General features: G+C 36.3%; 1 protein-coding gene across 1 annotated transcript; it reads left to right on the top strand.

The window, feature by feature from the left end:
* Window positions 1-10,134: 10,134 nt before the first annotated feature.
* On the top strand, window positions 10,135-45,668 carry LOC133530441 (CCAAT/enhancer-binding protein-like). Its single transcript, XM_061868352.1, has 2 exons — window positions 10,135-11,234; window positions 41,977-45,668. Exon 1 carries the CDS (start codon window positions 10,392-10,394, stop codon window positions 11,226-11,228), a length of 837 nt encoding a protein of 278 aa, XP_061724336.1. The 5' UTR covers window positions 10,135-10,391; the 3' UTR covers window positions 11,229-11,234; window positions 41,977-45,668.
* The last annotated feature ends 26,421 nt before the right edge of the window (window positions 45,669-72,089 follow it).

The following is a 72,089-nucleotide window of genomic DNA, read 5'->3' on the forward strand; positions in this document are numbered from 1 at the left end:
CAAATTTACGAAAAGATAGGAAAAAATATAGGGAACGTGTCATAGAAGAGCACGTGAACAAAACTGGAGGTATTAAAAAAGCATGGAAGGATTTAGACAACAAAAAAAGCTGGATCACCAAAGTAAATAACAACCGCATGGATAGTTGCGAAACAAGGAGACAAAACATACTAGATGTAGCTACAAAGTTTTACAGGGACCTTTACGAAACCACAGAACAACAGAATAGAATCAATTTGGATGAAGGAGAAGAAGAGGAAACACCAACCATATTAGAAGCCGAAGTCGAACGCGCTATCACTTCTCAAAAAAAGGAGAAATCTCCTGGACCAGATGGTATAACCAATGAGCTCATCATCGCTACAAAAGACGCTACGATCCCAGTACTAACTGCTCTCTTCAACGAAATTATCACTAAAGAAATAATACCTACGCAATGGACTACTTCAAACATTATATTGTTGTTCAAAAAAGGCGACCCTTATAACATAAACAACTATAGACCTATTAGTCTGATGTCAAATGTCTATAAAATATTTGCAAAGACAATACTAAACAGACTAACAAACATACTTGACGAAAATCAACCAGAGGAACAGGCTGGGTTCAGGCGCGACTTCTCGGTGCTAGACCATATCTTCACTGTACGGCAACTAACAGAAAAATGCAAGGAATACCAAATTCCACTATACATAGCATATGTTGACTACAGCAAAGCCTTTGACTCGCTCAAACATAATAAAATTTGGGAAGCTCTGAAAGAGCAAGGTGTAATTTCGAACTACATAAGAGTAATAAGGAACATATACGAAGCGAGCACTGCTAGAATACAGTTAGAAAGCAAGGGAGAAGAGATCAAAATAAACAAAGGAGTACGACAAGGGGATCCTCTTTCTCCAAAAATATTCTCTGCAGTGCTTGAGGGAATCTTTCGGAATCTTAAATGGCATAGAAACCCCAATTACGGACTTAAAATAAATGGTACCACTCTTACACATTTACGCTTCGCAGACGATCTAGTGTTAATAGCAAAAACAGCCAAAGACCTGCAAAGTATGCTTAAGGAACTAGCCAGCGAAAGTGAGGTAATGGGGCTGCAAATGAATGCAGAAAAAACTAAAACAATGACGAACTCCAAAAAGACACCTATAGTAGTAAACCAGGAAACCATTGAGTATGTGGATGAATACATATACTTAGGACAAACAATATCCATGGACAACCAGATGGAGAAAGAGATTGCTAGAAGAACAACTAACGCATGGAAACGGTACTGGTCAATGAGGGAAGTTATGAAGAACAAAGAAATTAGTGTAGCTACAAAGAGGAAGTTGTTCAATACATGCATTTTACCAGTTTTAACCTACGGCAGCCAAACTTGGACTCTAACTAAGAGTAACTTAAACAAACTGCAAGTATGTCAAAGGTCCATGGAAAGGAGCATGATTGGAGTTAAACTGAAAGATAGAATAAGAAACAGGTTTATTCGATCCAAAACACGTGTGGAAGACGTAACAATTAAAGTTAAAACACTCAAATGGAGGTGGACAGGACATATGATCAGGGGCAAAGAGAAATGGAGCAAGAGAATTATATGGTGGTTTCTAAAAGATAGAAAAAGAAAACACGGACCACCAAAAATGAGATGGGAAGACGAGATCGTAAAATTCGCAGGGAGACACTGGACCAGACTGGCGAGAGATAGGAAAAAATGGAAAGGGATGGAAGAGGCCTTTGCCAAATGGCATACAGACCAAACCGATGTTGTCTGAAATAGTAAATTTTATGTCAAACTAAATATTCAATAAGAAATGTACAATTTAAACTTGTAAATGTAAAAATTGTCTGAATAAAAGGCTTATATAAAAATATAAAAAAAAATCTTAACATGTAAATTTACAATTAAATTAAAAAGAAAAATATAAGCGATCTCTTCCCGATAACCTGTCAGATGGTTCTTAGTTAGATTTCACCTCACTATATAGCGCCGTCTTAATGTTGTCGGAGTTTTAAATTATGACAGCAACAAACAGGCATATTCTAATTTTAATGACAGGTTATGGATAAGATCTAGATTAGTTATGGATCTGATCTGTCTAAAGTAACATTTTTTCGACCAAAAACTGACGTTTATGTTTACGTTTGACTTTTGACACTGACAGATCAGATCCATAACTAAACCAGATCTTATTTATAAGCGGATACGCCTGAAAGTAAAAAATATATATACAAAGTGTTTATTTAGTTACCTGCAATAATTTGCGAGCTGAATATATAAGGTCATATGAGCAACTTTTATCATGGGACCAATTGCAGTTGACTAAAGACATGAGCTTATTGACCATATATTAAGGTACTGTGTACATTCAGCTGCAGAGTAAAGTTACCGACGTGATCGACCATACAAAACAAGAATATTTTTAGATCTCCATGATTTTTTAGTATGTTAATGACACAATTAAAAACTAGGTTTATCATTTATAGGTTTTTCTTTTTTTTCAAATAAGCGAAACTTATAAACCTAGAATATATTATGCTGAAGCGACTGATAAGATTCGATTTGTTAAGATTTAGATAGTGTACACCGTTTTCTCCCGAAATGGAATTTCATAGAAAAATTACCGTTACTTCGCTAGATTCAAAAAGCTATTCTTGTTGCGTTGTCCCGGCATTTTGCCACGGCTCATGGGAGCCTGGGGTCCGCTTGACAACTAATCCCAAGATTTGGCGTAGGCACTAGTTTTTACGAAAGCGACTGCCATCTGATCTTCCAACCCAGACTAAACTAGGCCTTGTTGGGATTAGTCCGGTTTCCTCACGATGTTTTCCTTCACCGAAAAGTGACTGGTAAATATCAAATGATACTTCGCACATAAGTTCCGAAAAACTCATTGTTACGATCCGGGGTTTGAACCCGCGACCTCCGGATTGCAATTCACATGCTCTTACCGCTAGGCCACCAGCGCTTTTTTTTTACTTTGACTGTATCTATCTGTAGGGCTAAGATGGTCGGTTTTCTATCATCTGTCATCATGCCTGTCTCGTTCTAACACGTATGTAAGTGCGAAAGCGACGCATGACATGACAAGTGATAAAAATGCAACCATGATACCGCCGCTGAGATATAAAAGAAAAAAGCGGCCAAGTGCGAGTCGGACTCACCCATGAAGGGTTCCGTACCATTTATGACGTATTAAAAAAACTACTTACTAGATCTGGTTCAAACCAATTTTCGTTGGAAGTTTGCATGGTAATGTATATCATATATTTTTTTTAGATTTTTCATTCTGTTATTTTAGAAGTTACAGGGGGGGGGGGACATACATTTTTTCACTTTGGAAGTGTCTCTCGCGCAAACTATTCAGTTTAGAAAAAAATGATATTAGAAACCTAAATATCATTTTTGAAGACCTATCCCTAGATACCCCACACGTATGGGTTTGATGTAAAAAAAAATATTTTTAATTTTTATGACGTATTAAAAAAAAAACTACTTACTAGATCTCGTTCGAACCAATTTTCGGTGGAAGTTTGCATGGCAATGTATATCATATATTTTTTTTAGATTTTTCATTCTGTTATTTTAGAAGTTACGGGGGGGGGGGGGACACACTTTTTACCACTTTGGAAGTGTCTCTCGCACAAACTATTCAGTTTAGAAAAAAATGATATTAGAAACCTCAATATCATTTTTAAAGACCTATCCATAGATACCTCACACGTATGGGTTTGATGAAAAAATATTTTTTGAGTTTCAGTTCTAAGTATGGGGAACCCCCAAAATTTATTGTTTTTTTTTCTATTTTTGTGTAAACATCATAATGCGGTTCATAGAATACATCTACTTACCAAGTTTGAACCGTATAGCTTTTATAGTTTCGGAAAAAAGTGGCTGTGACAGAATCGGACAGACAGACGGACATGACGAATCTATAAGGGTTCCGTTTTTTGCCATTTGGCTACGGAACCCTAAAAACACAGCTCATACACTCATACATGTATTTACTCGTAATGTGTATCTAGGGCATGCGTAGTACACGTTATGGTAACGCAACAATGAATGCGCATGGGCAAATTGGGCAAGTATGTTTTGTTTTCATGCTCATGACGTCACGGGTGACGTTGGGACCCGCCTAGTGACGTAGTGGAACTAGGTTTCACGGTAGGAGGAAAATTGAGAATTTACAGGCGGTTTTAAGTGTAAAATATTCCAGTTATTTATTGAAGGAATAAGTAGTAATATTTTTTTCATCACACTTGCTCGAAAAAGATCTTATTACATGCAGGTGTACTGAAGGACAAAGGCCTATTTTGTTCCCGCGAGAGTTATGGTTTAAAAAATTCTTTTTAATTATTCATTATATTTTTAAATAAAATGAATATATAATTATATATATATTCATTTTATTTTATTTTATTATGTCACTTATTCATACAAACCAAGTAGCATAAATGAGTTTTACTCTTAAAATACTAACCTTTAAAATTAAATATTTTTGTTAATGTTTAAAATTATTTAATTTGATTAATTTAATATAAAAAATATTTTTACATAATTTTCAATTGTGGCTGAATGCCGAATAGGTCTGTGCCTAAGATGCCTAACCTGTAAAACGGCGGACGAATGTTTGATATATTATGTTTCACTTAAAATTTAGTGTGTAACTCCGGGGGTAAGAATATTGCATTCTCAGGTCTCTAATTACCATTCTCGTATCCAAAATATCCCTTACCCCCCTGGTTGCATAATGTACTATAAACTGACTATAAATCGCCTACGCATTTAGGGTTACGTACGAAGGATGTTCGCTTAGACGGACTCTATTATACTTTGTCACCGCTGGCTTTAAAAATAAAGCGGTTGAAAAAAGTTTAGTACCTACAGTCGCCATCAGATATATTGGAACAGCCAAGACGCTCACAAATATCTGGACACGTCTCTATTGTCAAGACGTTTGAGTGCGTGTTCAGATATTTTTGAACACCGCAGCCGTTCTGATATATCTGATGGCGACTGTACGTATGACAGCAGAATATTGTTATGCTATGATGAAGTTAGGTACCTAATAGGCAAAAATGTGATAACTGTAACTTATAGTTATCTATAACAATTCATAAGCGTAGGCAGGTAGGAGTAGCTCCGAGATGCTCCTCTGCGGCATCTGCCCCCTCCTCCCCCCAGGCCTCCAGCGATATCAACTTGCCCCCCGGTATGACAGATCTGATCCAAAACTAATATAGATTTAAGCAAGTTATAGTAATCCTCTGTATATATCCATTATGTAAATTGTTCTTGTAAATACAGATCTAATTGACATCCTGTTATTAAAATCAGAATACGCATGTAAGTTTGACGTTTTTGTCAGCGATTATCATCTAGCTAGTCCCCCAGATACTGCCAATAACTACGAGTAGGAAAACAATAAAATATTTTGTCCATCGTGTAAATTAACAACTAATTAATATAATTACATAAGTCTTTTCCTGGCGCCGATTGTCCACGTTCGTGCCGTGTCTGATCATGACTCGATATCACGTGCTATCACTATCAGTGCGTGATGATAGGGTGGTGATAGCGATCACGTGTGATGATGACATTCCTGGTTGTCACATGTTTGGGGATGGTGGGGTGTGGTCATGGGAAGCTGTTGAGGTAGGGCTACAAAGTACCGCAGCGTTATGAAACTATTGATTGTAGAAAAGATTTAAAAAAATAAGTTTTTTTGACAAAAAATATTTTCGATACAAGATTTTATCGCTGACTGTACATGTATTTTAACAGGCAATTAATACTCGTCGAACCAATTCTAACAAGCCTAAACACTTATGTTGTTTTACCCCCTGTCTCCATCATCAGATCAGCTCGATGGTATCATAATATTGCATTGTCACCCAACTTACATATGTAAGTATGTGAAGTTTCAGCACAATTGAATTATGAGAAGTTAATTTAGCTTGCATGATTTGACCCGAACAAACATATTAATTCAATTCAATTAATATTATTTATTTCAGGCTACATGCCCATAAATAAAACAAAAAAATAATAGCAGTATCAAATAAAAATAAAAATGCATGTCAACGACTAAAAAATAAAAACAAATAAATTACAATAAAATTAAAATATGTCAAAAACAAGAGAAATAAAAAGAAAAGCACAGGAGCATGTAACTACTCTGGAGTTGCAGGTGTACATAGGCTACGGAGACTGCTTACCATCAGGCCGGTCGTATGCTTGTTTGCCACCGACTTAGTATAAAAAAAAGAAAACTCATATCTATAATTCATATTAAAATTGCACTACAATAGATTAACGTTACAATACAATAAATTAAAATTACAGTTACTTCTGGATAACATTACAATTACACACTTTACATAATATTGTACACTGTGCCTCTAGAACCCATGTATGATATGTAAAACCGAACATTGCCAGATTTGTAAGTTACATAAATAACGTTGACGGCGCGTTAAAAACGCGGTGTGCGTACAGCCCAAATAAATAATAATAAAATAAATATTATAGGACATTATTACACAAATTGACTAAGTCCCACAGTAAGCTCAATAAGACTTGTGTTGAGGGTACTTAGACAACGATATATATGATATATAAATATTTATAAATACTTAAATACATAGAAAACACCCATGACTCAGGAACAAATATCCATGCTCATCACACGAATAAATGCCCTTACCAGGATTTGAACCCGGGACCATCAGCTTCGTAGGCAGGGTCACTTCCCACTAGGCCAAACTGGTCGTAAAAGCTTGTAAAATGAAAATTTTGCCCCATAGTTTCAAATTTAGGTATTATCTTTATAGAAAATATTTTTGCGTAATTTGATACATAATGTTAGCCACAGCTAATATGTTCCTTCGTTGGACTCTTTCGATTTTTTAATGATTAAGAATTAGGATCTTTTAAAAATGGCATGGAATTGTTTGTCGGTCTTAATTCTTATATTATTTACTAGGATTTTTAATACATTTCATTGTTCTTACTTTTTGGTGCTATTTCTGGCCAGTTACTGATGAAGGTGTCTAAGTTATCCCGCCACCTCCGTCTGGGCCTGCCACGTCCGCGCTTAACTTGCGGCATCCATTTGGTGGCTAGACTAGCCCACCTATCCGGATGCATGTGGCAGATGTGACCCGCCCAGCCCCACTTCAGCCTGGCGGTCTTCGCCCCTACGTAAGGTTAAAAAAAAAACCCGGAAAAATTCCCGTTATTTTCTAAAAGCTATGTTTTTTAAAGTTTTATTTGGAAAAAGACAATGTCACTTAGTGTCTATATTTTTCAGATAAAAACGAAAAAAATCTGAAATAAACAAAAAAAAAAAACGCAACTTGAAAAGAACTTGTGTATTTTTCCATTCATATTTAATCCATATCGAGTATGATAGACTTAGATAATAGCAATAGCAGTGGCGGTGAATAATAATTAAATAATAACAATTAGAATAAAAGTTTCATTGCTTTCCCAAAAAAACTGAACAATACGGAAAAAACCGAAAAATTCAAAACGTCCTGAAAAATCGATTTGATTTTTTTAAAGAATTTTCAACCCTACTCACATCAAAATAAGAATATACTTATATGTATAAAAATAAACTTCAATACTTATCAAATCAGGTTTTTCTACGGTTTTTCTCCAAATTAAACGTTTATACAGGGTTAAGGGCTAATCCTGGAACGCACAAGTGGCCTTTATGTGTCCCCTCTTACTATCAAATCTACAGGCTTGTTTGCCACCGAAGTAGTATAATAATAAAATTACTTATAAATATGATTCAGAATTTCGAGTAAAGGTATTAATTAGCAAGAAACTCGCATACCACGGTCATTACGTGCTTCGCGATACAAACAAAAACGATTCACAAAACGAGACATTCATTAACGATCTAACTTAGAGGGAAGTATTATCACGATCGTACATACAAAAAAAAAAAGTTTTTTCTCCTCTAAATTTCCATTCTCCATGATTTTTAAGCATGTTATTGACACAATGAAAAACTAGGTTTCACTGTAAATAGAAAATGCAAAACAAAAAAAAAAAAAACAAAAAAGCGAAACCTATGAACTTAGAATATATTATGCTGAAGCGATCGAGATCAAAATCAAAGTGATTTGTTAAGATTTAGTTAGTGGAAACCGTTTTCTCCCGAAACGAAGTTTCATTGAAAAAATACCGTTAATTCGTTAGATTTAAAAAGCTATTCTTCTCTCTTTGTGGCCAGACTTTCAACATGTATGGAAAGGAGACCAAAAATTTAATTAGCCTTTTTCTATTCACTTTATGGATTCGAAACCTGATTTCTTGACTATTGCTCGATAGAAAAAAAAATCACGAACATATGTCTAAAACGCACCTTAAAAATTCGAAACAATTTTTGCACAAAAGTTAATAATAAGGAAATTGCTTCTAAAATGGTAAATGTTATGTTATTTTTGGACGAACTTTTTATTTTTGTTCTTGTAAAAACTTACAAAAAAAATGTTATAAATTCATTCATTACATGTTTTAACAATGGTACGCACAGCCATCGCGCTCTCGCTTACGCTTAATGGGAGTGAAAATAGAACCATTTTTTTAAATTTTTTTTTTCAGTTTTCATGAGACCAAACGGGTTCATTACGATAAAAAAATTTTGCATGTCCTAAAAAGTTATCCCTGATTCCAGACTGCGGCTTTCGTGAATTAACTCCCTTGTTTGCAAAATTTCTCTTACCTCCCTCGTTGCACAATGTATTAGGTATTAGGATTTTAGATCTTCAAAAAAATACATTCGCCCTCTTATCTCCACAAAGTTCATAAAGAATTATGAAACTATTATATGATATTAATATTATCATACAATACATGAGAGATATAACTATATCTGTTATTGATGTTCTTGATTATTACATGTTTAATCAACAAAAATCATTTCTTAGATATGTTTATAACTTTTAATCACACTTGCTCGAAAAGGATCTTATTTCATGCAGGTATACCTGAAGGACAACGGCATGAATTGTTCCCGCGGGAGTTATGGATTTAGAAAAAATAGTTTGACTCCCAAGGGAGTTATAGTTTTTTGTTGTGTCACTAATTCATACGAAGCAAGTGGGTATACATGAGTTTTACTTTTAAAATACTGACGTTTATAATTTAATTAAAAAATATTTAAGTTGATTAATTTAAAATTAATCTAATTAAATTCTCCTTTATTTCAACCATCTGGAATCATACACCAAGCACAACAACATTAAGATAAAATAATACCTGTCTGAAATGACAATATGGTGGACGAATGTTTGAAATGTCACCGTATTTAAGAATTATTTCGATTAAACTTGCATTTGCACGCAAAACAACAATAAAAGAAAACAAGCGAGTCGCGACCTCCTAATTTTATTACAAGTAGGTTAAAAACATTACAATCAAAGTACGGTTATAGTGCGAGGAAATCATGTATTAAAACAGTAGGTAATATTTACATATTGAAATAATATTAGAGCCGTAATTTTCAAGACCGGCTCTAATAATGTTTTTTAGAGCCGGTCTTGAAAATTTTTAAAGAAAAAGAAGTTGCAACCCTAAAGTAGGTAAGAAAAAAAATATTTCAGGGTTGCCTAGTTAAATACTGATTGAAATAGGTACTAAGTATAAGTGGAAAAACAATATATTGAAAATTTTTGTACCTACTGCGGCATATTCTTGATAATTTTCACGAACAATCGTGTTTGTGTATCAAAGCTAAATGAGATGATTTTTTAGTTTTAATATTTTGTAAAAGATGTGTAAGGAAAATGTTCCTGAATATTCTTTGTCAATGTGGGCTATTAGGATAATTTAACTTACAGGCCCGAGATTTTTTTGTGAAGTATCAATTGGTTGTATTAATTTTCTTTTAGACAGCCATAAAATTAATATTAATGGGACAAAAGGTTTACTTAGTTAAAAAAAAAGTTTAACAAAGTATTTAAAATATATATATTTCATGTTAATTGTTTTTATATTGTTGACCCCTGAATCTATCGAAAGAAAGTAAAAATAACAAAATCGATCAAAATATCAGAAACAAAACTTTATAAACAAAGCTTTCATGAAACGAAGTTCGTAGCGCCGAAGTCCGTAATCGCAGTAAAAGTACAGTGGAACTCAAGTGCTTCCTTCCGGGGCGGCCGGCCGGCGCGCGCGCTGCGCCAGTCCGCGCCTCGCCGCCGTCGCGTCCGCACGCGCCCTTTCTGCCCGCTCCGCACAAACACACGCGATCAGTGCCAGCGACAACTCGGATACCAACCACGGTGTATGTGATTAAGTGACGGCTTCCCAGTGCTTTGAAGTGGAGGCTCGGGCCGCCGGCGCCGCTGGGCCCGCTTGCGGCCCGGGCGGTGGGATGGATTCCCCACAGATGTACGATGCGACCGGCGCGCCGCCGCCGCCGCCGCAACCCGATCTCAAGAAGGTCGGCGATGACAAGCGCGCGCCCTTCCCGCCCCCGGACCTGGACGAGCTCAATGGCCAGGAGATTAGTCTGGATTTACAGCACCTCATCGAGGATCAGTTCCGGGGAGAGGAGACCATGGCGCTCTTCCAGGAGATCCTACCGGGTGGCCGTTCTCCTCAGCCGCGACACTTTACACGGACAACTCTGGCTTACATGCCGCAGCCGGTACATTCGGGAGCATCATACGCGCCCGTACCGGCTACCGCGGCACATGAACAACAGCCACCCATAAAAGAGGAACCGCCTGAGCCACATGATTTTAGGCGAAACGTCAGTTGCGCTCAATATACAGGACAGTACAATCCCCAACCGCCTGTAGGCGTCAGCGGTCCATATGGTGGAGGATTTACCTCCTTACCACCGCTCGGAGCACCGCTCCTGCCTCCCCTACTCAAACACAAACCGACCCCATCGAGGCGCACCTCCGGAAAGTCCGTAGACAAAGGCACAGATGAATACAGAAGGAGACGTGAGCGCAACAACATAGCTGTTAGAAAATCTCGCGAGAAAGCTAAAGTGCGCTCCAGGGAGGTAGAAGAGAAGGTAAAGACCCTATTGAGAGAGAAAGACGCGCTGCTGAAGCGATTGGAGGCGGTGTCTGGGGAGCTGAGTTTACATAAACAAATGTACGTGCATCTGATCAACTTGAATCACCCGGAGATCACGGAGCTGTGCCGCTCCATGCTGCAGCTCGGGGCGCCGCACGCGCCCGACCACACGCTCTGACCATAGGTGAGTGTGTGTTGCGTTGTCAACTTGTTACAGAAAGTTGTGTTTGTGTGTGTGCCCTCGTTTCAGTGTGAGCGCGGAAAGTCGTAAATCACATGGTGAATAGAAAAAAGGGTTTTTTTATGGATGAGTTACGTAATATATTTATTGCATTTGAATGTGTGCAGTGTTTGAATCGATTGGATCTGTTTTGCTGTGTTTGAAGTGATTAAGAGGTTCCAAATTAATGAGAATTCTAATGGTCTAATGAGGTGTTTTTCGGAAATCGCCATCAGCGCAATGATTAAGTCTGTGTTATTAGGAAGCGTATATTCGTAATGGAAACATTACATTAATGATTTAGCTTTCTTTTTAGTCATCGGCTCACGTGTGAGATTTGTTGTAATAGTTGGCGCGAGAAAATAGTTATTCAACGATTATGAATCGAAGCACGTGCTTTTCAATAATAAACTCACGTGTGGGTTAACTAAAACATTATGTACCAGCTGCAACCACAGAAACTATACCACCTCAGAATAAAATACTCGGTGTGAAGGTTACGATGAAATTACAGTAAAAGTAATCTGAAAACTCAAACCATAAGTTTAACACTTTCAGTGCCAAGCGACCGATAAAAAAATAAACCCACCTAGCGGGGTCTTGGCAGTGTTAAGTTGTATGAAAATCCTTTGCGAAACATCAATGCCACTAGTTATGTCATTTTCTAGTTCAAATTGTTATGTTGTTGCAGTTTTGTAAATACAATCGTAAAACGTTGGATAAAAAATATTTAAAAGTTGTTTATAATTTGTAACTTTTACCATATCCATGATTTTTGATTGATGTAAAGACCTCAATAATAAGTGAAAACTCCCCACATCAAAGACTACGATAAACTTTAAGGAAATCTTGCACTCCAATCGCAACGCTCTAAAGATACCATCGAATTTCCCAAACACCGTCAACGTGACCAGAGACACGTTTTAACCGAACCGCAAATGTGCACCATAAATGTACAACTATAGAGTCTAAAGCTGAATACAGCATGAACAAGGATTATGGTAACCAAATGTACTGTCGCTTTCTAAATACAAAAATGGTAGGACCTGATGTGATTGGGGTTTTAAAGAGACATCCATATGTAAAATTTTAGAAGAAAACACGTGTTGAAACTGGATGAAATATTTAGAATCAAGAGTGGTTCCTTGGGCGAGGTTCTGTACATAATGGATTGCCGTTTATTAAGAAGAATATAAGCAAAGTTAATCTTACACTTTCATCTTCCTCGGCTTTCTTTCAATGAGGTTTTCTTTTTTTATTATGGCTTTCCCCTCTTGTAGGATTTGGCAGGAGGGATTACACCAATTACAACGTTTCACGAAATACCACAATTTTTGGTGTATATGAATTTTGATTTGGTTGTAGCTTGCTTTTGTTAGTATTTACATGTCATTAGTATATAAATATGGATATTACATTTTCTAAGATTGGCATGAAAATGGTTTAAATGATTGATTACCGAAAATCAGTAAAATGTTTTTGTTTGTTTCAATAAAAAGAGTTGGTACACAACTGCGAAGAAACAAAGTTATAAACATAAAGAAATGTAGATGTAAAATCACAAATTGCAATGGGGGCAATTAGTACACCCTGCAATGTATGCAGTTCGCAAGTGTAATGAAATGCTAACAATTATCGCAAATTCTGCCGCGCTAAACATATTGACCGTATCTGTTTTCCAAAACTCATTCAATTTAGCACCTTGTTACCATTGTAGAAGTTAGGTATTTCATTGGGTTTTCAATTGAAGATGCGGCAAATATGCTGCGGCGTGCTTTTTTATCAATTTATTTTTTGTTTGCTATCATTCTGTAACTTTCTAATCGGTTAAGTGCATTTTGACGTATTTGGAATGCGATTTTTGCTAGTGTTGGAAATAAAAAATAAAATTACTTAAATATGAGACGAAGAGAGTAATTGCAATACTTATGAGTAATATTTTTAAAAGTACCTACGAACTAAACGAATGCATATTCAGACGTACGTATTTAAATGTAGCCTACAATTATTTTGGTACTTTAATTTATTTTGAAGTTTTAACTGCACCTAACTAAGAAGTTAACAATATTTATTTAATCTAAATCATTGCTTATTATTCACCAATCTTTACCTGTGTCACCCTTTCAAGTTCTTTCATCTGTTTTAATCTTATCTTTATAGGTATACAATTTTTTATCGTGATTTACAACTTTACAACAAGTACAAATTTTTATTTGTTTATTTTATATACAGTACATAACTATGTATATGTATAATAAACTTTCTTGCTTTAACGTTCAATATCTATGGTATCTGGACTAAAGTCGATATTTTGGAATATTGCAGAATAAATAATGAAACAAATCAATCTAGAACTTCTAAGTAATCACTAGAACTTCTAATTTTCAGACGTTATTCGTACTAACACTTAAGAAAAATTAAAAAAATAAAACGCTCTTCCATTTTGCATCCACTTCCAGGGTGCTTAGATCATATCCGGCAACTTTCTCCTCAGTCCATGGTCCAATAAGATTTTGAATTCTTATCCGCTTATCAAATATGCCTATCTACTTTATTTTGCCCGGACCTATCTCAACAAAAAAAGACCAGTGACATGCAATATTCAACATGCCATATGGAATTCGGTCACCGAGTACATTCGCAAATATAACTCTTCCGAATCGAAAATTCAGTATTCAAATTCGTTTGTGCAAAACGTTGTCTGCTTGCAACTTTCGTTTTCACTGGTCACCTTTGCTCTTTGATACTCAACTCTATGAGTGCTGCTCTAGGTTCCCTTTTGTTTGCAATTGCCAAAATTTTCGCTTGCCGCGTCCTACTTTTATGGCTTCCGACATTGTAACTTGTTGGTTTTAATTTTAACTAGGTATTTTACGTACGAACGGAACAATAGTGGAAGCACAACGGTATTCTCGTGTCGAACTTGTACTTTTGTTTTTAACCGTTAAAACCATATGTTGTACAAGTTACAGAATCAGTTTCTTTTCACTATTAAAGACAGCAGCAAAAAGAATAAGCTTTCTGAGTTGAAATCGTATCTTCTTTATTTCATTTCCATCATCTCTTCTTGTTTTAGTTTCACTTCTTTTTGATTTACTTATTTCCTCTTCTATTACTTATTTATCATTATCATTTAGTTGTACAAGTCGCAGTACCTCTTCTTTATCATCTCTAAAATATGTTTTACCTAAATCAAAAAATAAACCGTTATATTACAGCGGAAGTAGAGATAACTTACTTCTGACGTCACAATCGTCATATCCGTGTGCTACATCGAGTGCCAATTTTGAATTAGACAAGTTACGACCAGTTTAGTTTTTACTTTGATTTCTACTCTCACTTTTGATGACTGATCATTGTTAAGAGCGTGAAGTGATCCAATTTAATTTTTGGTTCACTTTGTACTTTGTTACAACGATCATTACTATTAAAGTTGATAACTTTATGGTATTTGTATGATTGTCGTTATTATGAGATTCCAAGCGGTCCATAGTTTAAATCGTTTTATTGTATTAAAGCTGGATGAAATATTGCATAAATATTATCAAGTATAGCCGGTGCAAAGTGCCTTCGCTTTAATTTCTTTTAAACTTAAAATATCAGTCTCTTTAGGCCATTCTGCCTTATGAAGTCTATTAATTGGAAATGGACAGGGACAGACTTAATTTGTGAGAAAGAAGACTAGAAGATTATAGAAAATCAAGCGGGCCCGCTCTACGAGGGCATAGCAAGTAATTTTGTCTCACCGACAAGGTACTGTTTTTAAACACTCATTTCGAGCCCATTTTCGTTCTTTGTTGATTCTGTTCCTAACATAAAATTTCAAGTTCGATACAAGCTTTTTTTCTGACAAGGTGTAGGCGAGAATTCTAATCATTGACTTAATGATCACTAAAATCTGCCTACTTAAATATTTCAAATAAATTATCATAATGCAAAAGAACGGAAACAGATAGGCAGATAATTAAACCTACTAAACCGATGTGATGACGCCTGTGAAAACCAAGAACAGACTGACGAAGCATTTTATATAATAATACAAATTAAACTCATGAATGGGCGAAATGAATTCACTAATGCAAATGTAATCATTATCATAATCAAACAAGGACATAAATACTCCTACAATCATGAATCACCTTAAGATTACATCCATCGCCAGTATACTAAAACCTTTGCGACCATCAACTGTGCTTATTGAAATGGATCTCGTTAAAATCGTTAGGTGATGAAAATAAATCAACGCTCTCCAATGTAACTTGGATCCCGTAATGTATTACGTACATTCTAGATAAGAGATCTTGATTTTCTGGTAGTGATACGCCCAAAATAGCCTGACCTCTGAGCTCTTTGTAGCGACATTAATGCGCGTTTCTTAATGTGTTGGTGCTGGATGTGGTTTGTACGCCCCCACCTAGCTTTCACTTTTTTCGTTAATATGCCTTTTGTGATTTGGACGGTTTTATGCCAAACTGTTTTGGGTTTAAAGAGAAAATAGTTTGTTATTTTTACAAGGTTGAATGTTCACTGTTTTTAAGTTTATTTGTACACAAATTTTCGTTTTTTTCTAGACAAATTGACTGACTGTACAACAACGCATACATGTTCATGGTCAAAAAACCGGTCCGGTATCATAAAAATAAAGAGATTCACAGATATCTATTCATTTTTACAAAATGTTAAATAGGTTTTGGTAAAAACGCATTAAAAACAAAAAGGTCTCCATACTTTGATCTTTGAAAAATCATGTCAAATTAATTTCGTTCTGATTAACTTGTTTTAACGATCGGAAGTGCGATGCGCAAGTGCACGCACCGTGACATAAGGCGACACACATAGCGATTGCGCCACTCGTTCTGCTCGCTGGAACGGCTAATTGTTAACACGCTTTAGCCAATCAATCGATTACTTAAGAATTCTCGAACGAATGAAGCTTTGGCGGCTGTGTAGGTCACGAAATTTTCTGTAAATTTTTTTGGGAGGTCTGAATTTTATGGTTTTTAAAATTCAGAATATTGAGCAGTATTTTATTAATTTTGACAAAGAATCCCCGCGTGATATGTGGGCACAAAAAAAGAATCAGCCAGGTACGAGTCGAACTCGGGCACTGAAGTTTCCGTACTAAAACACAAATACATCCCTTTTAGAAAAACTCTTAACTTAAATTGCAATAAAGTAAATTTATATCTGTAATTAAAACCCAACATGTAGGAACAACAAACAAACCAGAATAATTCCAGTAAGGACTAGTTAGACCCTCTGGGTTGGAAGTTCAGATGGCAGTCGATTTCGTAAAAAATAGTGCCTACGCCAATTCTCGGGAATAGTTGCCAAGCGGACCCCAGGCTCCCAGGAGCCGTGGCAAAATGCCGGGACAACGCGAGGAAGATGATGTAGGAACAACAAACACTTGTTTGCTGATTTTGTTTACAAATTTTGGCAACTTATTGCATGACCATACCCAGGAGTTTTGGAAAGTGGGGAAATCGGTGTCGTCAGAACTTTTGTCGTTTTAAACGTTTGTGACTATTTTGGGTTCATAGGCTCATGGACGACATTAGTTAGTTTTTAAGTAATAGTTTTTAGGGTATTCATATTTTATTCATTTTTAATTTGACTAAAATATGCGACTGTTAGTTTTTTTACTTGACGCTTTGGACATTACTTTTGGTGTATATACTATAAAAGTATTATTGTTACGATATTTTTTATATATAAATTATTTTTATTTAAACAATAAAGGATACAAATTACAAATTAACTTACTACTAAAGCTTACAAATAAATATCCATACCAGTCTGGCCTAGTGGGTAGTGACCCTGCCTATGAAGCCAATGGTCCTGGGATCGAATCCCGGTAAGGGCATGTATTTGTGTGACGAGTACAGATATTTGTTCCTGTGTCATGGATGTTTTCTATGTATTTATGTATTATATATATCGTTGACTGAGTACTTACAACAAAATCCTTCTTGGGACTTAGTCGATTTATGTAAGAATGTCCCTATAATATTTATTAATAACTATAAAATTAACGATTGTCAGATAACGCATTATGACATTATTATAAAACGTAACGATGAAAATAGGGACACAGTCGTTTAGTGAGTTTGATAAACTGGCGGAAGAACTGATATAATCGTACAGTAGCCTTGTGACATACAAATTGTAATTCAATTAGTCGTTTCAATTGTTAAAAGATACGCAGTTGAAGTCAGAGTAAGCATATATAACTATTAAAAAAACACCGACGTAAAATGAAACAGTAGAAGAAGATAGATAGATAGAATACTCTTTATTGGCACACCTCAGTAAAAAGATACAGGAAAATAAACAATTGATTAAATGTAGGCCTCTACATTTAATCAATTGTTTATTTTCCTAAAACAATATTCAAACAATATTGTCTGCCTAGACAACAGGCGGTCTTATCGCTAAAGAGCGATCTCTTCTAGACAAGGTAGCGGAAACAGAGTTAATCGAAAAATTAGGTGTTGCTAAAAACGTTATGAAGCCTACATTCACATACACAATTGCAGTGAATAAACCTACACATATAAGAAATACAAATAGACATACATAAACATACATAGCAATATATATAAAATAAACCGAAATATACTCGTAGGGATATATGAGCAGCATGTGAGCCACAGAGTAAAAATAACTATGTACTATATAAACACTAAGGGAGAGATAAATAATGTCCTTTGAGTGATTTTTTAAACACAGCAAGAGATTGAGCGCGTCTATTGCCAACGGGTAAAGAGTTCCAGAGTTAGGCACGTGTATGGCATTTTGTTATTTTATTTACAGTACTGTTTACTTAATATAAACACAGGGCATTATCAGGGATGATGACAAGAGGCCTGATGGGGTGTCCTTGATGCCTTGTAACCTTTTTTTTTTTTTTTTTTGTTGACGCAGGGGTGAATGCCTTTACGCATCATCGCCCCCCGGGCGAGGGAAGCCCATTGGGGGGGCGGTATGTGGGACTCGCTCCTTCCGTAACCCCCTCTGCTATTCAGAGGGGGAGGAGGAGAATACCCACTAACCTCCCCTGCGGCGTTTCCGTCCATGCCGTTAAGGGGGGTGCAGGGGGCTCGCAAGCACGTCACCTCAGTGATGCCTTGTAACCTAGGACGGATGTTAGTGTGGGATGCTACCTGCGTAGACACACTGGTAACGTCCCAGGTCCAACGGAGGATACGCTTTCAAAATAATTTTTGTATTGCAAATATTGAAAAAAAAGGGTAACCTGTAAAACTAGTTCATTGTGTCAGCCAGCCAGCGCCACTTTTCTCGGTCCTGTGGGACCTCTCGCCAATTGTCGACTCGAAGCTCGTGCAGATCCGCCTCCACCATGTCGCTCCAGCGATACCTAGGGCGTCCGATAGTACGTCCTCCTGCTAGGCGACCCAGGTACGCTCTTTTTACGTTCCGATCTTCGTCCATTCTCTCAAGGTGGCCCAACCAACGGAGTCCGTGGGCTTTACTTTTACTCTGGAAAAATATTTTGGCAGAGTTTGTTGTATATAAACCACAGCTATGCCTCTATGTTAGATTTTTTTCAAATCGTTAGTTATTATAAAAATTAAGAGCATTTAAAAATTTGTATGATATCTGTTTTCGCTCCTAATTTTGATATAAATAAAAAAATTGAAAAAAGACAAACAAGGGTAAAGCTATGGTTAATATATATCGAAATATGTACAATCTATAATGTTAAAATCCAGAGAGGAAAATTGGGACTACGTTTGTATAGAGAAGCGACTATGGCATATCCTCTTAAAAACAAGTTGTGACTGGTCACTAAAAATTTTGATTGTCTAAGATAAAATTCTATATGTCAAACGTATTGCACGTAATTACAGTACCTATTTGACGTTGTCAAGCTGCACGCTATACATTGGAGTCGCTCGCGGCACCATTGCCATTGCATTGGCGGCGGTTGGGATCATTTATGAGCTCTATTCAGACTTCTATAGTCATTGGAACTACGGAAGGTGGAGGTAAGGAAATAAATCTCCATGTACCAAAAAGTGTCATCAAAAAACTTTAAATAGGTGGCGCTACAATACCTAGAATACTTGAACAAAAAAATCAAATCACTCCACTCCGCACACTTCACTCCGTCAATAACGCCTAGGTTCTTAGCTACTCTAGCGCTACTCTGGAGAGATTTGGAACTATTATTTATAGCTGACAGCTGGACACTTTTGCAACAGTTCCACCATAAGAGATGTCACTCCACTTAATGCCACACTCCATAATTGGAACGAAGTTTTTGAAAGAAGTTCATCATCGGACGGTTGGCGCTAGGCGAAAAAAAGTACAAGATTTTTCCATCACGGCCCTCTTTTGTTTAAATTTGTATTCGAGAATAAATAGTCTAATTTCACCGACTTACGTATATCCTATAGTGGCGCAGTTTGAAACAGCTGCTTAGATCCAGGTGGTGACAGTGACGATCCGGGTTCGATCCCCGGACGTGTATGCAGTTTTTTTTTTTGATATTTTTTTGCACTCGAATCTCATAATTTTGATTGACTAAGAGAGTGTGAAGGTTCAACTTGTAAAAAAAATGGTTTTCTTATGTTAAGTTGTTGTCCCTGCCTGTAAGTCGCATTTCGGAACTGATTTGTGAAATTTCGAGAGCAGTTTTGATAATAATTATTTTGTCGAATAAGGTTTTTTTTGTATTTGTTAATCAATAGTATACTACGTTTATCAATAATAAAATACTTCCCGAGTGTTTCACCACACATACTTTTTCTAGTTATTTGGTTTAAACACTGCTTGTCTGCGTTCGTCAAAATTTCAAGTATTACATCAAGTCCTTTGGTTAAAAAAATGTTTTGTTCCACCGTATTTTAAAAATAGAATATTTCCAATGAAACTGTTACTGTAGCAGCCAAAGGAGGATGTGTTTAGGTTTTTCAAACTTTGGTCACGTTGGTGGGCGTTGGTTGCTTGCGAAACGTTAAAAGAATTTCGGAGTTTGTTCATTTCATTCTTAACTTTTCCACGTGGTCGGGTCACATGCCAAATATAGCTGGAACGATTTGTAATCCTAATAAACTTATGGAAATGAAATTTTGTGAGAAGGTACCTACTTTTACCTACAGTAAGTTCAATAAGGCTTGTGTTGTTTGTACATAGACAACGATATATACAATAAATAAAGATGACCAGTCTGGTCTAGTGTGTAGTGACTGCCTATGAAGCTGATGGTCCCGGGTTCAAATCCTGGTAAGGGTATTTATTAGTGTGATGAGTACGGATATTTGTTACTGAGTCGTGCGTGTTTTTTCTGTATTTAAGTATTCATAAATATTTATATATTATATACACCGTGTTTTTATCGAATTCCGTTAACTTCGGGGTATCGGTAAGTATGTTGATAGAAACTAAATGGAAAAGTTAAGTTGCAAAAAAACTTATTTTTTTGCTATTTATTATATTATTTTATAAAACGTCATTAAATGTTGCATATAGCGTTGTTGTAACACGGGCATTACATTTAACTCAACCAAACAATTGAAAACTGTGACATATCAATGTCATTTCGAACATCAATCGTCCGAGATAGTAATTTAGGTTTAGGAGCAAATACATGAAGTCGTAATGAACACTAATCAATATATAAATAGGCCATAAGGCTAATGTACACGCTCGTAAGGGCCTTATAAGATACAAATTAATTATTGATTATCTTCTGAATGAAGTTAATTAGAATACCGGTGTCTTCGATAAAGTTACTTGATTTAAGCTCAGGAATGCACCCTTGTAATTAACGAAAATAAAAAAAACACGGTGTACATCGTACCCTCAACACAAGCCTTATTGAGCTTACTGTGGGACTTAGTCAATTTGTGTAATAATGTCCTATAATATTTATTTTATTATTATTTAATTGGGCTGTACGCACACCGCGTTCTTAACGCGCCGTCAACGCGCGTTTGTTTGATATACGTACACGCGATTTCACGATGACGCCACAAAAGTTTGCTTGCAACTTTATGAGATAATGGTCCATCTCAGAATCGCGTAGATTTCGCGCCTCAAGGCCGCGTAGCGCGTAGATCGCTACGCCGTAGCGCCTACGACAGGTTCTTAATAATTCGCAACTTTGCATTATGTTTTACGAATCTTGAGATCTCTCTCGAAGACTCGGGAAAAGTATCCAGTTTTCACTCAACGTGAATTCATTGAAATTCTTAAGTTTTTTGAAGTGACAGTAGGAGAATTGTTCCAAAAGAAAAAACATTGCGCGTGAGAAAAAATAAAATACACTTAATTGCACAAAAAATTTAACTGTAAACTGCATCTATTAGGTATGTAATTTTGTGTTATAGGCAATGGGTACCAATCTCAGTTTTTTGCTAGATATATGTAGATATATACCCAGCGCTGTTTTTCAGATGGGTCTTTTTTTTTTGATAGATCGATGAGTCGTTACAACGATTATCTCAATATCATCTTATTTTGACACCGTACGGTGTTACAATAGGGTTCACAATAGCTATTTACGATACAAGTGCAGAAAATAGGAAATTTGCAACGAATGGTGATAAAGCAAAACACGACCGAAGGGAGATGCAAATTACCTGTTCGCATGTGTATCGTACAACGTTTTACAGTACATATGGCTCTTTAAAGTTTCGACATATGCACGAAAAAAGCTCATTCCCGCACCCGTGCGGGAAAGTAGCACCATATGTACTGTAAATACATTTACATTTGATTGTCGGTGTGTTAGGGTTACCCACACTAGCGTCTCCCGAGCGTCGGCGTCTAGCCAACTCTATGGCTGCTCGACGCAACGTTGGCGTAACTGCGCAGCGATGCCATTATCCATAGCGCTGACTAGACGCCGACGCTCAAAAGACGCTAGTGTGGGGTGACCTATAGAGACATGTGAATTTATTTTTGGAGTTAGCTATTATGTTAGTGAATTCGCCTGTACCAAATCTCGCTCGAACAAAATTTACTTAAGGGTCCCCAGCAAGCTCGGTTCTCCGTACAAACGTAGTTACGCTCTCATTTCAAAACGACTAGCTAGATTGCTCTGAAACTTTGTACTTACAATAGGATAAGGTATGTATATCTAGTCCTGTAATAAGTTTATTTTCAGATATCGTAGTTAAAAAAATACAGTGAATTTAAGTTTTTCATACAAAACTGTTGCTCTGTTGCTCTATTTCGTTTGTTTTATAAACTGGGGATATATAAAATAATTACAGGCATAGACATACCTCATGTCATTATATGTGCAAAGTTTCATTATAATCCAACGCATAGTTTTAAAATGAGAATGAAACTTTTAAGTTAGTACGAGATATGAACCATATGATACAGAAAATATAGTCGCCAATACGCAGAGTGAACGAGAGGCTTATAAACTAGGGGAGACGTGGCAAGAAGTAGCCACGTCTTGAAAGGGTCACTTGCATTCTTTTTTTAAGTTTTAGGAACTAATTTTATACTATCTTTTTATTATTTTGAGAGAATACACTAGTTATATCCCGTCACCTTAAAATATTTGAATCACACAAAATATGCAAGCGACTCTTTCACAAACTGGCTGCTTCACGCTACTTTTCCCCTACTATTTTATGTTCTGGACATATATTTTTAACATTCTGTGATAATCGGTATATTTTTTTCAAAAAGAATTAGTCTATAATAATAAACCGTTATAGACTACGAAAACACATGTCTGATTCTAAGTTAATGACACCTGTTTACGTACTACCAATATTACGTATACAGGGTGATCTAGGAGACGTGACCAGAATCAAATCTGCGCATTCTGTAAGTTATGAAGGATCAAACCTGCGCATTCTGTAAGTTATGAGCAATTGTACATACACAAATCAATCTTTAGATTGAAGATAAAATTGATGTGCCCTGTCAGGGCCCATGTAAAACAGACTATTATGTAGCACCTGTGTACCTACCATGGATGCAATAGATATATGAATATGAACTGTTTAGTACCAGTATTTGTGAGAGTAAGGTTAATTAATTTTTTACTGTTAAAAAAATACGACATTCATGGTCACCTTACAATTAGAATACTTTCGTCAAACAATCAATCGATCAATCAAACATTTATTCAGCAATTATGCCACAGGGGAATTTCTAAATGTCAAATTTTTACAAGCAATAAAAATGACAAAACACAAAATAAAAAATGTGAATCAATGAAATATTAGATACTTTATTAGAGATGTATACAGTCTCTAAATGTCGAATTACCCAAAAAAACTATGATTAAATATAACAACAAATACTAAAATTCTTTAGAGATGTAAAAGTCTCTAAGTGTCAGAGATAATCTCATTCTTTGTAGCTATGATTTGGTTTGATTACTTTACCTTATGTAGTTCCGGAGAATAACGACTTTGAAAAATGTGTCCATAAAATGACTTTTTGACATTATCTCGGTGACGGTTCAAGATAGGAGGCTGAAAGTTAAGGTGATTCTATATTATAAGATAGCCAACAAATGACACTATAAAATCCGATATTAGTCACAGAGGCCACTTCTCCTTCCTTAGCCTGCTAAACCCTTTCAACTGTCTAGCTATCACGGTTCATAAGATACAGCCTGGTGACAGACGGACAGACGGACGGACAGCGGAGTCTTAGTAATAAGGTCCCGTTATACCCTTTGGGTACGTACCCTAAAAAACGAACTATATACTCACGTCTCATGAACCACCCTGTATTTTTTACTTCTCAAAAGGAACAATGAAACATGTGCTTTACCACATTTCGACATTGTCCTAGACGCAACCGTGAAATAAAGTAAACAAATCCAGCGTTCCTCAAACTTGGAGTTTGCGAGGCTTCGCCACGGTCTGTCGGTGTCGTGTTCTTCACGTTGACTGCGACGTGTCACGTTGGCTTGGCCGTGCACGTTTTTTTGTTACCAAAGTATTGCAAATATTTAACCTTTTGAACGCTTTCTCTCGCATCAAAATGTGGCATACGCGTCAGCATCTCAACTGGTGAGAAACGAATTTAAACCTTATCTGTCAACAGTAAAATTGCTTTGACAGCGTCTGCCATGACCCCTTTAGTGGTCGTTGGCGTGGTAGGCACGACAGCACACGACCACTTTAGTGGCTCTTGTCGTTCAAAGGGTTAATCGTCGTACACTTACGGACTTTAATTGTTGAACCTGCCCGTATTCACATATTTTAGCAAATGTATTGCATAATCCAAAAGAAGACTTCTCAGTCAGAAATTTCTGACTGAGATTTTTGAACATTTCGTAAAACTGAGTTGATCTCTTCCAATTAAAACTCTTAATATTAAATTTATAAATCGTGTCATTCACGACGACGCTTGTCGTGAATCGTATTAATATGTTATTAAAGGTTAGAATTGATAAATCTGCGCGTCATCGTAGATGACACGAACTATATCTTTAGGCTAAACTACTAGGTTTTTTCTGATATAGCAAATGAGCAGATGAATCACCTGATGGTAATCAATTACTATTACTCATGGACACTTGCAATACCAGAGTTGTAAGTGCATTGCCGGCTCTTTTGATAGGAAATACCGCGAGCGACAGTTCATTCCACAGTTTCATTTCACAATTTCATTTGTATTTCTTAACTGTTCAAAGCAAATGAATAAAAGTAGCTAATAAAAGCTGATGTTTATTACAATTACGCCTTCAGGGGTTTGTTGGGGTTACCCTGGCGCTGCAGCGCGTCAAGAATGTTCGCCGCGTGGATAACCAACGGTTTCTAACTTTGTCAAGCCGTGTTGCGCAAGCGGGTGGCGTCCTTGGGTGACTCGAGCGCGTGTGGGGCAGTACCAATAAGGTGATCGCTGAGGGAGACAGCTCTATCCTCACTCACTGGATGTCCATGTAAATTTTAATTGTAATTAAACTTTCTACTAACACGCCTAATAATGTAAGTTATTACTAACATAATATGAATGTATTCGTGTCCGGAATAAATGCTTTCATTCATTCATCGGGAATTCATTCATGTTCCTAATTCAGAAAGTTTGAATTTAATAAATGACCGATACAAAACCTAAAAATAATCCAGTTGTATGTAAGATATCTATTGTACGAACGTTCTGGCCTAGTGGGTAGTGACCCTGCCTATGAAGCCGATGGTTCTGGGTTCAAAATTCAAATCCTATAAGGGTATTTTTTGTGTGATGAGCACGGATATTTTATTCCTCTCTTGGGTGATTTATATGTTTAAGTATTTAATTATATATATATTATACATATATATCGTTGTCTGAGTATCCACAACACAAGCCTTCTTGAGCTTGCTGTGGGGTGCAGTCAATTTGTGTAATAATGGCCTATAAATATTTTTTATTGTATTTTATTTATACCTATACGATAGACTAAAGTGGGACTGGGCTGAATGATGACAGATGGGCCAAAATAGCCACTAGCTGGCACCCCCAGAGTAGTTGAGGCAGAGGCAGACAGAAAAAAAGATGGCGGGACGACTTGGATGCGTTTCAGCGGGATCGGCGGGATCTTTCTCAACACAGAGAGGATTGGAACGGGAGAGGGGAAGCCTTTGCCCAGCACAGGATAGGCTGATAATAAAAAATACTTATCCGCAACGCAGGCTTCGTCAGTTGGCTACAAATGCAAATTAGCAACATGCCTCGTTGAACAATGATATCCACAACGGGCTTCCATTAATTAAATAGTTATTCCATGATTGAAAGTCCGATTCAACATTGCTTCACGTTAAAAAAGATAAAGAAATAGCGAACACTCCATACTTATTTAGGGCAAACGATAACAGTGACACACATCGCTATCGATGGGTAGACAAACAAACAAACATATATCTGATTAGTATCGAGACGAATTTTAGGCTACCATTGCATAATCCGTGGCAAGGACGGTAGACTCTAGACTTATTAGTCATAGAGGACAATTCAAAACTAATAGTTATGTAAATATTTCTACGCGTGCCAGCAGACTATGCTGACCTAACACCTACTAACCAACATTGTATTCTTGGAAATAAAGTGTAAACTTACATTGTGATATCAAAACGAGAGGTATATAGATTTGGATTTCCATCAAAGAATGGTCTTTGTACTCCATGTGCATGAGGACCCCTCTCTGATGGAGCCACAAATGATGTCAGGCGCACATGCTATTCGCTTATACTTATGCGTACATAGTTTGGCGCGAGCAAGACGCATGGGTGACTGACATTATTTAAATCATTTTATATTTATATTTTATTTTATTTTTTTAACACAGTGCAAGCTCACAGTACTACACCAATTCGCTTACACACTAGAAAAATAGATGTCAGGAAAATAAAAACATACCAACAGATAAAATGTCAAGAAAAATAAAATTTACATTTTGATGTCACATTAGAAGTTTGAATTGATATCATAGGTTCGGTGACTTTGTTTGGTGGTAGTAGTTATTCATTTTATTTATTATATTTCTTTTACTATAACAAATACAAATAAAAAATTATTTATTTCACAAAAACAGGTATTACAATATTAGTACACTATACATCAGTGACCAAACTAGGCTGAGCCTGTATCTTGGCCATCTGCGAGTACGGTTTATGATTAACAATAAATATTTAACAGAAATTTAAGTAGTCGCTAGAAGCATAACATAAGTAAAACAGGGTAACATGTTAGAGTTCAAACTATAGGACGTTGTTGATATAGATCACAATTTTGAAAATTTGAATATGAATATGAAAATAGTCCGACCACACTACATTTTCACATCAAGTGCAAGTAAGTTGTATGCATTATCAATATCAAGTTTATGTAATCTTAGAGTGCTCAAAGTCTGCTAGTCCTTTCAGCCACAATAACATTCTCACAACTGATGTCCACTGCCTTGTACGTGATCACCGACGTTACTAGACGTCTTGACATACAGCCACCGCGCTCGGGGACCTTTGCTGCAAACCCTTTGATACATATAGAAGTGTCCTACATGAGCGATCTCAACACAAAGAGCAGTGAAATCCACAAGGGTATCAAGAAAACGCAGTCATCCAAACTAGAAACGCCAACCCGTCAAGTCTAAGAGATACGAGTATTAAGGGTTGATATTTAGATATAATTAGGAATTGTGGTTGACTCATCAGAAACAGTAATAAATCATTGGCAACAAATTTAGACTTGAAAAATGGAAAAATAGATTTCACGAAAGATTTTCACCGAAATAATAATGAGAACTTATGCTTTTGACTGGCATTGAAGGTATAACCCTTTTCGGAGCAACAATGAACCTATTTCAGAACATGAGAAATGAAATAATAGTTTGTTGCGGTACCGTTATGAAAACATTTCTTTCAGTAGTATAAATCGCCTAAATGAAGTAAATATATTTTCTGTAAATATAAACTAAATAACTTAAATCTAAATTTAACAAAATTAAGTAAAAATAAACCTACATATGAAAATTCCCCCGAGGTACTTCCCCTATGGAAAGGTGCATATAAGGCTAGCTATATTTCTTCGCTGGATAGCAATGCCTATTCTTTTGCCTAGGAATGAGCCCGCCCTAGGGTCACCCGAGGTCTCATGTAGTCTTGTTTTAAACGGAAAAGCGTAAATTACAGTAACCGTTTTGAACCTTTTTCGTTCCTCTATATAACACATTTATTTCTAAAAAATACAAGTAAGCCAGGTAACCAGTTATCTCAGTGGGAGTGCGTGAGAGTCTGTTCCCTGTTTCCGACGCACTCGAGATAAAATTCTTTAGATAACAGGCGACTTGTTTTTCATGTTGCTGAAGTTTTTATAAGTTTTTCAGCGGTGTTTACTGATTGGATTTACCAACGTGTTTCTGTTATAATTTTTAAGAGGGGAGGATAGCTTTGCGATCCAAACCGAACGTACGTACAGTCGACCAATTTGAATCCTAGGCCACTATAGAACCTTGTCGGTTTAACTACTCTATACATGACATGCATCACTCAATAAGCACTGTCGTAGAAGTCATATGACATGGTTCTATAGTGGCCTAGGAATCAAATTGGTTGACCGTACATTTTTGATGAAATTTTCATTTCGGGAGAAAACGGTTTCCACTAAGTAAACATTAACAAATCTCTTGATTTTGGTGACGATCGCTCCAGCATAATATATTCTAGGTTTATAGGTTTCGCTTTAATAAAATAAGTATATAGTATTTATCAAACAAACGTATAAAATGTGATTAAAAATTGGTCGAATTGAGTCCTTTGTTTTATAAAAAAACTATGTTTTTATTTAAAGCGTACGTACGTTCAGTTAGGATCACAAAGCTATTCTTCCGTTTTAAATAATTAGCTTAATTAAAATGTAAGGACAGGTACAATCACAATTATTCAATTAAATAGGATATATACCTACTAATAAGTGGCGCTGTCTTGTGTCGGAGGCCAAGTCTCATTTTGGGTCGCTGAGCCAACGGAGTAAGTAAGTAAGTAAGTATATACCTACTACCTATTAATTTATATAGACATTTATAAATTAATAGGTAGGTCAAAACAATCTTTAACATCGTAACACAACAGCAATTTTCTTAGTTATCTTTTAAGGGTCATTCTACATTTTACTGCAGTTTTTTTCCCCAGAAGCAAGTATTTGTTTTTTATATTTGTAAATTATGTATTTTTTTAAATTGTATATCAATTATTATGCCGCATTAACGATACCTTGTAACCGAAGTAAAAAATATTTTACTTATCACGTATTAGTAGCTAATGTACTCGTACGTAATGTTCGTAATAACACGTATTACGAATATAAAAATTTCAAGAAGTAAAAGGTAAAATGACTACCCGCATTCCTTATCTCCGGTGGGAGCTTCTTGTATACCTACTTTTAGTCCTACATGTGACATAATTTTTTAGAAATTGACAGAATATAGAGATTTTAAGTTGATTATTTAATCTGATAGAATGTTGATAGATAGTAGTTGAAATGATACTGTCGGAGTGATAGGTATTGCGTCTGAGTGCGCATTGTTTACTCATGCAATTTATCTAATTCTATTTTTATGGCCGTGAATCAGCCTGGCGATGAAGGGACTCTCTGCTTATCATTGTTATGAAAATCAATACTTTGTAAATGATTTACAATTTATTTTTTATAGTTCCATCTTCTACAAGGATTTGGGAATTTGAGTCGATGACTGATAGAATAATATTTAAAAAGCGGCCAAGTGCGAGTCGGACTCGCGCATGAAGGGTTCCGTACAATTTAAGACGTATTAAAAAAAAATCTTCTTACTAGATCTTGTTCAACATTTTACCACTTTGGACACAAATTTTACCACTTTGGAAGTGTCTCTCGCGCAAACTATTCAGTTTAGAAAAAAATGATATTAGGAACCTAAATATCATTTTTGAAGACCTATCCATAGATACCTTACACGTATGTCTGATGAAAAATTTTTTTTTTAAATTTTATGACTTATTTAAAAAAAACTACTCACTAGATCTCATTCAAACCAATTTTCGGTGGAAGTTTGCATGGTAATGTATATCATATATTTTTTTTAGATTTTTCATTCTGTTGTTTTAGAAATTACAGGGAACACTTAAAGGGACACACACAAGGTTCTCTCGCGCAAACTATTCAGTTTAGAAAAAAATGATATTAGAAACCTCAATATCATTTTTGAAGACCTATCCATAGATACCCCACACGTATGGGTTTGATGAAAAAAGATTTTTTGAGTTTCAGTTCTAAGTATGGGGAACCCCCAAAATTTATTGTTTTTTTTTTCTATTTTTGTGTAAACATCCTAATGCGGTTCATAGAATACATCTACTTACCAAGTTTGAACAGTAAAGCTCTTATAGTTTCGGAAAAAAGTAGCTGTGACAGAATCGGATAGACAGACGGACATGACGAATCTAATAGATATTTGCACTCCTAGCAGTTACATAGTCGAATGTATGGTAAAATTGTTCACTATATGAAATTACGAAACTACAACTTGGTACCATTTCGTACCTTGTCACTGTGACAATCATTATGAAAGTCGCTAGGGACCACATACTATTGTCACTGTCACGAGGTACGAAATGTTCCTTAAAGTTAAATTCCTTGACCATCCATGGTTCCCTGGTACTACACGTAGGAGCGCATTCATATCGATGCTTTAGTCTCGATTTTCTGCGCTCTTAGTATCTTTACATAAACTGACACCATAGATATACTTATAGGAGCTATATCCACACAAAAACATAATGTTGGCTATACCTATCTGTATAACGTGTACCTTGATTATCTCACACATAATAATATGTTTTCATGCCCTCATATATTTATGTACAGGTACCAGGATCGCAGAACAAGATAGCGTTATGATTAAGCATGAGACTTGACGCTGGTGGCTACGTAGTTTTATACTAGGTGTGCATGAATTTTAGAGAACTATTATACCTCACCAACGTAGGTAGATATTAGATACTAATGTTAAGCCAGTTACGTGTAGTTTTCGATGCGTAAACGTAAAACGTGCTTTGCGCAATATATTTATTTTTAAATACTAGGAGTTCAGAAATATACAAGTGTGACATGCGTAAACTGTAGGCCAGAGAACGTTACATACGATCATATAGTTACAATATCTTTAGAATCTACAGCAAATTTTGCTTGACTTAGAAATCTCATAGATTCTCGAACCCCATAACTGAATGGTTAACATGAATGTTTTTTATCTTCGTAGTTAATCCGAAGTGGAAGGGTTGTTATCTCAGTTGCAGATTATATCGAAACTAATAGAAGTATTGGAACTCAATACCTGTAAATGCTGTAAAGATCCCATATTATGTTATTTGCGATTTTGAAGATGCACAAATAGTGCTCTACCCTATTATAATTTGTATCCCATAATCCCACTGGCAAAAGCTTCCCCACTCTTCCTGTTGTCCCGGATTAATGGTACATATGGCCTATCAAAATGGAGTTCAAGTTATCCCATCATCAATATGATCTGCCGGATCCCCTGAACGAATAAAAATAATTTTAACTATAGTCTGGCAAACCAATAGTTAGTAGAAAAGGGTGGCATAATTGAAAAAGGTCGAGCAAGGTTTACCACGAAACCGGTTTTTCGTACAAAATGGTTTATTATTTAATTTTTAAAGGGAAAATCTAAAATAATACGAAGTTGTTACCTTAACACATGATTCAGTCCTCCGTAAAGATCATAAAATAATTAAAAAATATTGAGCTATTTCGGGGTTTACAAAAAACCGCTTTCAAGCCCTGAGGTTAAGTCCCATACTTGAATTTCGCGCTTTTTTAACTGACACATTGGTGTGCCAGACTACAATAATTAAGGAAAGGTTCTAAATTCGAAAATAAAAAATACTATCCACAGGTTACCTTCGAATAAAACAGGGAAGATACGCATTACGTTTATCTCGCGCTGCGCTGCGCCGGCGCACTTTCACTCAGTGAACTACCGGGGGCGTGGCCGCGCGCCCTACATTCGTTACGTCACGATGTACGAAGCAATGTCACGATGCGATGCGTTTTTACGTCGCGATTTACGCGCGATTATTTTCGTACGCAGACAATTGTTGACGTTTTTAAGCGTTGTTATTTTAAAACTGAGATTGTGTGTATTTTTGAATGTGTAGGTTAATTTATTTGGTGATTTATCAGATATTTAATTAAACTCAGTCTACCAGTTGTCATGTGTGTGATTTTCAATTGTTTTAACTCTGTAAGTAATATTAATAAATTGGTTTAATAATTCACATTGTTATATTAAGACTGTAGCTTATTAAAACAGCCTGTATTCATTAATCATTATCTATGTAAGCATTTCAATTTGGTAAGGGTGGAAATCACATAGAGTCAGACCAAGATAAGTTAGCAGCGATTTTGGCAGTCCAGACAGTGTCAGTGTTATTTTAAACGTCACACTTCTATGAAATTATGACGCCTCTAATCCTGTCTTACTACTGTCGGTTAATAGTACGCACAAAATACAATACTATCTAATCTCCCTATGAATGTACAAAAGGTGACAGATAAAAAGAACCAATAGAATTTCAGCAAATACAACTTAACCGATAACGAAAATATCATTTTTGGACCGAGTTCATATCGCTGTCTATATATAGCTTAGTGTTTATTTTTAGCATGCCTAAAATATATTTGCGTTTGGATCTATTACATCATGATAACAACTAAGTGCCTATTTATAGATTGTTACGATAACAAAATAATTAGTCAGTGTGAGTGAACAGTTTTTCTTTTCACTTTATCGAAGAAAAACTGTAGGTTATTAACCATATTTATTACTCATACTTAGTTAAAAGTAAAGCTTTCATCTTTTATTATTGCCTATATATTTCTATAAAATAGATAAGAGACAATATCTTCCTGTTAACAGTAAGTATTATAACGAACCCTTCAACACACAACCGTATCTTTCTTTTGACATACATTCTCATTCATGAAAACGACTTATAGGCATTTCGTCATATTCGTTACGTCATACCGCCTCCGATCATTCATGATTCGTGGATGCATTGACATCACGGTGCGCGTACGCACTTCGACATTTTGTTCAATTTTTGTTAGGAGTTAAGTCGAATATTTATTGAGATTCTTATAGAGTCACCACGGTAACTCTGCAGTTGCAGTGTGTCAATTTGTTAATGTCAATATTCTGTGAAAATCCTCATTTTGTTCTATTAATATCGGTACAAACTTATGCAGACTCTAGTATTTATAATAATAACAAATCCAAAACAGATAAAAATGTTTAACGTATGAAGAAAATCTGCATTTATCCGTACTTTGCAAGAAAGCCTGTGGATTAGAGAGGGGGATATCGCTTACTGACAAAAAACAATGGCGGTTAATCTCGACGATGCGTATAAATTAATTCAAATCAATGAATTAAGTAGTTTTAAGTAATTTTCGTATCATTTACCTAATTGACGGTTTTAGGAAGTTCATATCTGGTGTGTATTTAGTATCAATTTTGGATTTAGTTTTATCTTTTACTAATTTAGATAATTATGTAATCGTTCATGCATTATATTCAGATGAGTAATTAATCATTAATGCATTAGGCGTTACACATGATAATAATTGATGTGTTATACAAAGTAGGTGACTTAATTATATTAATTAATCTATATAGGGAGCGTGCATGAACTGTAGGAGGCAGCACAGGAGCTGTCAGATTTTTGGCGCGAAGCGTAAATGTGATGTTTATTGTTCCGATGTAGCCCACAAGATGGCAGAACCGTCTATGCACAAGAAAACACTTGACGTGTAAATGTGCATGTTTATGGTTCCGATTCAGACCACAAGATGGCAGACCCTCCAACGCGCACGGTCCCTATTGCATTAATCCACCTGTACTTAACAAACAAACGATAACAGTAATGCAATTTTTTTTTTATCAAGCAGATATATATTACAATTATATTAAAGGAAAAATTCACCGCTTCGGGGAAACTCGAACTTGCGACTATTCAGATCACCGGTCGGATCGTTCTTAACCAACTGAGCTACTGAAACTTACAAGAATCGTGCGAATCTTTACATTTTTTTTAAATATCACGATGGTGGCAAACAAGCATACGGCCCGGCTGATGGTAAGCAGTCACCGCAGCCTATGGACGCCTGCAACTCCAGAGGTGTTACATGCGCGTTGCCGACCCTTTAAAAACCTTAGGGACCTTTATATACCTTAGGCATCATCCCATTTCTTAATTTGTTTACTTTAATATAGAAATTAACAGTCATACAAAAACAACTAAAGGAATTCTCATTCATATGACAAACTAATTACTTACAACAAACGACCATGTTATAATTTCTACAAAAAAAACTGAATACTCTCACGCGACCCAAGGTCATAGAAGTCGCGCACTCTGTACGCGCATCGAAAAAAAAATCACACAACGAGTTCATTGATCCCCGAAACCGGGCATTGCACTCGCATCTGATGCACTCTGATAGTGCCGAGCGATAAGCTTAGAGGATGAAAGAAAAGCGGCAAAATGGAAGAGTTGAAAGAAAGCATGGAACGTTGGTGAAAAGTATTTTTAACAGTTTTCGAAAAACAAAAGATTATTCGTGTGTATTTTTTGTTAGTTAAGCGATTGCGCCGCCAATCATTAATTAATTTCGATGTTCTTTATTGTTTATTATTTAGGTGTTATCTTAGAGGTGGTCTGGTATCTTTTCTTTTAAAATATCACAAAATGAACGCAGTAATGTACAAATATTAGATAGTCCTATTATTTAAATCATATCCTTAAATTTCTTTCTCGCTAGTTCGAAATAGGTATGTTACTCTAACGTCATCTGCAGTGCGATTCGGGGTTAATGAACTCTAACATTGTATATATATTTGCTCCCAGCTTCCGGGAGTACCTGATATGACAAGAGAATACTTTAGAATGTATACATTTTTATGAAGTTTTATAATACTTGCGGTGGTTGTGAGTTTATTTTTTGAAAGCTAGTTTTGAGTATGAAGCAAGCTCGGTTCTCTATACAAACGTAGTTACGTTTCATTTTAAAACGACTAGCTATATTGCTCTGAAACTGTGTACTTTCAATAGGAGAAGGTATATCTATGTAGTACTGTAATTAGTTTATTTTTAGCTTCACATACAGTGAATTTAAGTTTTTCATACAACTCTAGTTTTGCTCTATTTAGTTTGTTTTATTAACTGTAGCTTGTTAACCAGGCAAGTGCGAGTCGGGTTCGCGCACGCAGGGTTCCGTACCATTAATTATAAAACCGGCAAAAAAAATATGTTTGTTGTATGGGAGCCCCCCTTAAATATTTTTTATTCTGTTTTTAGTATTTGTTGTTATAGCGGCAACAGAAATACATCATCTGTGAAAATTTCAACTGTCTAGCTATCACGGTTCATGAGATACAGCCTGTTGACAGACGGACGGACGGACGGAGAGCGAAGTCTCAGTAATAGGGTCCCGTTTGACCCTTTGGGTACGGAACCCTAAAAACTAACTACAGGCATAGATATACCTCATGTCACTGTAGATGCAAAGTTTCATTATAAATCAACACATAGTTTTAAAATGAGAACGAAACCGTTTGTATGGGAAGGTGAAATTTGTCCGAGCTTGTCGGTAATCTTAAGGTAATATTTTAGATATCTATTTAAATGTAAGCAATTTTGTGTTACAAGCCAGGAATGCCTATGATTTTATTCTGAAATTTCCGAAAACTTTACCAACTTTTGTGAAACATTCCGCAATTTGTACCCTCACCAAGTTACGCGGCCACTGCATCAACTCAAACGCAGTGCACCTCGCTTGTCGCTACGAGGGAGATGCATTTTGAATTAGTTTACGCAGTAGCTAACGAATATAGTTAACACCCCTATAATGGAACAGGCACCAGTAATGGGATGGTATAGACAAATCCTGTAAAAAAAGTATTTACCATCAGTTTTTAATCGCTGGCAAAATTTTACGATAAACAAGAGCCAAAGACCTGTTTAAGTTTAATTTTTCACTGATATTTGTTATTTTGTAAATGGTGCCATACATTCCATGACTGGAGCAAAAAAAACACAGTTTTAATTGGACAATAATATTGAAACCAATTGCAGAAGCTTTCATTAAATACATAGAAAACATAAAGGACGAATTGGACATTCAACTTTTGAAGCGTTAAGCGGTAGAAATTTTACAGGTCGACGGTGAAATATCAAAAACACTCCAAATTTTCTTTTAAATGTTCCATGATTGGAGCCGTTGACATATGTCAGTGTTAAATTCGTGGTAAGGACAAGGTGCGACCTCGTCAAAATGCCATCAATATGAAAGCCGCTAGGGATCTCATATTATTATAACTGATATTAGTTATCACGTGGCCTGGCACAGAAATCTTCCTTGGTCTTAGTATCATGTGGGCTCCTTATGGACAACAAATGTGCATACATACATATAATCACGCCTATTTCCCGGAGGCCCAGGCAGAAACCGCGGATTCCCACTTACCAAACACTTGCCCTGTTACTTGCTGGTCTTATTGGCTTTGCACTTGCTTGCTTGGATTTCCCAAATAAGATTATAGGGAAAATATTTTGGTAAATTAATTTTATGCCTATTATGGTTTTGTATGAAAATTTTCAATTTAGTGCATTATTGTCGTTATTATTTCCGCGACTTCGTTTCCGTGATGATGAATAAAAGCTATCTTATGTCCTTTCCCGGGCCTCATCTGCATACCATATCTATATACTTAGCGTCAAATAGACAGAGTTACAGTCACGTCTGAAAATATTGATACGAACAAAGTCCTAAAAATATGTATACACGACCTTATTGCCCTATATATTAAGGTGTGTACATATTTTTGGCACTTTATCGTCTGTATCTATATTTTCAGACGTGACAACGTACAATCGCATTTATAAAATGGATCTATTGTAGGGATTAATATGGATATTGGAAATAATTAGTCGTAAATGGTTTACGGTATAAAAACTTTTTTATTTCTCATGCTCTGAAAGTGGGTGTTGTTCTAAAAGGTGTGCAGAAAATGATACGTTTCTGCTCTAGAGCACTGTTCTTTCTAAGTACATTTTTTTATCAGTAAGCAATAAAAATGTTGTTTTTTTTTAAAATGGCATTGTTGTACAATTTCCATTGTTATAATCATCTCCCCATTCCATAAATAACGATATTTTTACCTAAGTTGTTAATTGAAAGTACCCTCAAGAAATACTACTAGAGTCTGTGCGGAAAGAGAAGAGTCGTAGAATGTATTGAGCCCAATACATTCCACGACTCTTCTCTTTCCGAAGACACTCTAAACTTTATACACAGCCATGTTTTTTTTTAAATGCACATGTACTTTACTTTCCTCGTATTTGAAAAGAAAAATAGAGTGTTTAACTTGAAAGGCAGTATTTCAGTCTCGGACTATTGTCGCTCTCAATGCGTTCGAGCGCCAAACTACCCCAACAGAAATGGGTGCCTTTCATCCCTTGGTTAACAATCTACTATTCTAAGATGAAAATAGGCTACGTCAGCCACCTGAGAGCTCACGATCGTCGCTCTCACTAGCCAGTACAAACTCAGTCGCTGAGGTCGAAACCGGCCAGGACGGGATGATGATGATGATTCTAAGACACTTGCAAAAATATCAAAGCCGTTATCCAACTTCCGCCTGACCTCCGAAAGATTTTAGATCATCATCAAAATGTGTGTCAGTGGTGTCAGTGGTCATTATTGACATTTCCCGCGCGCCACTTTCTATAGTCAAGTTTAGGATTATGTAACTCAGTGGGACATTGGGTCTGTGGGTCTTGCATAAGTTTTGGAGTTGCATAAGGTGTGAAAGTCGGTCGCAATGCTTCCGCGGTTATGCAAGCGGCACAGTTCTTGCTGAGATTTTGGTGAGCGGATTTTATTGAGAATGGCCTGATTGGGAACTGGTGGAGAACGAGTGGCTATGGCCTGATGATCGCTTACGGCATCGTCTTTAGTGAACCAGTTTAGATACCGTAAAACTTATAGACCAAAGCTCCCAGTATGGTCCAAAAATAAACTATATTTTTTTCATTTAGGTGTGTTTTTTAATCGACTTCAAAAAAGGAGGAGGTTCTCAATTCGACCGAATTTTTTTTTGTATGTGTGGTACTCGATATCTCCGAGAATCGTGAAACGATTTTCAATTTTTTTTTTATCGAACGGGAATAACCCCGAGATGGTCCCGTTGGCACCAAGTCTGGGTCTGATGATGGGATCTTAGAGAAATCGAGGGAACTCTTCAAATGTTATAGGTACATGTATGGGGTTTTTGGTAATTTTTATTTGAAGTCGGTTTTATTTTTTGTTAAAAAGTTTTTACTATACACCCGGCTGGTAAAACCCGTCAGATTTCAACCACACATTCCCGAGGTCGTAAGGAACAAAAAATATGATATGAGTTTAGGATAAAGATAAAGATAGTTTATTATTCAAGTAGGCATATTACAATGCGCTTATGAACGTCAAATATAGCTACACCGGCTCTAACCCTACGCCTCTGAACCGATAAGATTTAAATCCCCCCTCAAATGGAGGAGGGTATCCCCATATGGACCGGCAAGAAACTCAGCGGGACACATCTTTTCAAAAAATTGCATCTTATAATTAACGGGTCTCTATTGTTTCCCATAAAGTTTTAAGTCATAATGTATTGTTTGTCCGCATTTTCGTTAGTCATAATTTGGTTTTTCTCAGAAACGCGTAACTTTTCAGGATTGCCATAAAACAAACCTAACCTAACCTAACCTATCTATAGGATAATCTAAGGAAATTCCTGAAAAGTTAACGGTTTCAGAGTTATGACTAATGATAATATGACTATCATTACATTATGACTTTCAATAATTATGTCAAACAAAGGGATCCGTATAATTAACATGCATTAAATAAGAAAAAAAAAACAGTTTAGATTAGATTGGTTTTGGTCAAAAACGGCAAAAAAATATAATTTTTGCCCAAAACAAAGTTTTTTGCGTTATTTCACGACATGTTATTTATTTTTACATCTTGGCGAAAATAAACATCACAACGAACAAGTTTTTTTTTTAATACTAATAAAAATTGGGAGTTTCCTTTAAATGTTTAATATCTGTCAATAGGTATATTTTTTGGCCACCTTGTATATTAACCATACTATATAGTTTTTGATTATTATAAAAATTAGGAGCGGAAAACAAATTGCACATACATTTTTAAATGCATCTAACTCTTGTAATAATTAAGAATTTGAAAAAAGCTAACGTAGGGGCATAGCTGTGGTTGATATACAACAAATTGTGTCAAAATATTTTCAATAATGTTAATATCCAGGGAGGGAAATGACTACGTTTGTATTTCAATGCGATTTCGCGCGGATCCGCCAGTTTCGTCTTAAATACATAGAAAACATCCAAAATTCAGGAGCGAATATGATGATGATGAAAACACGAATAAATGCATATGCCAGGATTTGAACCCGGGATCTCCTGCTCCGCAGGCAGGCTCACTACTACTGGTTGGGCTAACCTCTTAAAATGATTTTCAAAATTTTCGAGGAGAGCTGTTTAAGATGTATCTCGTCTCTTGAGTCCTTATTCTACTTTGGGCCTTAAATACAGCGTCCTATGTGGCTACCATCAGTTCGGCACAGACATAAACGGTATCGAGAACGTAACTTACTTTCTTTGCATCTCGCTCGTACTCGCATATAAGTGCGAGCGAGATGTATAGAAAGTAAATTACGTTCCCGATAGCGTATGTCAGTTTTGACATTGTCAGTGACTCATGGTACGGGTACTAATTGTTAATTAACTGTGCGCCAACTATTCAACTTCAAACATAACCGACAGAGTTGTATTCTGAGGGCCTACCGCGAACCACGTTCGAGGTATTGCCGCTCTGTCGCATTCGTAAATTCGTACGTAAGTGTGACAGGGAGGCAACACGTCGAACGTGGTTCGCGGTAGCCCCTCAGAGATCTTACCGGATGTCTAGTGTCGGACGAGGCTGACATTAGCAATGGATTAAGTACTTACGAGTATGTCATCATAAATATAATTTCCGTGAAAATATGACGTTTATAATATAACTTCCACACTGTTCTGACAAAGTCTACGAAGAGTTATGTAGCTTATATAGATCGTGTCATTCACGAAGACGCGTGGCTTGACTCGTATTTAAGTAGATTTGACAATTCTGCGCGTCATTGTGGACAAACAAACTATATTAAGTTTCGGACGTCAGGAGAATCAGAGGGCCTACCGCGAACCACGTTCGACGTGTTTCCTCCCTATCACGCTTACGTACGAATTTACAAGTGCAACAGAGAGGCAACACGTCGAACGTGGTTCGCGGTAGGCCTCCAGTAGTGGCAGCATGGTTCCATTTTTATCGCTTGTCACTATGCTCGTCACTTTCGCACTTATATAATTGTTAGAACGTGACAGGCTTGGTGAATGGTGACAAATGATAAAGAGCCGACCATCTTGGTTTGGCAAGGACACTACTTGAAAAGCCGTTCTGTCCAACATATCCGTTGTATTTAAAGCTCGTACTCGATCAATTGTGAAACGTCTTGTACGAGTTGTATAGGCTTTCAAATTAGGTGCCAGTAATTTGCAAATAAAATTCGCACTTTTCTGTGACAGTTTTCTAAACTAGAAGTCAGAATTTTCGTTATACTATCTCACGGAAAATGTAAAGCGAAGAGAGTTTAAAACAGAAAAGACGGTTAGAATTTTTTTTTTACGACATTATTACACAATTTTTTTTTTTTTTTTTTTTTATTACAACATTAAAATATAAAATATGTGTAACACAAAACAAAATATTCGCCAAACTGCGAGACAGTTTGTTGGCGATGAGCTCGCTCGTTATACTTATAAAAAGGTACATAATTTTGCACTGTCCTACCGTCCCGGCATGGCCAATTTTTTTATGTAGGTATTACAATTATGAAGTAGGTATAACGTAGGATTGGTGACTCAATACTGGTGGCGCGGGCGCGGGACAGGAGCACAGCGGTGCGTAAAAAACTACCTTAACGCTAATTACTACGTTTGTTTATAAACTAACAACTCGTTATATTTTTACAACACAAGTGGCAAGAGGCACTACAATAGTTGATTTATATGAAGTTATTTTATGATACTAATATTAATGTTAGGTATTTAATTTACTATTCATGCTTTATGGAGTTATCGAATCTGTCTATTAATATTTCTTTAAATTTTTCTTTCAGGCTACCTATTTTTAATTTAGGGATATCTAGCAATATTGGGTATTCATTGTAAATTTTTGGGATTAAGTATTCTTGGGTTCTCCGACCATAATAGTTTTTGGCTGCAGGTTGATACAATTTTACTTTTTTAGATGAGCGAGTCACACGTTTATTCTTTTTCTGTACTTTAAAATCATCTGTATAATACGTATTGATAACATTTAAGTATGTGACTTTGCAATGCACTGGGAGAATTCTACAATATGAGAACAGTGAGTCATACTGATGTTTATACCTATTCCTTGTGTTTCGCCCAACTAAATATTTAATTAACCTAATTTGGAGTTGTTTTATTTGGTCTAAATATGTTTTGAAGGTACGTCCATAGTAACTGAGTCCATAACTTAACAATGCGTCCGCCAGGGCATGATAGACAATATACAAGGTGCGCTTGTTGACTATTCTGCTTAAATGATAAAATTGCCCCATTGACTAAGTCCTACAGTAAGCTCAATAAGGTTTGTGTTGAGGGTACTTAGACAACGATATATATAATATATAAATATTTATAAATACTTAAATACATAGAAAACACCCATGACTCAGGAACAAATATCCATGTTCATCACACAAATACATGCCCTTACCAGGATTTGAACCCGGGACCATCAGCTTCGTAAGCAGGGTCACTACGCTCTAGGCCAAATCGGTCGTCAAATATCAATCGTCTTTGCATCTTATGATATCATAACATTCATAACCCTTAAATTAATTTAAATATTGATACGATTCCGTTTATATTTGTTTGAAAGGTGACCTTTTGAAAGTGTTTTAAAATTCATAGTTCTCTGTGTTTCAGAACCTATTTTAGGTTTTCGAAGATTCCTGTATGAGATATTTTTAAATTTTAGTTTTTTTATGACTATAATTTTCAATTTTATTTTTCTTTTGTTTCAGATCGAGTTGCCGGGAGCTTTGTGTGATATCGTGCATTAACTCTTGAAAGTGACCTACATTAAGGGTAGTTAGCGAAATTATGATGTGATTTATATTTTTTATTGTACACGGATAGTTTATTAGTAAGTCCATCCGCAGTCGATGCTGTGAAGGCTTAGGGAGATAGACTACGCAGTTCTTGAAAAAAAAAAACAGTTATATAAAAAAATGTGTTGAGACATTTATTTTGGCACTATGAAACATAGTGGATTGTTGCCGAGAATAGAAAAAAATTGCTTGATGAAGAAGTTGCAGGACGAGGCTTGCCGAGTCCTTGCAAGAGTCGAGTCAGACGCTACTATAAATTAAATTTAAAATGTCGCGTAGTCTATTTAGCCTTTTATATTGGTGCTTTTATTCTCAATCGAAGGGTGAGCCTTGGTCTGGGGTGTGACTAAGACTAAGACTGACTTTTTTGAGGCTTTTGCCATTTAAAAAGCACCGATTACGTTTTAAAATGTAGTTGTCATGAACTTAGTACTCATGTGAGCGGGAGGTGTTATGTAGGTGAGCTTAGAGCTACATCATTAATTTGCTTAGCTGAATGAACCTCATATAATGCGCCACGCATAAGAGTTAAGCTATCAGTAGTTTTTATACAATGTATTGGTGGCCTAAGGCCTAACAGTGCAAGCTACTTTTTATACGTTAAGCTATGTCCACACCACTACGCTTTTATCTTAATTTTACTTCATCAATCATCTTGTTCTAAACTCATGTAATCGCCATAGCGACGCAAAATAACTTTAGTGCACTTGAAAGACGTAATTTGAGTATAGAAGTACATTGATGTGGACATAGCTTTAGTTTTTTTACATAAAGCCAATTCACAAGCTTTCGACTCATAAGCGAGTTCTGGCCGCAAAGAAGTGATCTCAAAAATGGCGGCTGCACCCGCTGGCTCACACAATCACTGCCATGTGTCTCGAAAATGTACTCTATGGACATAAAAATACGTACTGATTTACGACGTAAAGGCTGCTGTAGATAATACATTTGCAAAGATATGACATTGGGATTCAAATTTAGAGTTGTTAATACATTAATTTTAAATCCCATTTATAGATGTCGCTAGACTCATCCAAGATTTTAAAATTAAGGATTGTAAAAACCACGAAAACACGGAATTGTGTGACTGATTTTTTACCATTTTATGGTCGGAATGAATATTTTTTTAACTATATTGATACATTGAGATGCAATGTAGTTTGTAATATACTAAAGTAGGGTCGACCGAGGCGAATCGGATCACAGGGGGAATTGGATCCAACTAAAAAATCTGATATTTTCAATATTTTCTATAAATTTTGTCAGAGACGTACGGTGGCGGTTTTTTATCTTGGTTCCATTCGCCCTGTGATCTATTTCGCCTCGGTCTACTCTTACAGCGTAACATGTAAATTTGGTTGTAAATAATCTTGAAAAATATAGATGTAAAATTCTTCTTTCTGAATTGTGGCTTCTCAGCTTCTCCAAAATTCTGACTAACCTGTTACTCTTGATACGCCTAGGATTGTTCTTTTTTGAAGTTTATTGTAAAACAAAACTTTATTTTCGTTTAATAACCTTAATTAATGGATATATGTAAATAATAGGAATTTTATCGTTATAGCTAAGCGTAGGGTTAGCAAAGGGCTATTTTAACTATTTTGTTGAGTTCTAAAATTTTTATTCCTAAAAAAGTACCTTCTATTAATTCTTATTTTTGTTAGATTTTATGTATGTTTAAGTATAAAATAAGGATTAAATTAATTATGATTAAATCATTGTTCTACATACTGCCGTGGGAAGTACAAGGTGTATTTATATGAGAAATCGATGTAAATTTTCTAAGCTACTTAATTGCGTATGACGTTACTCTAGTAACATGTTGTAAGCTGCTTAAAAAAATATTTTAATTGTAAAACATATACTTTGACTGCCAACCTCAGTGACGATATGAAATTCATAATTATTAAAAAAGAGACGACGCCGGTCGCCGCAGGTAAGTGTGACAGAGAGCACATTACGTATTCGCGTGCAGCGTGTGTTTGACTTAACTATAAAACTTAGGGTTGGCACTCATTGTAAAAACGGGTCTCGAAACACATAGTTACCATAACAAATCCTACGATTAAAATAAAATGAAGATGGCTACACACCAGTCAATATACTTTCTGTCAATGTTCGGCCCACTGCGCTGAACGAAGTTGCCGCTTTCCAGCTCCATCGAATACTATAGTATTCGTACCTAAATAAGAAAGCCTCAGATTACATGTAATTGTCAGCCGAGGCGAAGACGAAATCGACAAACATTTCTTACTTTACTGTCCTAGATATGTAATATAGGTACTATTACTCTATTGTAGAAATATCCAATTTTTACTACGTTCTACTTATGATATTTCCAGTACAGAAGTTACCCGTAAATAATACCTCTTATAATTATAGCAAGTTTATGAATAATTTGGTGTGTAGCTGTCATTATGTAGTCGCTATACTCCGTCCTGCTTTTACCTACATACATATACGTACATTCAAGAAAAGTGTATTTTATCTACTTACTATTACATATCTTTGTGACAAGTATTCTTGTACGAATTTTATATCATTATTGGAATGGATTTCATATACAACATAAAATTGTTTTGGTGGTGTGATTTGAAAGCTTTAGAGGTCTTGAAATGTGTTCTAAAAATATCTTCTATGCCTAAAGGCTCGTTCAAACTGAGGCTTCATAATGTTCTCTTTATACAAATATTTATAAATAATAACAAAATCAACTAAAAAAACCATTTGAAGATAGCATTCTGATGCTTCAGTTTTAATAATTTTGTTTATTTTATTAAATATTGTTGATTTATTTTTAAATAATTTATGAATCATTATGTTTTTATCTACGTCGTCCAGATGGTGCTAAGAAATGCGAGATCAAACCTTCTTTCTTGTTCTGAGCCAAAGACTTATTTTCTACTCGGGTGTCAAACTATGTACTTAAAAATACACAAAAATAATATAACAATGATTATTGCAATTTTCGTAATGTAAAACGATTGTTTTAAAATGGCTGTAATTATCTTGCTGATTTTTATAATATTTAATACTTTGTTTGAGTAACAACCCTAGCAATTCTCCAAGCATTTGTGACAAATCAAGTTTGTATGAAGTTACTTTTCTGTACCTACGTGTACGTAAAGCATCAGTCATATCGAAAAATTGACTTTATTTTTCATAATAAAAGTGTAAATACGTATTTATAGGACGACTATTTTATGTTTCGTTGCTCATTCATGTTATTGTTACTATGTACAATTTGTTTTTATCAACGGGGCCACTGTCAAAGGATTTTTTAGATGGCGCCAGCGTAAGTTTACCTGTTAGAATTTTGTTCTATGAGATTTGGCTTAAAGAACTAGTCCAGGCCATAAAAAAAAAAAATTGTAGGATTGACAGGTAAAACCTATGCTTGCGAAATGTGTAAAATACTTCAGGCCTTATTATCAATATTTTTTACAGTTTGATACTCTTGTAGTCTGTCACTTGCTTTACAAATTCCTTTGTCAAAATGAATGTAAGAGGCCTTGAATATGTCTGACAATAATGTTAGTGTAAGTGGGTAAACGCCCCTCGATGTTATAGGTGCAATTAAATTTAATATATACCTATTTAATATACATTGTTGTATTTATTTTCATCCCTTTTTGAAGTAGGCCCGATAACCGAATAAAAGCATTTCACACATATCTATATTTCATAACATAAGAATTTTTAAACGTGTGTGTGTGTGTGTGTTTATAAAAAATCCGTTGATATTTGAAATATTAATTAAAACAAAAATATTACTTTGCGTATCTGCGAAAGAATAACGTGCTAGTCAACGTCGTGCACGTTATTCTTTCGTGGATAAGCAAAGTAATATTTTTTGTTTTAATGGGTATGGATTTCCGCAAAGTAATGCCTGATTTTATTCATTATTAGAAATATCGCATCGATATGAGCGTACCTAAATTAGCTCTTAGCCTGTAACGTCAGTCTTAAGTAATATTTTGAATATCAACAGATTTTTGGCTGATCCGATTCGCCCTGTGATCCAACTCGCCTTGGACTACTATAAAAAAATTGCTGATATAAAAAAAAAACCAAATAATAGGACAAAATCGGCTGCGATTTCGAAAGATCATATTTATATTAGATGGGTGATCGCCTCAAATTTTTATTTTGTTTATACACCTGTCATTATATTTGACACAATGTTTACATCAATTGACGCACAGTTCAATGTTTTTAGAAGAGTTGTTTAATTTGCCTTAAAGATGGGGTATTTATGTTACTCTGTAGTCGGGTCACATTGCAGGCATGCACTGGGCCCAAGATAGAGGGGCTTGAAGAGCACTGGTGAAGTGTCCACAGTCATCGTTCCCTCAGCTATGAGGATACAAGAAAGAAGACTCGGTACAAACAGCAATAACATTGTGAAACAGGCCCTTCAGCGACAACCAGTCAGTGAGCAGTGACTGCATATGAAGCCAATGGTCCGGGTTCGAATACCGGTACGGGTATTTATTTGTGTGATGAGCTCAAATATGTCTCCCTAAGTCATGGGTGTTTTTTATGTATATAAGTGTGTATTTATCTATGCAGTCTGGGATGGAACATGCTTAGGTACCTAAAAGATGTCTAATCACTCTCGATTTAAAAAGATCCAATTTATAGTGGATTGGGAATAGATTTGCAGGAAGCGAATTCCACTCCTTAGCCGTAACAAAAAAATGCTCATACTAGGATTTGAACGCGAGATCATCGTATTCATTAGGCGAGGTCACTATTACCCACTAAGCTAGACCGGTCGTAAAATATCGTCTCGTCGTTATCATCATCATCTGAAGCATTACAGCCGCGGGCGGGCCTTAGCCTGGTCAGCCAAATCTCTCCAGTCCGAACTATTCGTGGCTTTATTCTCCAACTTGTCACTCCTAAGGTCCTGATATCCTGGTATACGCCGTGCAACCATCTGAGCTTGGGCCTTCCTACCCCTGCGGCTCCCGTCATTATGATAATTCTTATTATGCAAATCTAAAGCTATATTGCATGATGACTTGCCGTCGAAGACTGTTAGATAACTCCGAAAGCTTACAATCAATCCATAAATAAATGTCTGTCAAGGTAGTCAGGGAGACAATGTGGCTATTCCTGGCCGTCGGAGCTGCCAGCAGTAGTGTTGGGTCCAATGTTGGGCTGATACATTGTCTGGTGTGAGCCGAAATGTGGTGTAGCGGGTCACTCATGTGTAGTAAATGGGTCTCGTATCTTTAATGACAAGCAATATATTTTACGAGGTTGAAGTTATGAGGAGTGCGGTCTATTGACTTGGTCGACGAGTGACATGGGAAGTAGTCAGCAAAGTGGGCAGAGACGTAGTGTGGCCACGTTAATCGTCATGCCGCTCGTCATGCCTACCGCTCCTTCTTTTGTCGGTTTTTTGGCGCGAGTCAAAGGATCGACAATATAAAGTACCTATGGAGCGTCGCGATTAATCGCTCGAGTAGGGCAGTGTGTGGCCGGAGAGGGCAATATCGCGGCAGCGCGAGGAGCAGTGTGAGGAACATAGTGTAGCCGTAGTAATAAGCTGTCTTACCACTGAGGCGGAGATGAGAGGAGGCCAGTGGGAATCAATAAATAGCATTGCTTGTAATCCAGCGGAACGGAGGAAAGAACCAATGTTATTGGGTGATTCCCTCACGTCATAATAATGACAGAATAGTGTTCCTGCCGGTGAGTCTCATGTTGTGTTCTTGCCGGTGAGAAGGGTCGGCAACCGCGCATGTAACTTCTCTGGATTTGAGGGCGTAAATAGGTACGAGTACAGAGACAGCTTACCATCTGGCGGACCATATGCATATGCTTGTTTGCTACCAACGTAGTATAAAAAGGCTATTAAAATAAAACGTCCGTCACTTTCCGTCAAGCGTTACCATCCTTTAGTTCAGAGATACATCATACCTTATACAAAAGTGCATACGTCTAAGTATGCGCATAATTATGTGTGTAATTGTGTATGTGTTTACACCTATCTGCGCTACGGTAGTCGCTTACTATCAGACGATTCGTCTGCTCGTCTCTCTCCTATGTCATAAAAAATACTGAAGATATTTCACAATTATGTATGTATTATAGTACTATGTATTTATGCATGTTTATTGATAATAGTAGTGTTTAGATAGTGACTTTTATGTCTCTGTACTGATTTTCTTTTCCGCACTAAATGTTTTTGTTTGGCCCAATGGTTGACTGGTAGAGAATGCCTTAAGGCATTAAGTCCGCCATTTGTACTTTTTTGTATTGTGCAATAAAGGTTAAATAAATAAATCGGCAAGTGTACAGGGGAGGGCGGGATTCTAATCTATTCAACGAAGTAACTTGGATAATTATGATCGAACTTCACTTAAGGTAATTTAATTTCGTTTAATCTCTTGTAAGGACCTCGCGTACTCCCATACAGCTCGTGTTTTGGAAAACTTACCGACGAAAAAGTCTGTACGTTTACTGAACCTGCTCACGAAATTTCATGAGAGTTGGTTGAGAAATGTGCCCTGGTACAGGAGAACATCTGGATATACTAACGAATTTTGGCCTAACAACCTGTCACGTAATGCAAGTTCTCCCAAACATTGGCCCAAACATTGGCACCGGATATGCGTCTGCGGTCACCAGATCAAGTCTACTCATCGCGCAGAAATGTGCAGCGAGTATATTTAGACGCACTATACGAGTATGATCGTATACTTAGTATCTAACTTTCATATACCTGTTACGAAGAAAGAGAGCTAAATAGGTCAAACGAAGTGGTCCCCATGATAGTTCATTTGTATATGGAGTAGCTGTCACGTGTCACGCTCACGTGAAATGATTGTAGATATTTGTTTGTAGTTTTGCAATTTACTGAAAAATGCAGTAAAAAACACTTTTCATCAATTATTTGTTGAATTAAAAATCTCCGGCAAGCTCGGCCAAATTTCATCTTCCTATACAAACGAAGTTTCGTTCTTATTTTAAAACTACGTGTTGTATTGTAATGAAACTCTGCACATACAATGACATGATGTATATTTCGGGCAGAAATTAGTTTATATTTATTTATTCATTATTATTCTATTAAAGACAACAAATGGTCTAATCATATTAATGGCCATATTGCTTCGCCTTATAAAACAAACGAAATAGAGCAACAAGTATGAAAATATTGAATTCCCTGTATTTTTTACCTTTGGTATATGAAGCTACATAAGTACATAGTTTCAGAGCAATCTAGCTAGCCGTTTTAAAATGAGAGCGTAACTACGTTTGTATGAAGACCCGAGCTTGATACCTAAGGGCCTACGCTAGCTGACGCGGGTGCACCGAGCGGACGAGCGGGTTAACGAAAAATAGTAAGAGCAACGCTAACTGAAGCGGACGCGTGCGGCGGATTTCACCTACAAATAGCACCCGGCGGGCGTCCGCGTCAGCTAGCGTAGGCCCTTAACAAAAGAAACTTGAAGGAACTGTTGTAATTCGACGCGAGTAGGTTCTAAATAGTTTGGTATTGATGAAGGTGCGGTTCGAAATCAGACTGCACCAACATTAGCTGCAATGTCAATAATCCGGGCAACAATATCGATTTAGTTTGCGTCGGCAGTAATGTCGCTCTGCAATACTGCTGCAGTACTAAATGTAGCCCACTCTATTGCTGCAGGAAACGTCAAAAATGGACACAGGCGTTTATGTACATATAAAATTTTTAATTTAACTTTTAGTTTCCGAGTAAAATGGCTGTGACATATGGACAGGTGGGCGGGCGGACATGACGAAACTATAAGGGTTACGTTTTTGCCATTTTATCTACGGAACCCTAAAAAGATGTCTTAAAATATCCGTCACGTTTTAGTGTGAATTTTTTTTACTCATATGTGCGTGACGTAGTAGAAACTAAAATTTCCATACACATTTTTGAGACAAGATTGAATATGCTAGTGATTCTGAGTTGGAAGAGCCTAAAAAGATCAGGATCTGTAGGAATCAGGTTCTCATTTTTTTTCTATGTATAGTGTGTATCACTTTCAATCGTGTGTTGTTAAGAGCCACGTTTACAAACTGTGCCACTAATATTGTCTGACGGAAAAGAAATAGTTGATTTACTCAAATTCAATTGTACAATATTCGGACAGGTATTTACCCAGGAATGCATTATAAAAACTGCTTACACGAACTTGCATCAAACACCTTGCGTATGCAAACCTGGACAAAGTTAAATTTTCACCCGTTTCCTACGCCTTTGAACTCTATTAACTTTACATTGTTGGTAAGCCGCGATCGGTTTTAGATTTCGTCGGGCGCAAATGTAAATTGGTCGATAACATACGAGTTGATGTGTTGAATAAACGGAAATTATTAAAATGTAATTTGTTGTATTGTTTGATAACTTTGACTACATCGTGTTTTGCTCAATTGAATGGTAACGAAACCAATTGTCATGTGATCATGTCACTTTTTGAAGTCTCGGTGGCTTTATACACTTTATACACATTGATAAAAAAACTATGTTTCATACAGAAATCACGCATATTTTGGTGTTACATTGATAAAAAATATAACGTTTTTTTGCGTGATTTCTGTATGAAACATAGTTTTTCTATCAATTTAGCGCAAACTAATACTCGAAAATAGATAGATGCGCGAATATTTATGAAGTAATAGTGTGTAATGACTTCATAAAACGCAATTGTTTTTTGTATGGAAAGCGAACCACCTTAATCTTTCTCAAAGAAACCGGTATTCTAATTAACTCCATTTTGGTTATATTTTTATTGTGTGTGTGACTTTGTGACATTTCGGACTATCGGGTAAATCTGCTGCTCTAACCTATACATCTTTGTCGAACCTATTGGCGTCCAGATTTTAATGTTTAACTGTGTCATTGATTGTGGTAACTCCTCGAAGACTATTAGAAGGAATCTTATCGAGTACCGAGTCAAGTTGTGGTAATCGACTGGATAAGGAATGTAATTTTCCAACCAGGGGCAGATGTGGTTTGTTTGTAGGATGTTTTGCATCTTCAAGTCTCTTTTTACAGTGGACCACCAGTAAGACGGAGGTACCCCCTGCTTTGGTAGTGATATTGAGCACGGTTTTCACGAAATTTACAATAACATTATACATAATGGATACTTTTCACGAAATAGTTTTCTTCCCGTCTCTTCAGGTCTTACTGGAAATAAGAAAGCATAACTCTAGTTTATAAAGGTCTATTACACCTTTAAAGTACCCTGGTATAACAACAATATCCCAAGGATATAACAGAATCGATGAAACCATAACTATTGTTGTCTATTATCAACGGCTGATCGTCGTCACATCGCGTGCTTCAGCCGCGGAAAAAAACTCATCCCATTGTCTTTGCCTGTTTATCACCTGCTTCAATTATATTGATATTCCTGTACTCGGCTTTTCGCCTCATGTAAACCAGTTAAATTATAGACCATTGTAGATATCAAATATCGATCGAGGTATATTAAAATTGAGGTATAACCCTCTAAATACTTAAATCTTTTTTTGTCTGTTACTTATTGAGTTCTTTCAACTGTTCTTTTTGAATTACTTTGTCAAGATTAGGTTACACAAATGTATACTATACCGAATGGGTTCTACGCAATACTATTTACCAATATTGAAAAACAGAATGATTCAGAAGAAGATGAATTTGCGTCATAATTCTTCCTAGTCTTTCTTCATTTAGGCTCTGCCCAAATGCCCAAAATCTTCCTGCGACGCTTGCCCAGACGACCTATCCCTCCAAATTTACCTGCTTAAACGATTCAAATTCAAGCGATTTATTTTTCAATTAGGAAATGCAATCATGATTTAAAAACTACCAAGAGTTCGAAATCAAAAACCTCAAGATAAAACCCGAAGTAAAAAACTTCATTATCAGTTCTAACGCACGTAGCATGTTGAATCTTTGAGCTGCATTAGCTATTGTTTCAATAGTTCATCTTATACTGGTTAGATTAGAGATGATTATTAATCGAATACAGGGTAAACAATACAGGGCCAGGGACAAGGCTATAACGATATCCGGGGTGCGTGTGGTGTACTTTTCCCTGATTAATTGATTTGTCCTTTTCTTTTCCGGTGCATGGCGCAATAAAGAGTATGTTGATTCTGCTTTTTTATAGTTTTCTATTATTTTCGCGATTCATAGAGGTTATAATCTACTAACAAAGGATTCTAGGAACATTTTTGATAATAACAGCATCTGATCAGATACTAAGAGCCGTTACGCACTGTCGTCTAGTTGCCGGCGGCTTGGTCTCTCGGCGACCAAAACAAGCAACTAGGGCGAGGAGACTAAGTCGAGCGCGAGCATCACTAAATATCAAATTATTTATTTGTTAGAATACAGTCAAGTGGGTGTTGTCAAATACTACTATGTTTGAGAGAATGACGGATACAAATTTATGGCGTCGATAGTTGCTTGCAGTGTGAACGCTTCCATTTGAACACGTGCTCTTAGTGATCGCCTGCGATCAGCAGTCGCTTGTGCGTCGCCACATACCCAGCGACTATAGAAAATCACAGTCGACGGCGACCAGGCTGGAGTCGCTCCGGGGTCTTCAGCTTGACCGAAGGCATTTTTTCCTTAGTATTAGTATATGACATTTATTTCAGTAATACGTTTCAGCGTGCGTGTATCTAGCAGGGCACCAGGGAAGCAAGCAGGGCTGCCCCAGAAACGCATCCCATTTAGAATCCAGAGCGGTATAAATACTCGCCTGCACTTGCACTGTCGGTCAGGGTTGCCCCATTCAAAACAAAACATATCGATGTACTTGAAATTGAGAGAGGCCCGAAAATTTTAAACACACAATATTATTTTCTGAGACAGCAGCAATCACCTAAAAAAATATAAATAAAATCAAAGTAAATATTGGTTTGTAGATCTTTGCCTAGAAGTCAGAATAAAAAAAAATACCAATAGTTTCATAATATTGTATGAATATATCTAAGAACACTGCTTTTAGGACCTTATATCTGTCTTATATATAATAAAGTGTTTACATACATACATATACAAGGGCCCCCGCCGAGCCGCGCCGGGCTTCCTATGAAGTTGATTTCGATATTTTATTTATTCGACAAATAAAAGTGCTGGAGTAGGAAAACTATTATTTTGATCATTTCTCCTCGCAGCAACCCTACTGGATAGTGCATAAATCGGGTCAGTCATAATATCTCCTAACGCGAGCCGTATATTCACCAGATCCGAAATAGATGCAGCCTCTATAGACTAAATTAACTACACGTACTTTAAAGTTAATAGTGAGTTAAAACATCACTTTATCTACCACACATATCACGAATGCGTGACATGCGTGAAAAAGTTTTCATTTACCGCCATTTGACGTACATTTTATTTAAACTTTATTGCACAAAATATATACAACAATGTACAAATGGTGGACTTAATGCCAAATGGCATTCTCTACCAGTCAACCATAGGGCCAAACAAAGAGACTTAGAATTGGTGCAGAGAGACGAAAAAAAAGTCAATGAATTAAAAAGAAAAGCAAACTAATATACTTATAAACTACATATATATCACAATAAATACAAACATACTTACACACTATAATTATAAGACACACATACATACATATATACTATAAATATAATGTTGATGAATATTATTTGAACTCGTATTTTAGCAAATGCTTACGTAACATCCGCTTGAAAGAAAACTTACTTGGAGCTTGTCTTATGTTTAGAGGGAGTGATTCCTAAGACGCCTGGACGGCGAAAGAATTGGTCATAAATCCAGTGCGGTGAGACGGTATGTTCAGTTTGAGAATGCAGTTTTATCTTTTAATTAAAGTATAAAATTAATTTGTTTTGTTGTTTTTAAAGTATCCATAACAAAAGTTTCGTTTAAAATTAGTGATAAAGATATTTCGGAGACGCCACCACATATCCGCGAGTTCCGCCAAGAGAGCAACGATGCCCCAATGTTGGTTGTCATTTGAGTTAGTGAATAAATCATAGAAAGTTTATAATATGTATGTAGAATATGTAGATAAAATAGTGTATGTAACTCTACATAATTAGGCATTAAAACACTCGTGTGGTCCTTTTAAGAAACTCACTTCGTTCATTTCTTAAACCCTCACTCGTATTTTAATGCCTTTCATAATGTAGCAGTCAGATAAACTACTATTACTGTATTGTAGCGCAACATTACTTGCACATTGCATAGCTTCGCAAATGTCAAAAGTCCGGGCGGCAATATCGATTTTGACAACGTCTAAAAGTTGATTTTATCTTTTATCGAGACATTTATATTAAGTTTGACGTTGCCTGCACTAATATATAGTTCGTGTCATCCACGATGACGCGCAGATTTGTCAAATCTAACCTTTAATAACATGGCATTACGAATCAAGGCACGCGTCTTCTCTCGAATCCTGCGTCAAAACGTCGGAAATAAAGGTAACAAAATAAATTCGCGATAGACCCGGTTTTAAATATGTTTTTCATCACACTAGCTCAAAAAAGATCTTATTTCATGCAAGTGTACTGAACGGTTTTTTTTATACCACAACGGTGGCAAACAAGCATCCTGCCTGATGGTAAGCAGTCACCGCAGCCTATGGACGCCTGAAACTCCAGAGGTGTGAACAAAATAGAATCTAACTTTTTTTTATTATGTCACTAATTCATACAAACTAAGTAGCGTAAATGAGTTTTACTTTAAAAATACTGCGTTTAATAATTTAATATGTTTAAAAATATTACATTAATATTTAATTTGATTGATTTTTTATTTTTACATATTTTTTTATCGTGGCTGAATGCCGAATAGGTCTGTGCCTTCGATGCCTAACCTGTCAACAAATAACAATATGGCGGACGAATGGTTGATATGTCACCGTATTTAAGAATAATTCTGCTTTTAATTTAGTTTTTTCTTGTGTGTAACTCTGGGGGTAAGAAAGTTGCAAACACGGGTCTTTAATTCCCTCCAGCCTCGCTTGTAAAATTTCACTTACCCCCCTTCGTGCACAATGTACTATTAAAATATGTTTGAAACGGTGGATAAATAATGCTGACGCTTAGTATGATCGGCTTCATAGATGCTAACTGTAAAATACATATCCTACCCAATAGGGTTGTTTCCAATTTTTTGAAACGCTTGTATTACGTTCTATATTAACTAAGAGTTGCCCTAAAATTCAACTTTTATACTAAAAAAGGCTTTAAATATGTTAAATTAACAATAGTACATTACGATACAAGTGCGAAAAATAGGAAATTCGAAACGAGTGGCGATAAATTAAAACACGACCGAAGGGAGTGTTTTAAATCGACACGAGTTGCGAATTACCTATTCGCACATGTATCGTACAACGTTTTACAGTACATATGGCCCTTTAAATGTTCGACACAGTAACATAATATGCTACTTCTCGCACTAGTGCTATAAAGTAGCCCCATATGTACTGTAAAATATATTTTGACGGATGCTTTCGCGCCCAAAACGCTCTTTGAAAATTGTGTGACGTCACAGTTTACGGTTTGACACATAACTACATACACACGTAGAAACTACGAGCTGTCAACTGACATTTGTCATTTGTTGTTTATCGCCTAACTGTAAACAATCCGAGAGTTGTGACGTCATCTTCAAAGACATTTCGAGTTTGGTCACGTGACGTGTGCCAAAAGATATCTTAAATTCAATATTTACAAAAATATGGTCATTACAGGTCCCTTAAAAGTAGTTTAACATGTTCTTATAATCCAAAAGAATTTATTGGGATACAATTCTGCCCTAAGATTTGTAGATGGAAACAACCCTATTAAATCATGTTGTCCAAACTTCTTCAGCATAAGTATGTATTTACATGTTACAGAAATGCTTTAAAAATCATGAAAGTGACAGTTTTTTAAGAAACTTTTACGAGAGCCAACTCAAAGAAGTTTTCTAAAAGAAATTTTCTAAATCTAAGTATCATGAATACCTATACAAGGTGCCCGTGAGCATTGCCAGACATTTTAACTAAGCATTCCTGGTAATATTCAGAAACTAAAATGTCATATAAAATTTTCTGGATTAGGCCTAGTTTCAGAGATAATTAAATGTTTTTCGAAATCATTCTTTCGCCGTAAGCCGGTACAAAACACATTTTTGACTGCGGTATTGCCACTTTGAGGTCTAGTCTTGACATACCTTTTGATTGACATCGAAAAATTAAAAAAATGTATTCCAGAGGCTATCCCCAAGTAAAAAAAAAACTTTTTAGTTAATTTTAGGTTATGTGTTTATCAATAAAAATTACGTTTTATGTACAGGAGTGTTAAAAAAAGGGGGAAAAAATATTTTTATGTCCAATTTCTCAAGAAGTCATATTACATTTTTTGTTATATGACTTCTTGAGAACTTAACATTTATGTTGCCATCAGGAATGCACCGTTAAAATCACTCGCAATGCTCACGGGCACCTTGTATATAAAACGTGTGCAACTTTAGAAATGACGCCAATGTATCGCTTCATCAGTTAAAATCATTAGTTAACGTAATACCGTCGCTAAGCCCATTTATCTCCAATAAATCTGCATTTTTACGAGAGCCATCTTGAAATTAGGGCAGATAAAAATGATATAACTGATGGTTAAAATTTATAAAATGGCGTCCGATTCCGCCATTCCTGTAACCGCAGTTAACTGTGCCAGTTAAAAATAACCGGCCGTTTCTGCCAAGACGGGCGCCAATAGCCTAACCCTGCTCGCGTTAGGGACAGCCGACGTTATATTTTATACTAATAGCTCTAAATAATAAATTAGTGGTTGTGAGCTGTAGACCTCGCAAAATAAGTTTTAAACTGAATACATATGGCTCCGCCATTTTGAAAAAAAAAAACAAAAACTGAATTGACAGAAACTTGAAACTAGGTCCATGGGGTCTCAGCGCGCAAAGGTTTTTTGCAGAAAGAAGAGATTGTCCTCTCTGATACAATGCTCAAGATTCCATTGGCTACAGTCCACTGTGGTTCTAGAACCTGTGTGGTCCTCTGGTGCACCTGAACTGGTCCGCGAATGTATAATTTAATCAATTGTTTATTTTTCTTGTATATTTTTACTGAGGTGTGCCAATAAAGAGTATTCTATCTATCTATCTACCATCAAAAAGAGAAAATATTTACTATATATTCCTTTGAATCACTTTTTAACAAGTGCAAAACAAGGCATAATAAGCAGCTGGCTATAGCCGCTTATAATATCCGACATTGGTATACCCTCCTACGATTTAGGAGGAATTTAAATCTTCTCGGGTCAGAGGTGTAGGGTTAGAGCCAGCGTAGCATTATTTGACGTTCATAAGCGCATTGTAATATGCCTACTTGAAAAATAAACTTTGTCTTTATGACTTATTTTATGAACTAGATAGAAAACCAGTTTTATTCGGAGTGTGGACAATAAACGAAGGCAAAGAAGACTTCGCGAAGATAGTCTAAGTACCCATGGATCCGTATAGAGCAGAGCACGAGATCCCAGTGAAAAACCTGTGTCTAACAGATGTTTTTCCGCTGATATGATGATAATAAAAAGTCTCATGTAATGAAGTGAAATAAAATCGAATCAGTGTGAACCATAAAAGTTGCAATAACAATACCACAGGTTTTATTGCCTGTGATACGAGAACCAATCTGTATATGCGATAATACTCTTAGTTTTTTAGGTACCTGTCAAATATAGGCGGGCTGAGTAAGGCTTGCGGCTTCCTAATCGGAGGTCACGGGTATTACGGGTATCTTCTTCTTAGTCGTGTACTCTTGTCAGAGTAATCAGGGTTATTGAGGTCGTTGTACGGCCTTTTTTTATTGTTTCCCTCCATGCTTCTCTATTTATTGCATTCAGCACGCACAGATTGAAGTGTGACCCGATGAGAACCTTCACTTGCTCGGATTTGGGGAAATCTGGGTCTTGTACCATCCACTCTGCCCTGAACAACAAGCCATGGCGTCTTCTCTGCGAGCTCGAGTATCACCTGTGGTCATACCGATGAGTTTCTCGCACATGTGCATAACCAATATCATTTGGCGAATGAAACTTGTATACTTACTGACATTTGTGTTTAATTCAAAGTTGTGTGTGTAGTCCCCAACGGGATAACATGAGAACTGTAGCTCAAACTAAAACAGTTTAGGAAACCTGTGCCCAGTTGTGGAATATGATGATGGCTCAAAAATATGATAATAAAGTAAAATATTAAATCTAAAGTTTTTTAGCCAACTCATGAGCATATTAATAAACAGTAACTTTATACCATCTGGTGTTATATCTTAGTGTGATATATGAATGTTCAATTTCTTATAATAACAGCAAATTCTAGCTTCCACCATATCTACCTATAGGTTGTTTTAAGCACAATAGCCTATCTCCCCATCTCTTAACACTCTCCACTCCCATTCGTGACCACCTCATTTAGATATAAAGTCGTGAAGATATTAAGTCATTGTATTCAAAATAAACTCGAATATCGCCCACACTCGCCATAAAATTGGAATCATACGCATGACAACCCACACATTGATACCTTATCAAAGAAAAGTCCCAAAAATGCGCACACAAACCACATCCTTATGCGTTTACGCACACATCTGTCAATGTTTACTCCAAAAATTACACACACTGTCGCATCCTTCAGGCCCTTAACGTCGTAGTGTACTTGAAAGAGATAGCGTCTCGCTTTGTGCATAAATGCATCTCTTTTTAACCGCTGTAACTGAACTTTTATTAGTGATCTCACTAAAGAGCTATTCACAAGTTACACAGCTCGCTAATCGTAAAGTCACCAGTTTAAACGTGATTACTACTACATAAATGTATGACAGATCCAGAGATCAAGTTATATTAGAAATTGGTTGTAGTCGAGGCTAGATGTTTTGTGACTAAGGTAGGGCTGAGCGTGCGCATGTTGTGTGTGTGTGCGTGCTGCGTTGGTATGAGTGTAAGTAGGTCACAGAGATAGGAGGGACACGTGGAGGACTGGCCCTTTGTCGCGTTTGAGAATTTGTTAAAATAGTTCTTTCATAGAAAAATGTAGGGAAAATAGTTTGGAATTACTGATGAGAGTAGGACATACGCTTGATGACCTATGAAATAAAGAAATAAAAAAGCCATGCAACAAAAGGGTGTATCTTTGCAGCACTTGCAGTTTTAAAAAGATAAGAATTTTGAAAACAAAAAGTCATTAATGGCTCAACCGATTATGTTAACAATATTTTACGTGAAAACTTTTCAGTAGGAGTTTTTTTCTGTTTTTTTCTCATATGTTTTCCACGCTCGGTTAAGCGGACGAGTAACATTATTTTGGCATTTCGGAGGGATTATTATCAAAAGTATTCAGTAAATAAAATATGATCACATTATGAAATGCCATTTAAAAATTGATATGGTTAGGTTAGGTTTGATTTTCTCATGATGTGGCCAAACGATTATACATTTCTGTCGCGAGATGACGGAGAGGAGGTTTCTCAACCTTTGAGAAAATGAAAGAGGAACAAACACTAAAAGTGAAAGACAAACTTAATCTGAACATATAACAATAACTATTAAGTTCGTCTAATCCTGATTAATACAACTAATCTCGTTGCAGTATCAGAGGGCCTACCGCGAACCACGTTCGACGTGTTGCGTCCCTGTCACAATTACGTACGAATTTACAAGTGCGACAGAAACGCAGCACGTGGAACGTGGTTCGCGGTAGTACTAACCCGGATATTGTCCAATTAAATAGGTACCTAATTATACCCCTGGAACTCGATTCACGGCCCGATTCGAAGAATGAGATACGATAACGATAAGTTCTGGTTTAGATAAGTTCTCATTTAGATATCGTTTGTATGTCGTATAATTGACAGAAGCAGCTCGATTTGGGCAACCAATGTCACTTTGACGTTAGAGATATTGTAGATAGAATTTATTGGGATCACAGCGGAATCGAATTAAACATCAATTTTGACATGTCGTTTAGTTATCGATCTTTACAAGATCTTAAACGTGTCTTAATCATTCTTCGAATGTAGCCGTCAGACTTAGAAAAGTAAATGAATTTGATATGACCTTGAGAATCATCTTGGTTATTTTTGTGCAACTTACGTACTACTTTCACTTCATTTCGCATGCACCAATCAGAATGAGCGATCTTCAAGTTATCAAAATAAGATTAAAGCCATAACAAGGTGTAAAATAGAATCGGGTTATTATTTTATTGCTTTTATGCGACCATACTTAAGCGATGCCTATCCCTGGTGCGCCGGGTGCGGGCCAGCCCCAATCCCATCCTGCGCTCAATAGGGTTGTTTCCATCTACAAATCTTAATTGTATCCCAATAAATTCTTTTGGATTATAAGAACATGTTAAACTACTTTTAGGGGACCTGTAATATCCATATTTTTGTAAATATTGAATTTAAAATATCTTTTGGCACACGTCACGTGACCAAACTCGAAACGTCTTTGAAGATTCTGATGACGTCACAACTCTCGGATTGACACTGTTGACAGTTAGGCGATACACAACAAATGACAAATGTCAGTTGACAGTTCGTATCTTCTACGTGTGTATGTAGTTATGTGTCAAACCGTAAACTGTGACGTTACACAATTTTCAAACGAAAGCATTTGTCAAAATATATTTTGTTAATTTAACATATTTAAAGCAGTTTTTAGTATAAAAGTTGAATTTTAGGGCAACTTTTAGTTAATATAAAACGTAATACAAGCGGTTCAAAAAATTGGAAACAACCCTATTGCGGAGAGGTTCGACGGTCATGTCTATAATTCTAATAATTTCTTACTTACATGTCGTACAAATAGTAATTAAAAATTAAAACTAAAATCATTTCAATATAACAAAACGTGAATTAAAAAAATATGCCGCAGTAAAAATATTTGTTGACGTATTTTTTGGGTCAGTCTGCATAATATCCATATTTGATAGTCATACATAATAAATAAAATAAATAAATAAATATCATAAGAAATCCTTACACAAATTGAATAAGCTCCACAGTAAGCTCAAGATGGCTTGTGTTGTGAGTACTCAGGCAACTATATACATAATATACAAATAATTATATATATAGAAAACACCCAAGTACCGCTACCACAAGTTTTGTAATTGAAAAATTTCTCCGTAAATTACTTTCTATACACTCGCTTGCACTGATTTGCGAGTACGTGGTACAGTCAAGGTATTAAATATCGACACGGACAAAGTGCCAAAAATATGTATACACCACTTTAATGTATTGGAAATAAGGTCGTGTGTACATATTTATGGCACTTTGTCCGTGTCGATATTTATTACCTTGACTGTACGTGGTACACGAAACTGGTGGTAAGTAGCCGTAATGATATTGATATATCATCATCAACTCTCCTCAACAAGTTGTCACTTGTCAAAAATGATGAAAAAAATACCGAAACACCAGGCTGACAGAAACCGAAGGTGTTTAACGATAAGCGGAGCGAAGGCTGCCGAATTTCACCGCGCCATAGATCACTTGCCGTTCCGTGGAGCAAGAGTTGGGTGTATTGGAGATGGGGTGGGAGGAGGTTACCCAAGCTGCCCAGGACCGGAGTCAGTGGAAGAAAATGGTTCGAGCCCTACACCCGAGCAGGGGGTTACAGGATGAAAAGAAGAGAAGAAGAAGATAGATCACTTGCCCAAACTTGCTTTGCGAAGCCTGTAAGACAACTCCCGCTCAAAACATATTGACTCCTGTACCCTATTCTAACCATTAATTCGTCCCGAAGAGCGACTACGTGATACATACATATATCTTGATCCATCTAGCATCACAGTCGAGTAATTTACAAAAGCACTTGCCTGTATGGCGACCATGAATCTTCTTACCTATCCATAATTTATACAAAGACAAAATTTATTTAATATTTATTTTACGTCCATCAGTAGGTAATATAGTAAAAGTAACAGTTGCTATACACCAAAAAGATGTTAATCTGTTTTTTTTAAACAAACAAATAATAAGTTTTAGGCAAAAATTCCATTTCTGGTACAAGCTTTTATCGCCGACTGTTCTTTTCTTTCCCTTTCCTTTCACTTACAAATTAACATACATAGGTGCATACAAACAGGGCAAGTTCAATAAAAGCTTGGAAAAAGTAAAAACAATGCGGAGTTTATGATAGGTAGTCTACGACTGCGGCCAACGCCCCGCGATGTCTTTAAACTTCTGTACCCCTGGTACCTCTGACCCATGTAGTTTCATAACGCACAGTAAAAAAAAACAAAGTCTCCGTCGTACACTTTAATGAAAATAAAACCTTACAGCACTGAGGATAAGGACTAAAATAAGACAATCATTGCTTATGTTTTTTTATTACGAGTAAGTATTCGTTTTTTTAAACTATTGTAAAGAAAAGTAGAGCTTTGAAAACCCACAGATTATTTTAACAAGCCACACCCTGCATGCATGTTTTAGCTTTAGCCTTAGCTATTAAGCTAGTTTATTTTTGGAAGTCTATATGAAGGGATCTTATTTTGGACCTGAGGAAATGAGTGAGGGGGATACATTGAGCGGAAACAATATATCTTATAGTATATATCTATCTACAGAATGTAACAAAAATAGTGGGGATCTGTTTAAGGTAATATTCGGTACCTATCGCGTTCTGATTAGGAAAAAGTAGATGCAATAATTTTTTGACGCAAAAAAAAAATCAATGGGGCAGATCGTCCAAGTACCCCTCCATACAACGGACAAATTTTTTTTACACAATTTTTTTTCTTATTTTTTTCCTAATCAGAACACGATATTGGATATGGCCCTTAAAGGGCTTCCCACTATTTTTGTTACACCTTGTATAAAGGGCAAAACACTTATAATATATAATAATAATAATAAATAATTTGTTTATTCAGACAAAGTGGTCCACATTTGTTAATTTGAGTATCTTATAATATAAGCTATAGTTATTTACTACTTGTACAAAAAAAAAAAAACTAAAAATAAAACGAGTACAAAATTGATGACGTCACTGATGTGTTGCAAATATCTATGGACTACGATGTCCGCTTACCGTCAGCTGGTCTGCTCGCTTGTTTGCCAGACCATGGACTACGGTGTTCGATTACCATAAGACGATCTATGCGCATTTTGGCCACTATTGTGGCTTAAAATGCAACGTAATATGTGACGTTATCTAAGGTCCCTTTTCATAGATAATGCCACATATTATGCTGTAGTGACGTAACAATAAAAAAATGTATAATGATGTAATTAAGCAGAAACACGGAAGGTCCGACCGAAGGTCATGAACTATTTAACAAACTTCTTCATTACATCAGGTGTCACGTCTGTCACCCCCATACTGTCTAGTCCCCTATGCCGAGGATGCTTGGAGACAGAAGAAGCAGCCCCTTATTTGGTGCTGGAAAACAGCTGAGTGGCCCCATAAGGGGTGGTATCCCATAGTCGTGCGTTCGAGTCTTACCCGAGATAGTGATTTCATTCAAAAAAGTTTAATTCAATGTTGGACAAAAAGCGCAGTTCTACAAAACGAAGTCAAACATTATATAATGCAAATTATAACAATAAGAAACTTATTTTAATTAAAATTATGTAAGACACCCACTGACATAGAAAATTGTATCACTTCCACGCTTGTGCGACCTTAAAATCCATTAAGTTTATACTTGTGTAACCGCATCTGATTTTCAAATTATCTCAGTTATGTAAGTTTGCCGCGAGCGAGCGTATTCTGGCAAATATAAAATGACGTTTACACGGTTTGTTTTTGGTGAAGACCATGGATATATATTACTTGTAAATGGACGTCACATAGTGCGTTGTCTATTCGACCATGTCTCTAAGCTAATTTGGACCCGTCTTGAATGGAAAAAAGTAATCGTGGAAATGTCACATATTTTCTTAGACATATGACATGATGATTTTAATGATGACATTAGGTCAATTGACATTGCAAATAGCATGCAAAGTTTTTTACACTAAAAATATCTTACAATTTGTAACCCTATTTTTAGGGTTTGGTACAAAAGGAAACCCGTATGATGCGACTCTGTCCGTTTTCAAATAAAAAAAAATGAAATCGAAAGAGAATTATCCTCGAAAAACCAACATACGTGCATCGCGCAAATTAGTTAGACAATTTGCCGATAGATGGCGCTGTATCTGCTTCTGAAGTTTTTCGCCATTATAGTTACATGAGATATTATTATTATTGGGTTGTTGTGGGCAATTGAATGCCACGTCGACCAAGCAGTGATCAATTGTGACGGCCCTTTAAACTTATTACTACACAATAGTACATACAAGTTTGTACGGAACCCTCGGTGCGCGAGTGAAACAAACTCACACTTGACCGATTTTTTTAAATATAATACACTTGACCTAGTAACTAAAGTTTGAAATTTTCGCCAATATATTTGTATATATTCCTTTTCTGCAATTGAATTGAATTAAGAATTAAGTACATGATTACCTACACTTATGTATGTATATGTATGTATATACTTTATTGTACATAGAAATAAAAACACGAAAAACACAGTTACAGAGTAAATTAAATACAACAAAGGCGAACTTATCCCTGTATGGGATCTCTTCCAGTTAACCTTTGAGGAAATGAGTAAAACAGAAGTAACGGTGAATGAATGACAAACACAAACAAAAGTGTACAATCACTGAAATTAATGAAATGCACGTTTTGAATACACATTGATACAAATATACATAGATAGAAAAATAACCATAAAATAATGCATACATATATATATAAATAAAAATAAATAAATATTCAATATATAATATAAATAAATATGAATTCGAACCAGAAAAGTAAAGGAAATTAAAAAAGTAGAAGTACTCAATGGAACTAGGAAGTCGTAACCAAAGTATCGGAAAGCCACAATTTTTTAAGCTTCTCCTTGAGTGATGCTACAGATTGGGATTGCCTCACTTATCTGAACTACTCAAAAATATATCTGTGGGCTTTAAAAGTATATCAGAGGATTTGTTAGTCAAAATAACGTAAAACGAACAGGGAAAGTGACACATATACAATAACGGAATTTTCGGCGAAGGTGAACTCAATGTGATAAACTATAAGCTTAAATCTGATATAATATTTAAAATTTCAATATCAATCCAAAAGCCTGAAGCAATCAATTGTTTTCGCGACTACATCCATGTTTTATAGTGAATACTCTTTTTTTAGGGCTCTGACCCAAAGGGTAAAACGGGACCCTATTACTAAGACTCCGCGGTCCGTCCGTCCGTCTGTCCGTCTGTCACCAGACTAGGTATATCTCATGAACCGTGATAATTAGACAGTTGAAATTTTCACAGATGATGTATTTCTGTTGCCGCTATAACAAGAAATATTAAAAAAAAATGAATAAAATAAAGCTTTGAGGGGGCTCCCATACAAAAAACGTGTTTTTTTTGCCGTTTTTATAGATAACGGTACGGAACTCTTCGTGTCCGAGTCCGACTTAAAGAGTTCAACATGTATTTTTTGAAACGTATTACTCACACCGTGGTCTGTATATGTTCATGTTCTATATTCTCTGCATGTATATAGTTATAATTGGTGTAGTTTAGGTTGCCATATCACAAAAATATCGTCCACAAAAGCCGGGACCCTAAAATCCTGACAATTCCCGAAAATCCACTCACTAAATCTCTTATTCGTCCCTCACTACTAGCCCCTTAGCCCCCTTAACTCGTCACCGTGCACTGTAGTTATCCGGTCAAACTTGGTCAGTGATTTGCGTTTACGTTTTTTAAATTTGCCGCTTCTTTCTACTGACGGAAATGGCTTGACAGACTAGAGTATAGTATACTATTGCCATCATTGCCAACATAAGGAATAATTTATTTTTAGGGTTACGTACCTCAAAAGTAAAAAACGGAACCCTTATAGGATCAGTCGTGTGTCTGCCTGTCTGTCCGTCTGTCACAGCCCGTTTGCTCCGAAAATGCTGGATCAATTTAGTTGAAATTTATTTTAGTATCTGTGGCACACCTACAGCACCTACTTAAACCACGCATTTGTTATGTTTTTATTATATGTGTATTTTGCTCTCTCTCCGTGATCACTATTTTAACAAGCATTTTTATCTACAGTCCACCAGCTAGGAACCCATTTCTACAGGTAGCATAACCTTTCCTTTCTTCTATCCAACTCCAAACTTTTAGCTAGCTTCTAGTGGTTGGTTGAGGATTTAAAAAGAACCCTATCTGTCCAAGTCCCCCCAAAATCCTGACAAAGGACCAAAAATCCTGACATGTCAGGGGAAGTCCTGATCCTGACGCACAAGCAACCTAGGTGTAGTCTCTTAAGAGAGAAGAACAGCTTTGCGATCCTAACGAAGTAACGGTATATTTTCTATGAAATTCCATTTCGGGAGAAAACGGTTTCTAATACATCTTAGCAAATTACTTTGATTTTGAAGTCGATCGCTTCAGCAGAATATATTCTAGGTTTTTAGGATTTGCTTTAAAAAAAATCATTTTTTTTTTGTATTGCAAATTTTGGAAAACCTATTAACCTAGTTTTAGAATATTTAGAAGTGGAATAACTTTTTCTCTTTTTGTATGAACAAGTATAAGGTTTACTTCTTTCTTAACTGTTCCGTACGTGTTTCGTAAATTTTGCTGAAAATTAATTTTCATTACATGATTTATACTAATTTAGCTTATCCTCCGGATATCTAAACATTTAAAAATAAACTAATAAATATTTTATAAGTAAGCAGAGACCACTAATTTAAATCAGATAAAATTATAATTTAATCTACTGTTGGGTGGGTTACTAACTCCTAAGACTATCAATTGTTTATTTCCGTCAAAATCAGGTGCTACCCATTAATGGCACACTCGCCAAACCGCCTCAAACCAGTTCGCGAGTGGTGGGAAATGGGCAAAAGGGGGGAACAAAGGCCTGGCAACCTACATACCTCCCTCCTTTTGATCTTTGGCAAAGAGTTTGGCTTATAGATGCGCCAGTAGGTACAATATGAAGTAGGTTTGTCGGAAATGTGAAATTAGCTGCTTTTTATAATGAAATTCATTCTGGCGAGTTTTATAAATTAAAATGATGTATTATAATAGAATATAAAAATAATTTAAAATGCATGCTTCCATTTATATTACTTGTCACTATGCCTGTCACTTTCGCGCTTGCATACTTGTTAGAACGTGACAGGCATGGTGACAAATGATAAAGAACCGACAATCTTAGCCCTACAGTAGGGCTAATATGGTCGGCTCTTTGTAGTTTAAAAAAATGCATCTTTCTAACAGAAACGACTGATTGAAATATAAAAACAAATTATTTTGAACCAAAAGTAAGTTTTATAGATCTGTCACATTATTACGCAGTTTGTTCAGGGAAGGAACAACATACATAATTATTCTCTTTTTGATATTTATTAGAAACTAGAATTATTAGGATCAATAAACATCAAGGGGGCTTGAACTCACAACTTGGATATTTTATGAGCGTTATATTGTTAATTAACGAAATAAAGGAAAACCCGAGAACTTAATTAACGTTTAAGAGACATTTCCACATTATTTATATATATGGTTTATTTTTCCTTCATTCATCATCAAATTCATCAAACACGCAGGTTAATCTTAATTGTATATGCAAATGGAAGAGGAAACAGTCGAAGCAGAACCTCAAATTCTATGTATGTGTTTATAGACAGAATGCCACACTTCCTCTAACAGGTTTCGTATTACTAACATCAGGCATCCTAAGAATCTAGAATCATTCCAACTTAAAGCAAAAACAATAAGAATTATCTAAAAGTTACATAAATGCTTGCATAATGTGCATGTCTTATCTTGCAACTTGCAGCTAAATAACGTTTCTTTCGAAATTCCGATAGGACACGATGAGATGATAATGGTCTTGCGAAAAAGATTTTTATAAAATACTAGTTTCCGTATGTGACTTCACTCAGAATTTGTAAGTATTCAAAATGATGATACCAATGTTGCCATACAACAATACATAATAAATAAGGCTGGGCTCCCACTATCGGCATGGCACGACAAGGCATCCTTCAGTCGAGGCGTCCTCGGGCATGCAGAGTCATCCTCAGGCATGTTGAGGTGTGTTTGGTAATGCCGAGGCATCCCTCAGGCATTTTCAGGCATAACAAGGTATCTTAGACATGCAGAGGCATTCTTAACATAAATAATAAGAATAAAGAAAATATATATTGCAAGAATTTTTCATTACAAGAGCAGCAGTACATTGATCTCCACACTAGGCTCAGCCTGTAACGTGGGAATCTCAGAGAAGTATCGAAATGGTGCGGTTCTTATTTTAACCGAATATATTATTAAATAATAATTCAACCTATATACGTCCCACTGCTGGGCACAGGCCTCCTCTCATGTGCGAGAGGGCTCGGGCTATAGTCCCCACGCTAGCCCGATGCGGATTGGGGATTATATTATTGTTAAAGCTAAATTAAATATAAGATTTTTTTATTATATGACTAACTATAAAACTAAGTACAAAGACAGTTGACATGTCTATGACACCTTGGTATGCGTGAAAACGCAAAACGCCTGAGGGATATCTCGGTATTCCTAAGCACTCGTCTGCATGCCTGAGTACGCCTCGCACGAAAGATCCCTTGGCTACTCCAGGCTTAAGAGCATCGCCTTCGCTGGTACGGCCACGTCGGCCACGTCCTGCGAAATCCGGCAAGCTCTGTACGTGTTGCGTCTAGTGTCTAATTCGTGTAGTATGTTGAATCCAGGAGATCTAGACTGCTGAATAAAACTATAGTGTACAGTAAACACTATTTTATATTTCTGGTAGTTACAAAGATATTTTATATGTATTTCGACGCGATGCGATGTCTGTAGCGCGTCAAACGAGCCGTTTACGATTCTAACCATTCCCCCGCGGACCGGCCCCCCGGGACCGGATGCCCAGCCCCGTCGCAGGCTAACCGGTCCGGTGACGTGACGGTGGACGTCATCGTTGTTAATTGTGAAGTTGATTCGATGCGGCAGCGGGTTTGTCGCCAAAAATGGGCCCCAAAAAAGGGGAAAGGCCTGGAGATGCTGGCTGGACATTGCGAAAGATGACATGGACAGGGACAACAGAATAATTCAGCGTGGAAACATCATAATTTTCAAGTGGACGCCTGCACATTGCAACCGCTAAACTGTCCCTTCTGCTCCAACCATAATCTTTGCAGTGTTGCAAGATCTGCCTCATCTCGTCCCGCTCTAAGACTTATGTAACCTTTCTCTCTTGCGCAACTCATGACCGACATTCGCCGATTTGCGTTACATAACAGCAATTATCGTTTTTGTACCCCCCGATCTGTGGGACATGGTCTGGTTAGGCGGACGTGACACAGAGTAATTAAGTTATGCAATTTAGGCTTTGTTAATATTAAGTTCCGATTTGCCACAAGTTTTTGTGAACTACCGGAACATGTGGTTTCGAAGATGGACCGGGAATTTAGTGAAACTTGAAAGCGTCAAGGTGATAGGACATTTTGGCGATTACTGGAAAAGGCCTTAGGTCCTTATTTGACTTATCGTAGTGGAATAGTTCGATGGATTCTTCGGAACGAACGTCCTCCCGATTCATGTCTCAACGAACCTTAGTGCCAAGTCAGGGAAGGACCTTAGTCGAACGATAGATGTGACAGCCGTACTAGGATTAGCGTATCGAAAAATCATTACTGCCAAGTCAGGAAAGGACCTTAGTCGAACGATAGATGTAACAGCCGTACTAGGATTAGCGTATCGAAAGATCAAAAATCGTTATCTGCCTCTCTATCGCTCTTGCATATTCAAGTGACAAAGAGGCAGATAACGTCTTAAAATTTTTCGATGTCAATGTCAGCGGTAGGTCCTCTGATAGAAATGAATGCAGGGTTGTGCTCCGTTTCTGCCCACCCAAACCGATTTATCAGGAAGAAATACTGCATGCACCCATTCTGATTCTACATGTCACGAAAGAAACTTAGTTAGTAAATAATTTGTTCAATTAAATTATATTATACAGGGTGACCTTAGCCATTGGACAAACCCTGAAATCCCACGTAGGGTTACTTCTCAGGAATGCTCTGACGTTAATATTTTTTAAATTAGAACAAAAGATAAAAAAAATAATTTTTTCGAACAAAAGTTATTTGCAATAATCGATAACAAAAAGAAACACACTGTGTTAATCTTTGGCAGTATTGACAATTTGTTTCGAAATATTTGATAATTATGACATTTTTCAAAAGTCAGAAGCTTATTAGTGTCATAAATAAAAATAATAATCAAAAGGGTCGAAGAAGGTTCCATACTATTCTTTTAGGATATTACCTTAGGAGCTACTAACACATACATGCTGCTCCAAAGTAAAAAATGGTAATTTGTTAATTTCTTTTAAACCGCTACACCGGTTGTTATGATACTTTGTACACTGGTTCTAAATACCCTAATGCATATGTACATTTCAGCTTTGTCCTATGGCTAGGGACACACTGCATTTTGTAGCTATTTTAAAATTTTAATAACAAAAATTCCGTGAAGTATTTTAGTTCTGTAGTCATAATTAAATTAGTATAAGTAGTCCATGTTAGGTACTCCATAATTGTTGTATATGTTACTGTAAAAGCCCGAAGTACGCTAAAACCTAGGATTTACCGGTAACACCTAGGTTATACCGAAGCCGATCGGTAAAAGCCCGAAATGTTAAAAAAAATGTTCACTTCGAGCTTTTACCGACATGTATTTGGTAAATCTTAGGTTTTACCACGGCGACCGGTAAAGTTTCTATCATGCACTGGTTCTTGACATTATTAGATGAAAATCTTGTATCAGTGTAAGGGACGTTACATGTAGCGCCATTTAGAGTGATGCTTCGTATTGTTTCGGCTATCTTACTAGTCATGTAGATCTTGGTCTTGGCTGAAGGTGAGAGTGAACTCTACTCACTGCAAATTCGTATGCCGTGAGAAGGTATGTAGAAGTCCTGAGAGCAGAGTAATACCCTCTGTAGGCAATATGCCCTGTTGGTTCGATTTTTTGGGTCACAGTTACGGTTCGTTTTCATTGTTACTTTACATAAGTCACCGACAGTAAAAACCTTGCATAATACATATCGCGAAATTATGGGACACGCTTTTATATTTTTATCCGTAGGACTGTTATATTAATCACCTTGAATATGGGTCATGGCTCCCAATTATAGAATGTTTATGTTCCTTCAATGGTATTAAATAAAAATAAAAAGTTTATTTTATTGTATTATTTTATTTTATTGTATTAATGCATGTGTATTTATAGTATAGTGTTTAAGTCTAGTGTTCCAAATTAATATGTATGAGTCATTATGTTACTCGAAATAAACGAATTTTAATTTTAATTTAATTTAAAGTAAAGCCTTATTTTACAATCAACTCTTATCTGTATTAACCACCTGTATGATAAGGATAATTGGGTCAAAATTCTTTTCGTTGTCTTATTTTATTATCGCCAAAAAATGTGACAGAGTGGAGCTTTTTGTATGAGATGAAATTTTATTTTTCATTTTTCTCATGTAAAACATAATCTACAGCTAGAAAGACATATAATACCACTCATTTTTTTAAATTTTATTTGAAAGAAGACAAAGATACAAGCAAGCAAGCGTGACAGAGTGGTCAGGAACAAGACAACGAAAATTGTTTTGCCCCAATTACCGAATTCAACGTTATCTTTTTGCATTTTTCTCTAGAACGATTTGTCTGCTCCATTACAGGCCAACCGATGTTTGAACCAATAATTTTTGACCACCACCACTGGGTACGTCCTTGGATCCGGGTACGTCCTTAAACTACGTCCAAAAGAGAGGTATGGACATTGTGAATGTCATCTCGCTTTGTGTGGTAGGGCACAGCACAGCGGATGTCATTCCAGATCTAGAGCAGAGCCCATCTGGGGAAGTAGCTCCACCTTACAGAAAATCGCAGCCAAATAACAGTAGAACCTACT

Source organism: Cydia pomonella, chromosome 22 (assembly GCF_033807575.1).
Source record: "Cydia pomonella isolate Wapato2018A chromosome 22, ilCydPomo1, whole genome shotgun sequence".
NCBI classification, from domain to species: Eukaryota; Metazoa; Arthropoda; class Insecta; order Lepidoptera; family Tortricidae; genus Cydia; species Cydia pomonella.

Excerpts from the sequence above, each read along its gene's own strand:
- LOC133530441 (XM_061868352.1), top strand. The coding sequence starts at position 10,392 with ATGGATTCCCCACAGATGTACGATGCGACCGGCGCGCCGCCGCCGCCG.